At 35.7% G+C, this 72,089-nt stretch overlaps 1 protein-coding gene across 4 annotated transcripts; it reads left to right on the top strand.

Moving 5' to 3' along the window:
- The first annotated feature begins 17,102 nt into the window (after nucleotides 1–17,102).
- On the top strand, nucleotides 17,103–64,875 carry LOC100933390. 4 transcript variants are annotated; one of them, XM_031959536.1, is made up of 22 exons: nucleotides 17,106–17,225; nucleotides 23,188–23,256; nucleotides 23,781–23,880; nucleotides 24,365–24,432; nucleotides 27,222–27,288; nucleotides 29,237–29,304; nucleotides 30,149–30,248; nucleotides 31,099–31,157; nucleotides 43,738–43,806; nucleotides 44,385–44,487; nucleotides 46,786–46,853; nucleotides 47,865–47,976; nucleotides 49,711–49,772; nucleotides 50,325–50,391; nucleotides 52,306–52,373; nucleotides 55,853–55,952; nucleotides 56,814–56,872; nucleotides 57,781–57,880; nucleotides 59,852–59,910; nucleotides 62,236–62,311; nucleotides 64,213–64,284; nucleotides 64,758–64,875. In XM_031959536.1, exons 2-22 carry the CDS (start codon nucleotides 23,190–23,192, stop codon nucleotides 64,837–64,839), a joined length of 1,626 nt encoding a protein of 541 aa, XP_031815396.1. In that variant the 5' UTR covers nucleotides 17,106–17,225; nucleotides 23,188–23,189; the 3' UTR covers nucleotides 64,840–64,875. The 4 variants fall into 4 exon arrangements, with proteins under 4 accessions (XP_031815399.1, XP_031815396.1, XP_031815398.1 ...); XM_031959537.1 differs by lacking the exon at nucleotides 17,106–17,225 and adding an exon at nucleotides 19,261–19,339; XM_031959538.1 differs by lacking the exon at nucleotides 64,213–64,284.
- The last annotated feature ends 7,214 nt before the right edge of the window (nucleotides 64,876–72,089 follow it).

The raw sequence follows: 72,089 nt of genomic DNA, 5'->3' as shown, positions 1-72,089 counted from the left end.
TTAAACTAAAGGAAGGGGACTAAAGGAAGGTTATATGGAATATCCACTCCCTATGAAAATCTTTCATGTCTTAGAAAATTAATCCTATAAGTGTCAGAGAATCTGCTGAGAAATTTGGGGTGGGGTGGGTGAACTATAGAACTTTCTTAGGGAATATATGGCTCTTCCACAATTTGGGCATTTTGATTTGGGATTTGACTTCTGTGCAAGACCTCTGACTCCAATTCATATGGTCTCTAAGTCTCCTCTTCTCAAGTTTGAGCTGTATGAAGGGAATCAAGGAGACCTAGGATCCTTCCTAGGCTATTTGGAGGGAGCATTATGGGAGGGTGCTCACATAATAGAGGACTTGGAGCAGGATCCAGAAGCCATGCCCAAACTGATCTCTACTGACACCTCAGCTTTTTTTTGTTGTTGTTGTTCTATTTTCTTCCAGTTGAAAAGATAGTATTATTATCTACCAAAAAAGGTACAATGCACTGCCACTCCCTCACTCCCATGACATCAACTCTGGGTTCATTTGAAGGCAAAAAACTTCCCAGGTACAAGTTGACTGTGTGATTCATCTCCAAGAAGATCTGCTGTTAACAGAATTCTGAAAAGCTGCTGAGAAGCTTGTAAGCTGGGGCTTGAATTAGTGTTTTGGGAGGGCATCTACAGAATGTTCTTTAAGAATATATCACCCTCTTGTCACTATCCAATTTGGAGATCTGGAACTCAGTCCCCATAAGGAAGGATAGCCCTTTCATGGGTATCCAGTCCTATCGCAGTCTCCTCTACTGCGCAGTTGAGAGCAAGGGGGTGGGGGTTACCTCACTTTCCTCAGTTGGAAGGTCTTCGGCTTGAGGGCTAGCCTCAGATTTCCTTCCTCTCTCCATACTAACCTCAGGGAGCTGTCCTGGGAAGAATTTAACAACTCCTTCCATAATCCAGTCTTAAGATTCTTTTTCTCCAAAGGACCAATCACTGAGACAGTTGCTTCCTAATTTGAACTGTAGCATGTTCTCTCTGCTTGGGATCCTCTGCCTCATTTTAGGAGCTACTCTTTTTCTGGTCCTCATCCTCCTAGGGATTCAGATTCACAGAGGGAGAATTCTGCAACAAGGTGGGCAACCTGTGGATCCCTAAATTACACGGGACAGGGTATGTATGAGTGAAGGGAGGAAACAACAGGGATAAGGTTTTTGGACAAGACCAAATAAGGTAACTTCAGGATTGGATATGATCTGGTTTTCAAACCCCAAATGGCTCCAATTGTCATTAATCCAGGAGAAGTTAAGCTGTGAGCACAGAGTCTATACAAGGTATGGGATTCTAACCAAGGTCATACTGTATAGTGCTAAGCAGTGACCTGAGTGTGAACAGAAAGTAGATTAAGGAAAATATCTGAGACAAATATATATCAGGTGATGGGCTTTGGTGCAGAGTTTCTGATCCATGGCCATTTGTCTCAGTTTTGTTCAGATATGAGGATTCTCTTTATGAAACCAAGAGATTGATTACCACCTGACAGGGAACAAGGAAGATCTTCTGAGCAATCCAGGTAGGTATATCTATTTGCCATCCTTCAGGCTTAGATACTCTGGATGAGACCTCTGGTTAGTATCAGAATCTATGGCCTTGGCATCTTCAGACATCTTTGCCTATAGCTACCTGTTGTGGCTCCTCACTCCAATATTTTTGTTTCCATTTCCCATTTTCTACATGGGCAGGTAGGTCTACAGTACAATTCTGAACACTGAGCTTCATCTCCAGAGGGAAAATGCCCAGAGCTCTGAGGGTTTTTTTTTGTTCTGATGGGTTTTTAAAAATATTTTTATTTTTCCCCAGTTACATTCAAAACAATACGTTTTACATTCATTTAAAAAACATTGAGTTCCAGATTCTTTCCCTCATTCCCATTCTCAGTCTCCATTAAGAAAGAACATGTAAAGTTATGCAAAACATTTCCATGAAAGTCATGTTGTAAAAGAAAACATAGGTCCCTCTCCCAAAGGGAAAAAGAGATAGAAATAGAGATAGACATACATACAGATAGAGACAGACAGACAGACAGACACACACACACACACATATATACAGAGAGAAAGAGAAAGAGAGAGAGAGAGAGAGAGAGAGAGAGAGAGAGAGAGAGAGAAAGGAAGAAGGAGAAGGAGAGGGAGAATATTTTTCAATCTGTATTAGTCACAATCAGTTCTTTTTCTGAGTATGGATAAGATTTTTAGTCATAAGTCCTTCAGAGTAGTTGTGAATCATTGTATTGCTAAGAAAAGCAAAGCCATTCACAGCTGATCATCCCACATCATTACTTTCACTTGGTACATAATACATTTCACTTTGCATGAGTTCATGGAGGACTTTCTAGTCTTTATGAAACCATCCTGCTCATTATTTTGCATAGAACAATAAAATTCCCTCATAATCACATACCACAATTTATTCAGCCATTCCCCACTTGATGGACATCCCCTCAGTTTCCAATTTTTTGCCATAAGAAGAGATCTGTTATTAATATTTTTGTATATATAGGTCCTTTTCCTTAAAATAAAAATCTCTTTTGGATTCATGCTTAATAGTAGTATAGTTAGGTTAAAGAATAAGCATAATTTTATAGCTCTTTGGGAAAAATTCATATCTTTTGATCATTTATCAATTGGGGCATGGCTCTTATTTTTTTCTTTCTTTTTTTTTTTAATAAATTTGACTAAGTTCCCTTGGTGTTTGAGAAATGATGCCTTATCAGAAAAGATTCTGATGTTCTTTTGTCGGTCTGAGTTCCACTGATTATAGTGCCTGTAAGTTCAGGATAGGGCCCTCATCATTTCGGGTCCAAATATACAATGATTTTATTTCTGTAAGTGGATAGCCAACTCAATAGAACTGATTAACACCATTATACCATTTTCTTTTAAATTCAGAGCTTTCTTGTTGAAAACAGAATTGGAGCAAAAAAGGTTTAAATACCATAAAAGATAATAACATGAAGCTGTGAATGAAACACTTTCATATTTTTAGATTTGCCCATTCACATTCATTGTACTGATTCTCATAAGCAGAGCCACCTTTCTCTCTGGCCAGCGCAGGCTGCTCACTCACTAATAAACTTTTAATTTTTCACATTTTCCCCCCTACCCTCAGTGAAGAACAGCTCCCATTTATTGGAAAAATAATGCCCATGACATGCTGGATTTTTAGGACATAGCTTGTTTTACGTTAATAATGTCTTGTCAATCAGGTTCTTCACTATTCAAATATGAAGACTTCAAAGAAGGTAACATAAAGTTTTTCTCACATTTGGGAGGTCTCTTAGTCTCTCCAGAAATATAATAATATGCCAGTGTTATTAACTAGTTTTCTTTCTTCCTCCTCCAGACATAGAGATCTTATGTTCTCTCTCAGCTGGATAGAAGACTTTGAATTCAGGATCCTAGGTCTTTTCAATCCCTTCTGCTATCTTCCATAAAAGCTTCTTGATTCAAAGATCAATCCATCCAATTTGCATCATAACTCAGGTCTTTGCTTCAACATTATACTCTGTCCTAGCTGGTGAGAGAAATGATTATTAATAACCAACTCTAGGGGAGATCCAGGTTTTCTTCCTGTCTTATTTCCTTGTTTGAAGCTCAGTCTTTGAAAAACTTTATTGACCTCTGCTAAAAATTTATCCCACCTACACCATCTCATTTGGTTGAATTCCTACTAATTGTGTTCTGCTTAGTTTTGATAAGAATACATTTTTTTTTATTAAATTGCCCAAGGTTCAGGGTGATTTGCAAGTAAATGATGTAATCAAAGTCATATCCTTCATCCCCTCATAAAAATAGATCTACTACACATTATAAAATTCATTTTCTTTCACTACTTGTTAATCAATCAGAGTTAAATGCCACTCTCAGGAACACCCCTCCTTCCAAGGGCATATAAGTGTTGAGTGTTTTCGGCACTTGAAAGTATCATTACCCCTTTTGTTGATAATATGCTAGCATTATTAATAAAATAAATAGTTGCTTTTTTCTTAAATTTTTTTAATATAGTGATCATAATCTAGATTGAAAATATTTCTACAAAGGTAACTTATCCCATAGCCCCTATCCCTTCCCTCCTATTTCCATATTGTACTTTATTCAAAAGCTTTGTGAGATATGATCCACTCATAAATGTTATTCTTTCAATAAGCACATCTAAAGCACCCATTATATGCTCATAGGTGCATATGCTGCCCTGTCAATGATACAGAAGAATGCACATTATAATGTGTGGTAAGTTTCTCACCTATAACCATCCATGTAGGTCTGATGAGGTACTTTCTTCTTATGTGAAGTATCATGGTATATGCATTATGTATGTCTAGTAGTTCTTAAGAGTAATTGTTATTGTGCTGATGAGGAGAGGCCTTGTGAATCTTTTTATCTGGCCCCCATCCTCACAAGGGGCAAAACCACCATTTTCCCTGTTTCTTCCTCTTCCCTACTTCCTCCCTATTAATTTTGACTTTATCTCTATGCAGAGATGCCTCTGCCCCTGGGGGAACCTTCTTTTTCAAACACATCAGGGAGGAATGTGGGAAGGGTAAAGACCTGAGTTGGTAGCTCACTGTTATTTTTCAGTCATTTCTGTCATGTCCAGTGCTTCATAATCCCATTTGGATTTTTTGGGGGGTAAAGATACCAGAATGATTTGCCATTTCCTTCTCCAGTCTATATTACAGGTGAGTAAACTAAGGCTAATAAGATAAAGTGACTTGTCCAGGCTCATACAACTAATAAGTGTCAGAGGTCTTATGTGAACTCGAGTTTCTTGACTCCAAGGCCTGACACTGTGTCATTTAGCTGTCCCAAGTGGCATCTAACATGTTGATGGAATAGGACTCTGTGGGCCCTTGATCTTTATGGGGAGTGGGCCTGGGTTAGAAAACCCTGAATCTCCTGACAACCCCTCCTTTCCCTTTTCACCATTATTGACCTGGAAATTAATCCCTCAATTCATCCAGAGATCCCTCCCTAGCTCCAGGACTTAGAAAGCTAAATAAAATTGAACCCTGTATCCCAATCTTTGCTACCTTCTAATCAGGGGCCCACTGAGACTGCTCAGTGTCAATAAACTCATTTTTTCCAAAACATCACTTGGAGATTGGGACTGCAAATTCTTTTGCAAATCCTGTGATGCTGGCCTGGGGACCCTCAAACACTGTTAGGGTGTCTCACCTCTCAACAATGCCATCACTAATTCCTCCTATCTCTCAAATGGGTAATTTAGTTTATCTGGGATTGAATCTAATTCCACATTTTTCTCTCTCCCTCAAGTTTTAAAACATGAATCAATAAATACCTTGTCTAGAGCTCTAACCACCATGCATAAAAGCTATTCTGGTGAATATAAAATCTTTGCTTTTCTTGGAATTTTATTTCAACTTCTTTCCCTCTACTGCTTTCCAGCACAATGGCTGATACTTTTTTCATAGAAAAACAACAGAAAGCAAAACAAAATCTTAAGAACTAGGGCACAAATATGGAGATAAAAGTGCTGCACCAGAGTGGAGGAGTGGTGTGTGATAATGAAGATGCTTCGGTAGCCTGTAAGCAGCTAGGGTGTGGAACTGCTGTGGAATGTGGGAATTGGATGAGGGTTTAGTTTCCACAGAGTTGTGAATGAGAAAAATGAAACTGAACCCTAAGAAATGGAGGTTGGGCTAAGGAGGAAACAAAACTAATGAAGAGAAAATGTAATCAGAGATGAGAAACTTAGAATAAGAAACATGTTGTAAAATGCAATTATAAGTGGAGATTCACTGACAAGTGGAAAGGAAGATGTAATTAAGGATGTACATGCACATGGGAGAAAGATGTCATGATATAATTGGGATTGAGACTCACATGGGAGAAGTAGATACTCCAGATAGGCTGTAACCTTTGTAATACTCAGCCAGTAAGGAGTCTGGGGAAGGACTGGACTATGTCCAAATAAAGTGAACACCAAAGGGAAGATGTAATTAGAGGTAGGGATTCATACTCACATACAGGGAATAGGAGCTCTGGACGGGCTATAACTTCTGTAGTACCCAGCCAATGAGGGAAAATAGGGAGGGACTTGCATTTCCAGATATGGAGTAAAAGATTGCATTTGCAAGTCTCCCTATTCTATAGGCCACCTGTTGCTGCAGTTGGACTTTTAACTTCACCCCTCCTGAATCCAATGGAGTTATTTCTCACAGGAAGCCCATGGGAATGTCTACTTTGGAGAATGGTCAGAACCCAATTGGCTCAGTGAGATTGTTTGTAATGCCCAAATTTTGAGTCAGAGAAAGCTAAAGACTTTCTAAGATATCAAGAAATAATAAAATAAAATAAAAAGAATGAAAAAATCGAAGAGAATGTGAAACATCTCTTGAGAAAAAAACATTACAAAAGAAAACTATGTATTAATTTTTCTATATTCTATTGTATTTTCATTTTTGTTAAATATTTCCCATGTAAATAGAATAAATAATTATTTCCCAATGTTGTTTTTAAAAAAGAAAAACTAATCTGGAGAGCAGATCAAAAAGAAATCATATAAGAATGGTCAGAGTAGCCGAAAATTATGATTAAGAAAGGATCTTGATACAATATTACATGAAATTATGAAGAAAAACTACTCCGAAGTTAGAACAAGAAGGCATGACCTAAAAAAAATCCCAGAAGAAAAACATACAGGAATATCATAGCCAAGTTTCAAAGTTCCCAGGTTAAGTATAAAATATTTGCAAACAACAAGAAAAAAACAAGTTAAATACCATGGAATTATAGTATGGATTGCACAAGACCTAACAACTACTCTGCTGAGGGACCCTATGGTCCTTCTTGGAATATTATATTTCATAGAGTAAAAGTGATGTGATTGCACCAAATGATGAATTTGGGGTTTAGGTATCAGATGATGAGATTGAGGTTCAGTGATGTTGATGTAGGTTTCAAGTCTGGTTCAATCATCTGAAGAATTCACAAAAAATTCATTTTTGATAAAAGATAGCTTTATTTAGAAGAAGCGGTTACACACAAAATGAAGAGATACAATAAACACCAGGAATGGTAAATATGAAATGGAGTTGAGAGAGTATATAGTAATTAACAATGGAAAAGATAACTTCTCTAATGGAACTCAAAATTAACTAGGAGAAATGGAACACCCCATAAGATTGGAGTATGCCCTTAATTGGCAGGCTAAATCCAGAGAGGAGTTTAGTACCCTAAAAGAGTTAGCTAAAAAGAGAATGGCAATGAAAAATGAAATGTGGCCCATCTCAAAATCCACAAAACGGACATCTTCAGAAATTTCTCCCCAACTCTGTCAGTCAGGCCTCCAACATCTTAACTTCCTACAACCACTATCTGCACAGGTAGGTTGGTCTAGCAGCTCCTTTCTTAAAGTCTCTTTTGGCTTTGTTTATAGATTAGAAAAGCACAAAGCTCAAATTATCTGGGTTTAAATGGTGAACACAAAGAGAAAGAGAGAAGTTCCTTTTTCATTCTGTGAATGATCCTAGTGACTGTTGTACTGTTCTAGAAGCATACCAAGGTCAGGACATATTCTCCTTATATTAATGTTCAGTGACTCCATACTTTTTCTTCATTTTGCTGAGAAATTGACTGAGGAGAATCAATTCATGTAATCCATACTAAGAATAAAATGACCTAGCAAATAGAAAAGAAGTTTTTAAATCCATAATAGCAGATTTTTTCTGGTAGGACATTAGGTAATGGTATAGAAAATCAATTCCTTTGGGCTAAGAATTCAACTCAGGAGACCAAGTTCAGAGATTTCTTAGGAAGCAAAACTCTGAAGCAAAAAACTTGAATTTTCCTAAAAGCTAATTCTATTAATCCATAAATGAATTGTCCTCTCCTCCAAGAATATTTTCATCTACATGAACAATACTCAGCAGTCCCTAGAGGAGCAGCCTCTCCCCAACCACTGCTGGGCACAAATCTACTATGTTTCATACACCCCTATTTCTAGACTCTATGTAGAATGGTACCTTTTTGGTATCAATCAATAGGTATTCATTAAGGGTATTTATGTACCTATGCTAGATGCCAGGGATACAAGTACAAAGAATGAAAAAAATCCCTACTGACAAGGAACTTATGTTTTAATTGGGGAGATAAGTTTGCATACCTGTGTGTATATGTATATGCATGTATACATATGTGATCTGTTTATACACATATACACACATGAATACGAAAATAAAGTGTGTATATAATATACAACTTCAGGAAGATCATCGGGGAGAGGAGAATGACTTGAAAATAGCAAAGATTTGAGATAGGAAGACCAACCAGAAAGCTAGGGCTGTAGTCTAGATGTGAAATGATGAGTGAGGTAGCTGATGTAGCTCCAAATGTTATTTAGGGGCTGAGAACAGGTTTGGGTTGGGGTAGGCTGGGGACAGTTAAAGAATCATTCATAAAACTAAAGAATGGCTCTTCAAATTCCCAGAGGGCTTATAGACCTCCAAAGCTAGAGGAGATAACTTCCTTACTGTGTAACCTGTGATTCTCAGGCCACATATTCCTAGAATTTTGGGAGTGACTGTCTAATTCAGGGGGGGGAAAAAAAACCTTAGAGGGAAGAAGAAGAATTATACTATATAAATGGTAACATTTATACAGAGAGCAGAATTTAACATAAAGAATGAATTCTTGATGTCATTTCATAGAATTTTAATTTCAAAAGTTAGAACAGAACTAGATATTTATTCTTATTTTCCACTCCATACAATAATTTTTTCCAACCATATTCCTTTTCAGAGGACAAACAGACTCTACTCGAATACTTTCAGTATCAAGGAACTTGCTACCTAACAACATCTCACATCTTAGTTGTGAAAGGTTTTCAATTTTTAAACAAAAGCTTCAAATTATTAATAAAATATATAAATATATTATAATTTTATATATAATATTATTTGTTATATTTTCATATATAAGATATATATAGCACACAGACATGCACATATGTATATAAAATCTGTGTTAATTATATATATATATATATACATATACATATATATATATTTAATCTGAGATTTCTTCTCACAGTCATAAAAAGTATAAAGATGATAAAAGTAAAGAAATAGTGTTGGAAGATAAGCACCCAACAAACCCACAAATAAGCTGTTGGTGATATTGAATTGCTCCAACTGGGCTTAAAACAAGCCCAATTATTGTACAAGAAAGTGATTAAACTTTTCTTACACTTTGACTCGTTTACAAATCGCATATGTCCTAAGGAGTTCATCTTAGGACCTTATAAAAAACCCTACCTTTAGAGCCTGGGTTCTAATGCTTACTTAGTCTTCCAGTCTATAATATGAGGGAAGTGGAATAAAAAGTCTTGGAGTTCTTTTCAAGCTCTAAATCTGTGATTCCATGATAGGAAAAAAAAAAAGGTCCTATGTATGCTAAACTATTGACTGATGCATTTTATAATAATAATGACTTTAAAAAGCCCCAAAATTCCAGTGAATACTCATCCATTGTACAGTGGTTGAACAAAAATATGTATCTGAATGAAATGGATGTTTTCATGAAAATGACAAATATGAGTAGCTTAGAGAAACAATAGAATATTCATATAACTAATGTAAAACAATGTAGGCAGAACCAACAGAACAATTTTTTTTAAATTGGCTATACATGGTTATAACAGATTTTATTTTATTTTTTGGTTCCCAGTGGGAGGGGTTGGGGTAGAAGACTGAGAAGACAGATTTGAGATGATTTAAAAACATAATTAAAATAACATAAATGATTGATTTTCTTGGATATATCCTCTTCCCCTATTATTGGTGCAGTAACTTGTAGAGTAAGCTAAGGTGATACAATGGATAGAGTACCAGTCCTGGAGTCAGGAAGATCTGAGTTCAAATCTAAGCCCCAGTCATTTATAAGCAGTGTGATCCTGTGGGAGTCACTTAACTGCTATTTGCCTCAGTTCCTAATTTGTAAAATGGGGACACATTGGAGAAGGAAATGGCAAATTGTGCCAATATATTTGTGAAGAAAATGCCATTTGTTCTGTAGACAAATAAAAGGGGTCCCATAGAGTTGAACATGACTGAACAACTCAAAATAATCCTATGTGGTTGGGGAGATCTTTCTTGTCATTTATAATGTTATGTTGAATAATAAAATTTCTTTTGGTTGAACAACTGTGTCTTATGATGATTCTAGTTTAAAAAAAAATTGTAGAGTCTCAAGAACTATGGTCTGGAATGGATGCTACCCAACAAAGTGCCTCAAACCTGACATATTTTTCAGTGTGACTACATGTGAGTATGAGTAACTCAATACTCCACAAAGAAATTCACATCCTTCACATAATAATGTTGATACCTGAAGGAAAGAAGAAATGTTAGCTACTCTAATTCTCTAAAGCATAATCAATACTCTACTTGAGTTTTCTCTTCCTCTAAATGATCAAAGGTAGTCATAGTGATAAGGTTTAGGTTTTGGGGTTCCAGCAACCAAAATATGAGGAGGTTTTGGGAACCTCCCTTCTGGTGGCACAATTGAATAGGGTTGGAATTCTCTAGTTTAGGATGAACCAACCCCACCTAGATAACAGAATGAAGCTGTTTATTTTGTTTCCCTCGGGCAGGGTCCCACAGTTGCAGGGTCCAACGAGAATCTCTCCTTCACGGAGTTTTAGAGAGTTTCATGGTTCCTTCTTCAACAGTGATGTGACATAGCTCCTAAGCAGGATGTAGCAGTAACCTAAGGCTACCCAGCCTTGGGAGTGCCACAAAAAATGCTGGCTGTCAGATAACAATCTGTTGGTCATAATAACAATGTTTCTGAGAATTCCAATAGTTGGATGAATTAAATGATGGAGTGCACTCCACCTCTAAGCCCTAGAATTCAATACTCTTCAACTCCACCTCTAAAACTACTCCTCAATTTTGCCTCTAAGACATAAAATAAGTATATCAATGACCTTAAGAATCTGATTTGTTTTTTCCTATAAAATTACCATCTTGCTCCTAGTTTTTTGCTAAATTCCCTTGGAACATAGCCTGCTGTCAGCAGCATATTAAATCTTTGCCCCTTAAGTTGGAGACAAGCTGAGTCTATGAATTCTTTTGCCATTTCTGTGGCACCGACCTGGGGACTTTAATATTGTTGAGTGTCTTCTTCTTCAGCATTTGGTGGCCCTGTATGGGAAGCCCCAAATTTTATGTCCTCCTTAAGGTAAGCCCCTTTTCCTATAGCTAGTATACCCCAAGTACCTAGGAAGGCTTGCAAGAAATTCCAAGTGCAGACATTCCCACTCAAGGAAAGTTTGTTGAGCATGGAGCTCCTGACAACCCAACAAATCTTCCTAACTGCTAGTCAGCTCCTTAGTCAGGAGGGAACTATGCTGCCACCTTTTCATCCTCCCAGAGATGCCAAAGGAGACAAGACTCTATAGGACCAGGAAGTCTAAGGCTCTTGGCAAAGATGGGACAATCCACCTCTATCCCTAAGCATTCTCTGTCTTCTCATGTGGTCCTTATCAGAAGGTCTAAGAATCCCTTCCAGGACCACCCCTTTAACAAGCAAGATACACACCTTATGTCCAGCAATGTTTTTTCAACTCAGTCCCCTCCTGGATCCTTACCTCTTGACCCATATTCTGAAAACTCCTACCTCCACTCCTCAGTCCCTCCCATATAAGGAGAAAGACCCCTTTTTCTCTCACTCGGGATCCTGATCCAGCCATTCCTCCTACACTCTGCTCATTGAGAGAAGTAGCAGACTCTCCTGGTGGAACACTCAAGGAGCAGGTAACTTTTTCATTGTCAAATCTTTCCCAGATTAAGGAAAAATGTGGCCATTATTCTGAGGACCTCACTAAATTTATTGAGGGCGTTTAAGATCTTCCAATTTAATCTTACCTGGGGAAATGTTAATATAATTATCACTTCTTGCTGCACCATAGAGAAGAAAAAGAGAATCTGGGATTTAGTCCAGAAGTTTAGGGATAATTTAGATGAGTCCTCTTCCTCCTCTGGTAAATACTCACCAAGGGCTATTATTGTCCCAGTTGCAGACTTTGAATGGGATTACCAGGAGGAAACCAGAGACAAAGAGAAGGAAAATTTTCAAATCTGCCTCATTGAAGGCATGAAGAAGGGAATTAAGGAACAGATTAATTATGAAAAATTTCAGAAAGTTACCCAAGGATCTGAGGAAAATTCTGCCCACTTTCAGGGGTGCCTTTTAGAGGCTGTAAAGAAATGAAAGGAGAGGCACAAACATACCAACTGACCAACCCAGTATGGTGTGTATGGTCCTGAGCTGGAAACAGTGATTGAATTAAATGGCAAAAGACTGGGTTCATTGGATGGACTGAGAAGGATGTAACCATTGACCAATGGTCAGCAACGCTGTCCACTTCCTGTGGGTCATGTCAAGCCTAGGGTCTAACTCTTTCTGTCCCACAGCCCTCTGAGAATAGGAATCATGTGACTTCCTGAAACTTGGGCCTACGGTCTGACCCACTCCATCTCAGAGACTTTTTGAAAAATCTTCCACCTGATCCCATTCGCTCTTGACTGGGGCCCTGAACAAGCCATAGCTTTTAAGACCCTGAAAGCTAAACTGACCTTTACCCCAGCATTAGCCCTGCCTAATTTAGAAAATTCTTTTATTCTGTATATTGATGAACATTGGGGCCAGGCCCTAAGGGTCTAGACTCAGTCCCTGGGACTGGATCTGGGCCAGGTTGTTGTTTACTTCTCAAAGAAACTTAATTCAGTGTCATGTGGGTGGTCATCCTGCCGTAGGGCAGTGGCTGCCATAACCCTCCTAATTGAGGAAGCCTCCAAACTCATTCTGTGGCAACCATTGGAGGTTCTAGGGAGGATGTAGCAATAATCTTACCCAATCTTGGGAGTGCCATAAACAATATGCTGTCAAATAACAATCTGTTAGTCTGTAATAAAATTTCTAAGACAGTTTAAGTCATAGAATTCAAGCTCCGGTTAGGGCAATGAGTTCAGCTTTCTGAGCAGAAGTCTCAGAAGGCAGTGGCTTAGCTTCCAGGTGCCATTGAGCATCACCACAGAATAACCAGCCTCTTCTTCCCTATTTTCAAGAAAGCTCGACCCATCTATAAATTATTCACCATCTGGGTTTTCAAGAGGAATATCCTTCAAGTCAGGTGGACTAGAGTAGACAGAATCTAAAGTTTCCTCACAATTATAAATTATGTCTCCTGACTGAGTGTTGTCTGGGAGCTGGATTTAGGTGTGTGATACACCCAGAGAGTCAGATTGGGGGTGCCTAGCACGAGAGCTTAATATCTAGCAAACCTCCCACTAGTAAGCCACTGATGCCCATTGGCTTCAAAAATGCTTTGAACCTGGTAGGGGGTAAAAACCTCCAATGACTGTCCTAGGGTGAGTTTTGAGGCTTCTTTAATTAAAAGGGCTGTAGCAGCCAACTGCTCTAAGGCAACAGGGGGTCATCCTAGGGAAACTGAGACCAATTTCTTTAAGAAGTAGGCAACAGGTCCAAGGGCCTGAGTTAAGATCCCCAGGGTCTGGCCCCACCTTTCATCTACATCCAGAGTGAAAGGCTTTTCTAAATTAGATAGAGCCAGGGCAGGGGCAGAAATCAGTTTGGCTTTCAGGGTCTTAAAAGCCTTGGCCTGGTTAGGAATCCATTCAAAGGGAAGGTTGTCAGGGTCTTGAATGGGGTTTGGATTATGGCCCAAATATTTGACAGACTGGCAGGCAATGTGAGCTTTGGATAAGGAGAACCTATAGCCCTTAGAGGTGAGAAAATTGAAGACTTTTTACAGCTTCATCTAGGGAAGCCTCTTAGGTGAGGCTGCAGATCAAAATATCATCCATATACTAGATGAAATTGCTTTTAAGTAGCTCCAAATCACTTAAATCTTTAGCTGGTGCTAAAAGTTTGTGCTTAAGAAATTTCTCAATCAGGGGTTGCAATCCCTCCCTAGCCTCTGCCTTTATTATTGGGTATTGGTATTTAGGAATATATTGGGATCCTGCAGCCTGACTAAGGCTGGGATGGTGTGAATAGCTCATCCAGCGATTCCTTGGTCCCAGAGGTCCCAGATTTCAGAGGGAATATGGGAGGGCTTTGAAAGAAGTACAAAAAGGTCACCTAGAGGTTTGAGAAGAGAAAATTGGGTCCCTAATTTCACCATTAAATTATGCCCCAACAAGGGAGCAGTAGAGGAGGGAATAATAAGGAAGGAGTGTTTAAACAACAGGTCACCAAACTGGCAAGGCAGAGGGAAGTTCTCAAAATAATCCTTAAATTTCCCTTCAATCCCCATTATCCTATGGGGGGAGGGGAAGTAAGACCAGAGTGCCAGAGCAAGCAAGCAAGAAAAGCCTGTGTTTCTAAAGAAAAAAAAATTCAGTAGTCTTACCTGCCACATCCAAAGACACCCAGGGTTCAGCTGTCATTGTGGAGTGAGGGGGGGCTTGATTTGATTAAGCCCCAAAATCTTGCTGGAGAGCAGGGCATGGGTGGGGGAAGGCTTGTTCCCTGTGGGCAATCTCTCTTCTAGTGCCCTTCCTGGTTTCACAAGGACGAGGAAGGGGTGCTCCTCTAAGAACAGTTTTGGACCCAATGGCCCTGTCCATTACATGTGAAGCATGAATGAACCCCTGTGATTTCCAGATGTGGCCAGCTAAAATTTGGACCCGTTCTTTTTTTCTTGCTTTAACTCTATGGTTTTCGTCCTCTGCAGCAGTTCTGTCTCTATTATTAAAGACTCCAAAAGTTGTTTCTAACAGCTGAGTCAGGGAAGTTTGGGAGCCCAAAGCTGACTTCTGCAGCTTTCTCTATATATCTGCAGCAGATTGTTTAATATTAACATCTCCCCAGGAAACATCCTTAATCTGTAGAGATTTGACATTGAAAAAGGCATCTATCTGTACCTGTGTCTCTCCCTGAGAGTCTGCTGCTTCTCTCAGGGGGCAGAGGTTAGGAGTGGCTGAATCGGGGTCCTGAGGAGGAAAAAAAGGGGTCCCACTCCTTGTATCAGAGGGAATGAGGAATGTGGTTGGGAAAGTCTCAGGATCTGGTTCAGTAGGTGAAAGGGACAGAATTGAAGAAATATTGTTGGACAAAAGGTCCTATCTTTGATAAGGAGGTGGTTCTGAAAGGGATTCACAGGTCTACTGATAAGGACTGCATGGGGGTGCAGAGGAGCGATTCTGTGTCCCTAGAAGAGTAGAAAGGAGGAGCTTATTTAAAAGGTTAGTATCTAATTTTGATTCCCTTCCAGTAAATTTTAGCAGCATCCTGCAGTGCTGATTTAATTTAGGATCTTGATACAAGGCCATGAAGGCTTAAAACTATAGAACTTCAGTCCATTTGCCTTGCTTTCTGCAAAACAAATCAAGCTGTTGGATAGGGCTATAGTTAATTGAGTCATTAATGGGCCGTTTCCTGGTTCCCCAATATATTTTGAGGCTAGACAGCATTGCAAAAGAAAATAAGTTTCTTAGATTTAGGATCTTTCAAATTTGTCTTTTTTTTTTTTTTTTTTTTTTTTTTTTTTTGAGACAGCTTAAGGGAGAATCTTTAAGTAGAGACAGAGGTGGATTATTCCATTTTTGCCAAAAGTCTTAGATTTTCTGAATTTTATAGTGCTCCAACCTCTTAGGCATCCCTAGAGAGGGACACAGGTGACAGAAGTCCCCTGGTTAAGGGTGCTTTTGCTAAAAGACACAGGAACTTTGAGTCTAGACCTCCCTAGTCAAGAAATTCTGCTGAGCATACAGCTCCTAACAGCCCCAAATCTTCCTGGGTGTTTGCATTGTCCCAGCTATAGAATAGACACAACAGAGGCAAGAGAAAGCTTACTTAGACAAGGAGGATATAAAATTTTGGGGATTCCCATTCAGGCCACCAAATGTTGAAGAGTGAAGATGCCCTTTCAGCGATGGGTGTCCCCAGGCCAATTTCATAGGTTTTGCAAAAGAATTCACAGTCCCAATCTCCAAGGGAGGTCTTTCACAGAAATGGGTTTATTACACTGAGAAGTCTGTCTGTGGGCTAGTTCTGGATTAGGAATTAGTAAAGATTGGGATAGAGAGCTTTGATTTTTATTTAGCTTCTATGGCCTGGGGCTCGGGAGGGATCTCCAGATGAATAAAGGAGCTAATTTTCAGATCAATAAGGGTGGTAATTATGCCCCAGGCCAAGATCTCTAAATGAATTGCAGGTGGGGATTATTGTGGGAGTTTCCTCTGGGGATCAATTAAGAGCATGGGGATGCTCTCAGAGATTGGGAGGGGTTGAGCTTCAGGATTTTTCCAACCCAGGTCCACTCCCCAAAAGATCAGAGGTACTATTAAATTAATCCTTTACTAGGGACACAGGTTTTTCTCTTATTCCTATATAGTTTACTTCAGATGATGTTTTTCAAGTTGACACATATCCTTGAGATAACCTACCCCCTTCCTCTCCCTCACCTCTTTGAGAATGAAGGTAGAAAGCTACAGCTCAAACATTATAAACAGACATAACATATGAGGCCAGATTTGGCCTCCGACACTTAACACTTCCTAGCTGTGTGACCCTGGCCAAGTCACTTAACCCCAATTGCCTCAGAAAAAAATTTTTTTTAAAAAAGAAAAAGGCCGGTTTCATAAGAAAATGATTAATATTTTCCCTATAGGTTCAACTTTACTCATAGCAACAATTCGACATGTTCCTAAGAAACACTGTTCTAATCTAAAACTTCGGTTCCACAGAAGTAATCTGAGAGAAGTTACTATTCCAAGTTTGTTTGAAAGATTTTGATCACAATGTAATGCAATGTACAGAAAGTAATCTATTCAGTTTTTGTCCCCAGTGCACAACAGTCTTCAGTAGAAGTGACAGAAAACAAATGAGAAAAAAACTTTTCACAAAAATTTTATATGTCCACAAAATGTCTATGGTAAGAAAATTTTAAGATCTTTGAAGCTGGATAATTCCGATAACATAATATAACAATTAATTGTTCATTGAACAAAACTCCTAATTCTGTGTGACATCATAAAGCACCTGTTGTGACTAGTCTCCATGATAGCAGAAGTGGGCAGAGTAGTTACTGACCATTACTCCTGAGAAGAGTGGGAGGTATGGACTTTGCTATTCATAGTATTTTGTATCTTCATTTGAGAAGGTATGATTTTGTTGCACATTCCAGAACTAACTTTGGAAGTTGAGGTAGGTAGTGATCTCACTAATTTCCGATTGATACACCATAGGCATCTTAAACTCAGCATTTCTATTATCATTCTCTTTTTGAAACCTTCCCTATTCTTCACTTCCCTTTCATTACTGAGGTACCACCATCATCCTCCTAATCACACAAGTTCACCATGGAAATGACATGCTCAGCATCTCTTTCTAAGCCCTCTTTCCTTCCACATCCATCACTGGCTTAGGTTTCTTGATATTTACTATCTCAAAAAGTATTCTATCCAACTTGTGATTTTCTCTATCTTCATTTTTAAAACTGATGAAATAGGCTTTAAACACCTATACTCAGGACTTTTACAATAATCTGACTAATTGGCCTGCCTTTGATTCAAAGTCATCATCTTTAAATGGGTCAGATCATGGCAGGTTCAGGCTTCTACTCAGGCCAGCCATTTAGCTCCTTCAGCCCTGTAGGAAAGAAAGTTGAGTCATCAGTTTGGCATCCAAAGCCCTTCATAATCTGATTTCCCATTTGTTTGCTCACCACCTCACATTCCCTCCCAAACATATATTGCCCAGGCTGAGATTTATTAGTATCATAGGTTGATGTATTTAGAGAAAGAAAGGTCCTAAGAGAGCATGCAGTCCAATTCATGTTCTATTTTTATCAAATTATGGCCCAGCAGAATTGTGTCTTGTCTATGGCCACACAGTTAATACATATTAGAGACCAAAAAGTTCATACTCATCAGTGCTCTATCTCCCTTAGTTGAAGGATTAGGATCCCTTCTAATTGATTCAAAAAAACCAACTTTTACAGAGTGCTGTTTTCTTTTATTTTAAGAGCTGTTCTTAAAATAGAACAGCCTCCTCCTGAATATGCAGTTCACTATGGTTTGTGGGATTTCACTTTATTTTATATAGCTAGTCATTTTGAAAATGTAGCATTATATGCATATTCACAGATAAAGAAAAGGAAAATTTCACGAGTATAATGATGAGTCAATGAATAGTCCTAAATGCCTGCCATGTGTTAGCCACTGTACCAAGTGGAGGGCAAATAGAGAACCCCCTGATATGAAAGTGACTTTGATCACAACCAGAGAAGCAGAAACTGTCTTAAAAGCAAATATTCCATATCTGAGGCTTATGGAATCTTACTGAATAATTATTCTTTTGATGTCAGTATTTTATTTTTTTGTAGATAATGCTAGATTTCATGTTCATTTCCCTGTGAGAGACATACACATGAGTACCACAGATTAGGATAATTTATATTATCCCTTCAATATTTGTTGTTTTATATTGTCCATTTTGTAGATTTACATCTTGATTTTCTATAATAATGGATGCTAGATGATTATATATTTTTGTAGTAACTTCTTATGAAAAAAAATTTCATGAAATATTTCCTCAGAAGAGAAATAGATTCTCGTTGCTAATTAGAGACCCTGATACTTTTCATCCCTGTTGCTCTTAAAAAACAATATTTTTTGCTGTTGGACATGGTGATCTCTCTTCTGCCCTATCTTGGATACAGAAATTTGTCTTTCAGACATGCTGAATTTTGTAGGTAATATTTTTCCTTGACTCATATCAACAATTCCACGTGTTCCTAAGAAACACTGTTGTAATCTAAAAGTCAGGTGGACAGAAGTAATCTGTGAGGAGTTATATTCCAAGTTTATTTGAAAGACTTTGATCACACATATGATGCAGTATACAGAAAGTAACCTATTTAGTTTTTGTTCCCAGTGCACAACAGTTTTCTGTAAAAGTGACAGAAAACAAGTGAGAAAAACACAAAAACCCCCTGGTAAGAAAATTTTAAATCCTTTGATACTGGATAACTCTTGATATGGATCATATAACAAAACACAACTTAACATAAACATAATAAAACAATTATTCATGAGCAGCAGCATTCCCTAGAGACAGTCTTTGGGTGGGTGATATCATAATGGACCTATTTGTATTAGTCTCCATGGTAGCAGAAGTGGGAAGAGTAATTACTGATCATTACTCCTGAGAAGATTTTGGGATAGGAGTTGTGAACTTTGCTGTTTGTACTATTTGGTATGTTCAGTTGAGAAGGTGTGATATTGTTGCACTTTTCCAGAATTGCTTTAGAAATTGAGGTAAATGCTGATCTTACTAATTTTCCATTGATGCACTATAGTTATCTTAAACACAGTATCTCTAAAGTTGATATCTTTACATTCCCCTCTTGAAATTTTCCCTATTCCTGACTTTCCTTTCCTTTTACCAGTCTCCTACCAATCACACAAACTCACCATAAGAATGTTATGTCCATCATCTCCTTTCTCACCCCTTATCCAATCAAATAGGAAAAGTTGTTAACTTTTGCCATCTAAAAATCTATTCAGCTTTTGTCTTATCTTGTCCTATGTTGTCACATAGTATTTATCTGTCTTATTTGGGAAGGTAATATTTAGCTTAGTTCTCCTAGAGTTTAATTTTAAATTTTTGTGAGGTGCCAATTTTAACACATTGATCATTGATAGAGTAGATATCTTATACTCAAAATTTTGGAACTGATCTCATCCTTCCCTTTTCAGATCTTCCCCTATCCCTAACTTTCCTTATACTTTTTTTTGTGCACTGCCTGCCTCCCATTATCAAAACTAATAAGTATCAGCCCAGATCCAACCAATTGTCAAAGACTATCAGATTTTTGCCATCTGTGCAACTCTATCCACCCTGTGATTTTCTTCTCCTTTACTGTCACAACCTAGGTACAGGCCTCCTTTCAATTTATCCTGGGCTATTCAATTAACCTGCTGAGTATTCTTACTCCACTCAATTATACCCTCTCCTGAACTGGATTCAGTCATTTTTGGAAAAGTCAAGTGTCACATCATACCTAGCTCTCAATCAATTGTATTGGCTTCCTAACATTTTTAAGAATGACTACAAATTTGTGTTTTACATTTAAAGTTCTTCATAATCTGATTTTCTACCACCATGCATCTCAACAAACACACAGACTGATAAGAGACACAAAACACTTTCCGGTTCAGGGCTACATTGTTACACTGAGATAACATATTGAAAGAAATAAAGGCTCTTAGGGAGGACATGTTAAACCTCTTGTTTCAAATTTTAGCAGAGTCCCAGGAAATTTAAGTTATCTGCCCAAGATCTTATAGGTATTAAGCATAACTGCTGAATCCATCCTTAGCTTCAGGTATTAGGACAGCATTTGATTCTTAATAGGACTTAGCCTGCAGCTTTATTTCTCCATTTCAGAAAAAAAATTTTGTCTCATTCAGGCTTTCACTCTTGTGTAAAAAGATAACAATCTTCACCTGGAAGACTGCCATTTTGTAGTTTTTGTCCATTAATATGGATCAAAAAAAGTTTTCTTTTACTATATACCTTTGGTATAATTGAGAAATATAGATAGAAGTTGCACTTGTGCTCTGAGACATAGAAAAGAACACATTTATAATTCTAACAGGCATATTCAGTTAATGAACATGTCTCATGCACCTTGCTTGTTACAGATAAGTAGAAATATATAACATAAATGTAAATAAAAATACAAAAAGGAGTAAGAGAGGCACTGACCCCAATGCACTCAACATCTAATGATGTTTGCAAATCATAAGCAGAAACTCATACCAGTATTAAACATGCTATAACTCTGGCATCCGCAGTCCAAATGTAACCTGTCCAGTGTTAGTGATGTTAGTATTCTGTTCTAATATTATAGTAAGATGTCTCAACTGTGTGCTCCTTATTTTTTCTATATTTATATTGATTTTTCCTAATTTTTTCTTTTTACTAAATTATTTCTAGAAGTACTTCTTCAAAATATAAACAATACATTTCAACTAACATCTTAGTTTACATAGTAGTGAAAATGGGAATCTGTTTATAGAATCTAAGATGATAATGTTGCTCATCTAAAAGAAATATGTTTGTCTTTTAATGTTTATATGTTTGTATTAGTATTATATATGTGCATGTATATATAATTTAAATATGTGTATACTTCTGTGTATATAGATTGCATATATATCCATTAAATGTAGCACCATATTGTTCCCATTATGTTTATGTTTAGAAATTCAAAGCTCTTATCATTATATGAAAGTGTTGGACCTGTCAGCAGAACAAGGTTTTTCTTTCATTCTTGCGCTTTTTAAAAATATAACTTAAATTGTATATTTTGGACTATCTACATTGTCAACTTTTTTTGGAATTCTACAAATCCCTTTTAGTTCTGTCATCTACATGCCATTTCAAGCAAATGGTAAAGAAAACAACAAAGAACCTGGATAGGTTCTGAAAGTGAAAATTAGTTTTTCAATCATATGGTTTCCTCCTCCTAAAGTCAAAGATGATTCCTTTTCAGGGAACTTCCCAAAGGGATAAAGAATAATTAAGAAAAAATTTCTTTTCTACATACCATTGCATATTTATCATTTTAAAACTAGGAGTTATATTTCTTTTTTATGTTAATCATGGTAAAATATATTTTAAATCCAATATATACATACATATTTATACAATTATCTTGCTGCACAAGAAAAATCAAATCAAAAAGGGAAAAAATGAGAAAGAAAATAAAATGTGAGCAAACAACAACAAAAAGTGTGAAAACGCATATTGTAATCCATATTCAGTTCCCACAGTCCTCTCTGTGGGTGTAGATGGTTCTCTTCATCACGAATTCATTGGAATTGTTCTGGATCATCTCATTGTTGAAAAGAGTCACTTCCATCAGAATTGATCTTCCTATAATTTTCTTGTTGTTGTGGATGATTATCTCCTGGTTCTGCTCATTTCACTCAGCATCACTTCATATAAGTCTCTCCAAGCCTCTCTGAAATCATCCTGCTGATCTTTTCTTATAGAACAATATTATTTCATAATGTTTCCCATTTCTTAACACTACAAAAAGTGCTGCCAAAATCATTTTCGCATATGTGTGTCCCTTTCCCTACTTAGAAGTTATATTTCAATGATTTTACTTCCTATTTAAGGGAAGCTGGTGACAGCAACATTTAGAAAATATGAAAGAGGTCTGCTTTTTTTCATACTCAGAGCCTGATGAGCTTATCAACATTTTTTCATATTTGTATATTTCATGACATATACAGTCATTGAATAAATATTGAGAATTCATCCAATCATTTTTAGTGAAATAGATTCTTGCCAGTTTTTAACCTAATCAAGAGAAGTTTTCTTCCAGTATCATATCTGGAGTAATTTCCTTTGGGGGAAAAAAAACTTAATCATAAAGATTTGGATACTCTCAAATAGATTTTTTTCTACTATATTTTGTTATAGATTTAAACCATTTAGTGGTAAATGTTTATGAGTTGGAGGCTATTTATTCCCAATCCAAAAGAGTCTATCTCAGATGGTGAATCCAAAATTGCTTCTACACAAACTTTATCCATGGCAATGGCCAATGGCTAATACACTGAGTACCAGAGTTCTATATTCATCTTTTTTTTTTTTTGCATCAGGTATAATAACCAAAGAGATTCTGAATGTGTATGTTGAGTTATAATGTGAGTTTGCATTGATAAAAAAATATTCTAGATGAGGAAGCAACTTCTATGAAAAGAATTTGAGTGTCATCTTATGAATATACGTGCACAGATGCTGTCTCTCAGGGATGGTGTGCTTCAGCCCCTAGTGCACATGATCAAAGCAAAAATCCAACATGTACTTCTCAACTCAGGAGTACTCTTTCTACTCCCTGGGAGAATTCAATTGAATCATTTAATTTTTATAGGCTTCAGTTTTCTCATGAGTACAGAGAGATTATCAGACTACATATCCACTTTCTTTCTGACCCTCTTTATTGCTCCAACATATTAATCTAATTCTGAATTTGGATTCTAAAAATTCAGAATTTAACCACTCATTGACAGTGGAGGGATCTTAATAGCAGAAAAAAATGCCTTTTTATTGGATTTGGATTTAAATGTTTTTCTTTCTATTCCAGGAATGTCAGTGATGGAAATATCCCCTTTAATTATGGAAAATGTCATGATCAATAAGGTTGATGACCCTGGTGAGTTGAATTAAATTATTTCTGTTCTTGAAGACTTACCAACACATTGTATTAAAGGAGACTTAGTTAGATGAGCCAGAAAACCTTAAGCATTTATTATGATAGTCTACATGGAAAATAGAAAGTGATAGAGAAGGGAGACTTCTTCATTATTCATTTTTGCTTATTCAGCATGTCAAATTTTGTATATATACTCATTGAAAATGATTATGTGTTACCTAGTGAAGGGAATAGCAGTTTTATTTTTCATACCCTTTACATTTTGGACATTCTGTTTGATTGTCTTCTTTTTTATGATCCTTGATAAGCAATGCTTTTCTGTTGATATGGTCATGTTTTAATTAAAAACAAAGCACCACATCAATGTAAAGGAACTCCAAGTGTACAACTTTCCTCCATTTTCATCCAATCAACAACTTTAAAAAAAAAACAACTTCAAAAAACATTCTTCAAGAATTCCCTGACATTTCTAGGAGTTCTAAATGTTTTGATATGATTCACATTTAAACTTAAAATCATTACAGATGAAACTGTTACCATCTATGCAAAAGATGAAAAGAAGCAGACAAAAGGAGGAAGAGAGAAAACTATCATGCAGGAAGATATTCATGATAAACAAACATGGTGAGCTTTTATGTTAGTTGATATCTTTACTAAATTTAACTTTGAATATGATTTTTAAATAAGTATACAGATTTCTCAGAAAAATTCCACCTCAAAGAAAATATTAGTTGTAAATAAATAAATCACCCTGGGGGTAAAAACCCTTAAAATATAGACATAGCAAAGAGCAGTTAAAACAATATGGTCACTGCTGCAAAGGCAGAAATGGCACTTAACTTTAATCATGATCCATTTTTAAGTTGTTTGACAATATTTGTTTATTTGCTGATCAGTTTTCATTCCTTAGATACTGTCAGTGAAACCAGAGATTCTATCTTTGTTTTTGGGATAGTCTTATTTCCAAAATTTCTCCCTCAATCAACTGGATTCCTTGCAAAGGACCTTCATGGGATGATAGAAAAGATACTGTTAGAAAATAACATTTTGGTACATACAAAATGTAAACAATTAGGTTTATATTGAAATATTTTCCTTTCTATTTCAGGGATAATAACAATGGAAATATTCCCATAAACATGGAAAAGGATGGGATCTACCATGTGCACAAGCCCAGTGAGTTGATTAAAATTATCTTCATATTTGTAATTTCATAATGCAACGATTATTGAAACAATGCAGTAATTCAAGCACATTTCAGTGAAATTCTTATAAAAGTCAATAATCTTGAGAAAGTTTGGAAGTTGGCAGAATGTGAAGAAATCTTCCCGTAAATGAATAATATTTAATTCCAGTGAGTTTCCAATTTATGAATATTTAACAAGAACCTTCCATTTATTGGAACCACTTTAGTTGCATTGCAATACAGTCAATTCCAGCTGCTGACATGACATGAAATTTGTTGCTACACAATGCTTGATCCAAACCAGTGGATTTTTCCAGCATTAGTGTTTCTGATTCTACGGTATAATTTCTGTAACAATACTTTCAGTGGTGTACAGCAACTCATTGCAATATAATCATAGTCTTTAATGTACAAAAGTCTTAGAGAAATTTTAAGATGGTTGGTTTAGTCCTTTATGATTTTTTATGACACCATTTTGGTTTTGGTTTTGCTTTTGCTTTTTTCAAAGATATTAAAGTGATTTGTCATTACTAACTCCAGTTCAGTTTACAGATGAGGAAACCAAGGAAGACAAGGTTAAGTGACTTTCCCAGGGTCACAAAGACAGATAGTTTGTGAGGCCAGATGTGGATACCAATCTTCTCGATTCTAAGTTTGGCACTATCCAGATTCTCTAAATGGAAGATCTTTGAGAATAAATGCTGTGATTCTTCTTCTTCTTCAATTCTTAGCATGTCTGATTAAGTAGTTGATTTCTTTTATATGAGGTACAGGGAAGACAATGAAAGTTTACACTTTTAACCCCTTAATATTTTTAAAATTATTTTAATTTGTCATAATTTATAGGCAATCTTTTTCATTAATGTTCTCTTTGGATTAAAAAAAAAGTCACATTGCATGAGTACAAGAGACTTTTGAAGTATGGAAACTCCACTAATTCATACAATCAAAAGCTCTTAAAAAAAAAAAAAACACACCCAAAACTATTGTCTCATGGAACTGCCTGATATTTCCAAGCATTCCAAATAACTTAGCATTTCATATTGGAAGTCTTTATCATTATAGTTGAACCTGAGGCATTTGGAACATTTAACTTTGAGTAGTCATTTTAACAACACAAAAATGTCTCAAGATAAAAACAACTGAAAAAATATCAACTGAAATAATTTTGAAGAAAAACTCAAAAGGTCAAAATTCATTTAACATTTAAAATTGAAGGGACACTATTATTAGTTTGCAATAACACAAAACTTCTATGGCAATCCATTTTGACATGTTCTGAACAAATGGGCATTTATTTATATGTTGATAAATTACAAGGACTTAAGTATTACAGTCACTCAATGAAATTTCATGGTTCTGGGTAGAGTTATTTTCAAAATCCTTTGAATTCATAGAAAATAACTATGTTGCTAATTGGACAAATTGAATCTTGCCATGGAAGGCTTAGGAGAAAGCTGTGATTTGAATTAAGCTGCTGAACTTGCACCTGAGTCAAAAGACACTGAACAACTCTGATATATCTCTTAACTACTGGGTATTCCTAGATAATTCCTAGGCAACCACTGTTTGGTGAAGAATATCACAAGAAATGAGAATATATTGATAGTTTCACATAATCCAGATTATAGGGACTCACAAGAAGCCAGTCTCAACAAAAATGAGATCAAATTGCACTACCATCTATATTCTAGAAACATGTTTGAATTCCTTTAAGACGATAAGAGCAAATTTGATCAAATAGTCACAAAACTAAGAAAAATATATTTTTACAAATAAACTCTGTATTGGAAGAACTTCAGTTTTCTATTTTTAGTGGATGAGATGAGGTAATTATTTTAGGTGAGTTCATTCAAATTCAAGGAAACATTTTTAGATGACTCTTCCACCAATGTTAATATTGGCACCAAAAGCATAGGGAATCACCAAATATGTAATGATAGTTATGTAGGTAAGTTTGTTAAAATTATATTCATATTAGCATATTTCATGGCATATGTGTCATTAAAAATCATGTTGTGATTTAACCATGGCACAGTGAAAGTCTTAAATCTAGAGAAAGTTTTGAAGGTGAGAAAATGTGTGGAAGTTTGCCAATAAATCAGGGGCAAATTATAGTGCGTCCTCAATTTATGAACATCCTCCCAGCCACTAAAATCTCCATCCAGTAAGCCATCCAAAGGCCATCCTTATCTCACAGCAGTACATCTCTTTCTCTGAAAGAATCCATCTCTGAAGTGGGATTTGTGTGTATGCAATCATTTATCCAAATCTCAGTGGTCAAGTGGATGAGCATTCAAATTTCTATTTTCAATCATTCCATAAACTTTATGTTCTGCTACAATACCAATGTTTTAAGTAGACATAAACAGACTTGCCAGAAAAATTAGTAACTGTAACAGTCTCCAAAGGAAATGGAAGCAGCTTGAGAACAATGGCTTATGTTCTTATTCATCTTCAATTCTTTCTCATGCCTTCTCAAGTAGATGTTTTTAATCCACATTGCCTCTGGGTTTCCCAGCTAATGACAATAAAGTTTTACATTTCAAACTATTTTTACTTCAGAAATTCATAAGCTTTTTTAGATTGGTAATATTTTTTTCTTTTGGTATAAATAGTGCACTAGACTAAAGTAACGAACCCCCAGTAGTTGAACATTAGCCCACTAATTCATCCAATCAAAAACTCTTTAGAAAGTTGTTTCTTTGGGGAATTCCCTGAGTTGTCTTAAGTGCTCCAAGTGATTTGGTAATTCACATTTGAGTTTTTATCATTATAGATGAAAATGATGAAGAATCAAAATTTGGAGTGAACAAGAAGGAAGGAGCAGGTGATAATTATAGATGGTGAGTTTCTAATTTGGTCCATATCATCACTATATTTAACTTTGAATACTGTCATTTTAATAAAAATTCAAATTTCCTCATGCAAAAACAATGTATTTGAAAGTATTCCTTGTAAATAAATAATAAATCACTCAAAACATAAGGCAATATGTAACTAGCATTTAAAAAGGAATGAACAAAATTGCAAAGTTAGCAGGGAGATAAAATTTCCATGTTCATCCAATTTCCAATGCTTTTTACAATAGAAATTTCTATGTTGTTCAATTACAAAGTTTTAGCCATTGCCAGTCCCTCCATGGGATCTTATTGTTCTGGATAGTGTTATTTCTATAGTTTTTTCAATTTAGAGAGAAAGTTTAATAGCCATATTACAGAGTGCACTGATTTCAGCAATTGGGAATTGGCATAGAACATTTAAAAGATTGGGGTTGAATTATATGCTTGAACCAGCATCCAACTCAAGAATAAATTGATCTAAGATGACATATCTTTTACCTATGGGGTATTCTGAGCACTACAGAGCACTTGCATTACAAAGGGATTCCTTATACAATTCCAAAATATTGAGAAAGATGAATACATTTCTTCATATAAAGACTGAAGTAGAAAATTTCAAACACAAATGTGATCAAACTCTTATTATATTTCATATTTAAGAAACATAGATGAATCTATTTAGAGAAAATTTAAGTTTTCTAAGACAAGAAATACAATTTTCTATGCAAGCTCTTTATTGATGGGAATACTGGGTTTTATGTTTCTATATACCTGACTTAATTGATGTTAGATGAAATATTTTGAGTTGAGGAAACATTTTAGAATTGCCCCTCTTCTGGTCCTCTTAGTTCTTTCCTTCACTCTGGCTTAGCATGAGGCACAAGGCACACCTTTAAGCGTGCAGGACTATGGCTCAAAATAATGTGAATAAACCATTTTTAACTTGAGGTGGTTTCCTCCAATAAAATTAATATTATTTGGGGGGAGAAATCAATGTCATTTGGCAAGGCCACATACGTAGGTTGTGATGGGTCTATTGGAGTAAATCATTCTGACTCAACAGATCTCTGGCTTGACCAGAACAGAAACAGTGGGCATGACTAGTCAATCACAAGATAGTTCTATGTCAGAAAAAATGAGAAAAATATGTATTGTCGTGGGAAGTCAAGTGGAATTGAGAATGAAGACTTCCTTGAAGAAGAAACACCTTTTTACCAATCAAGTTCATTGTCTTCTCTCCAATATATACGGACAGATGCTGAGGACTCAAGGTGAATAAAGTGTCTCATTTAGTAATAAATTTGCAAGCAGACATTATAAAGGAATCCACATAATTCCTTAATCAAGGGGCATTGTTTCTACTCTCTAGAAGAATATGCATGAATCATTTAAATTTGGAGGGCTTCAGTTTTTTTAAAAAGTCTGACTTGCTAGTAGCCATATATTTTGTCCTACCTTCATTCTCTAGTCTATTATTATCATTCTCTGTCTCAAAATCCAATTCTTTTAACCTTCTAAAACCATACTCATAACCCTAAAACCATACTCATAACCTTGTGAGATCTGACAGTTAAAGTAACCTTTTTCATTGTTTCCTATGATTTGTTTTATGGTAAGTCATACTTCCATGTCTTTTTCTCCCTTGTTTAATTCTTTGAATTGGATTTCTAAACATCCTGATTGGGGTGGTGTCCCATATTCACAAACTGATTTAACTTTTCACCAATAAGATGCAAGTAGGAATGGAAATTAATATAGGATCAGAGTTTTCAAACAATTTTTGGAGAGATATCGACTGATTTTCCCAAAATTTCAATGGGTTCCTTTGAAAAGTCCCTTCTTGAGGTGAAAAAGCAATTATAAAAATAATTCTTTTTATTCATAACAATATAGCCTATTTATAATTTTTAAATTTTCAATTATGTTGAGATGTATTACGTTTATATTCTAGTGATTACAATGATGGTAATATGCAGATAACTATGAAAAACAGTGAGATCACCCACAATAATGACTCAGGTGAGTTTAAAATTTTCTTTTCATCATTTCAGACTTTATAATATATAGTCATTCAACCAATTTTTAGGACTCAATTAAAATTCAATAAAACACTTAAAATAATCACAAAAACTAGATGAAGTTTCTGACAGATTATCAGAAATTGTTAAAACTCCCCATATGTACATGAATCATTTCTAATCACAATGAGTTTTCAACTCATGAACATTTATCAAAAAATAACCTTTTATTGAAAAATCTGAAGACTACTCTACTCCCATATCAGCAGTATCCATTCTCATGGCTAAAGTAAGGCTTGTTGTTGAACAATCTTTCATCCAGACAGTGACTAAAACTACTAGTTGCTGTAGCTCCTTTTTTCTGGCTTCTATTTTCACATGGAATAACTGACATCTCCAGGACCCACCTCTAATGAGTGTACTTTGGGCCATGTCTCAATTCAGTGTCACAGACTTCTCCTACCTCTGTCATTATTGTCTTCTGCTAGAAAAGTTTCATCGTCTCATACTCCAGAATTTCAATCAAGGTCTTACTTTTAAATTTTCTGGAGGGGAATGTTGGGAGACTTTGGCTGGTTTCTCATTCTACTTTGCCTTTTTGGCTCTTCCTCCTCTGAAGTTTATATCATAATAATTGCTAAATAAAAATAATTTCTGCTATTATTATTTCTCTTTTGGTAAAAAGATATCCTTGCATGAATGTACAGAACTCCTGGCACAGGATCTACTTGTATTAAGTCATCACTCAATAGCTCTTTAAAAACCTACTGTTTTAGGAAATAGCCTCACATTTCTTAGAGCTTTAAATTATTTAGATGCTTTTATCTTGTTTTTTATTTTTGTAGATGAACCTGAAGTTGATATTACAAATATACAAATTGATAAGAATCTACAAAAAAGTGACAATATGATAAAGCTGGAAAATATACGTGACCATCAAGCATGGTGAGTTTATACTTTAGTGAGTTTCTTTGGTCATTAAAAGTACCTAAGAATACATGCAAATTAAGGAGTAGATGTTGTTGCAAAGGGGATTATAATATGTAACATCTCTGTCCTTCTAATTTTTGAAGGTCTGAAATAATGGGCATTTCTTCATATAGTAAACAATTACAAGGTCTTTACAATTGTCACATTCCCTGGGGTACAATTGTTTGAAGTAGAATTGTAAACACCCCTCTTCTCCCTGAATTACTGATGGGTCCTTATTCTCTGATTATGACCTAGTTACATAATTTATTGGCACTTCAATTTTTAATTAATTACAATAGGCAGCTACACAGATCAGATATTCTTTTTCTGAAAAATGTTTAACAATTCTAATGCACTTATAATTTATTCTTTAAAAAAGCTCATTCCACCACATAACATAATCATATTTGCTATTAAAAACAAAGACTTCCATTGTATTTCACATTTGTTCATTTTTACACCAAAGCTCTTTTGTGGGCTATCTTTCCATTGCCAGTTCCTTTGAATTTCTACAAAGCCCCACCCAGTTAGTTTTTGTGAAAACCAGAAACTTATATTTTACCCTCTCATATAACAAAAATATAAATATAAAATGATAAAAAAGACAGGCTACATTTGGTGATTAATTGGTTCTGAAAGGTAAAATATTATTGAAAAGAGTTAGAATAAGTTTTCCTCAATTTTATCAATTCATCGTCCAAGATCCTTGCAAGTTTGGTGATAGAAATGCTTGTTTTTTTTTTTTTTTTATCAAAACTGCTCATTCACACATTTTGATATTTTATGAGGATTTATATTCAAAAACTCTCATTATTTGTTCAAGGGAAGTCAACATGTGCAAGACTCCAGAAAACAAAGAAGATTCTTCTAGTGATAGTGGTGGTAAGTTTTTTTAATCTTACTTTTATATTTTCTGATCTTATCATATATATGATCATTAGAAGAACATAGAGATTCAGCCCTATTAGTCAAATAGATTATTCCTAGAAACAATCTGAGAAAAGTTTATTCCATGTTGACTTGAAAGACTTTTTGTCACACATGTGATACAGTATACAGAAAGTAACCCATTCAATTTTTGTCACCAATGCACAAGAAAATTCAATAAAAGTGACAGAAAACAAATGAGAAAAATTCAAAAAACTTATTATATACATGAAATTCCTATGATAAGAAAATTTTAAAATTTTTGAAAATGGATAACACTGATGGATCACATACCATAACAATAAAACATAACATAACATAGCATAATATAAAACACAACCAATCATTCATTAAGCACTACTCCCAATAGCCAATTCTACATGTGGGTAACATAAAGGTCTTTTTCTGATTAGTCTCTATGGTACCAAGAGTGGGCAGAGTAGTTAGTGACCATTATTCCTGCGGAAAGTGTTGGAATAGGAGGAGGTATGGATTTTACTGTTCATAGTATTTTGTATCTTCAGTTGAGAAGGTATGATTTTGTTGCACTTTTTAGAACTGGCTTTGGAAACTGAGGTGTAGGTGCTGATCTCACTAATTTTCCATTGATAAACCTTATGCATTTTAAACTTAGTATTTCTAAAGCTCCACTCATTACCATTTACCCTCTTATATTTTCCATATATATATATATATATATATATATATAGTCTACTTATATTTTCAAAAATGAGCTTTAAACACCTTCATTCTTCACTATTACAATAATCTGATGGTGAACTGGCCTGCCACAAGTGTGTCTCAACTCATTATCTTTAAATGGGAACTGATCATAACAGGTCCAGCCTTCTACTCAGGTGAGCCATTCCCTTCCAAACATACATTTCCCAGGATGAGAGATTCATTGCTATCATGAGCTGCTGTGTTTATAGAACATATCCTCAGATGACATGCAATTCAACTCATGTTCTTTTTTAGGAAAAATTGGCCCAGAAGAGTTCAGTGTCTTGCTTATGACTTCACAGTTAATACATATCAGAGATCACAAAGTTCATGCTCATCAGTGCTCTATCTTCCCTTAGTTGAAGGATTAGGATTCCTTCTATTTGACTCAAAAAAACAATTTTCATGAGTTTTACTTTCTTTTATTTTTGAGAACTATTCTTTTTTAATGTTTTGATAGCCTCCTCTTGGATATGCAGCTCATCAGGGTTTGGGGGAATTTGTTTTATACATCAGGTCACGTTGAAGATATAGACATTGCATGCATGATCACAGAAATAAAAAAGGAAAATTTCTCAAGTAGAATGATTAATCAATGAATAGTGCCTAAATGCTTGCCATGTAATACCCACTGTCCCAAGCTATGGTCAGAAAAATAAGGATACTGCTCTGAAAATGTTTATACTCAAATGATAAACATGAAAATCAGAACCACAGAAGCAGACTCTGTCTCAAAAGTAAATAATATTCCATGTGTGAGGGTTGCTTCGTCTTATTGCAACCTTTTGATGCTGTTCTAGTGGCAGTGCAGAGAGTTGTGGGAATCCCCTTTTTGGTCAGAGGTGCAGGTCCAATGTGAAAAGAATTCACAAATCCAAAAAGTTTGAATGGCAAAGGGAAGTTTTATTGGCACCAAGAAGTCAGCTTTGCTAGGAAGGCATACTTCTGAGTTGTAATGTCCAGGCTAGTTTTCTCGAGGATCTCTGGACAGGCCTTGGTCTTAGCAGGAGAAAGCCTACATTCTGATAACCAATGGAAGCTCTTGTTGCATTTTGGACATGGGGTTTGGAGTCTTGTTCTCCTACCCTGTTTTTTTTTACTCTCTCTTTATGACAATATTGAACTTTCAAATGCCCTACTTTACCACATTGAAAACATTGACAAGTCTCTCTGGAAGTCCCTTGCCAAGAGGGACCCTGTCTTCCCATGTTCAGATCTTGAAAAATCTGCATCCTAGCCTGGATATAAAAGGTATTTGTGCCCACTGTGGCACAGCATCTTATGATCTCCTCTAAAGGAGCATCCTTCTGTAGTACTAGTGTAATACCATCTTAACATAAGATGATGTAGAGTCTCAAATTAGGTGTATCCTGTCCTTCCTCTGTAGCTTTAACTAATGCCTTTTGTAAATGTGTTATAGGGAGTGGACAAAGCTGCTGCATGGGTGGTGCTGATGTTGTCACTGATCCTCCCACTCCTCCTAAATCCCTCCACACAGGAAGGCTAAATTGAGGAAGGAGGGTCAGAAGATGGGGAATGCCCTAAGGGTGCCTGCCTAGGCATAAAGGAAGTGAAACTGAGCTGTGAACATGAGAAGCACCGAACTCTTTAAGTTCATCAACACTGTACTTAATTCCTTTCTTGTCTAACTCTCCATCCCTTTTAGCTGCTTTGTCAGTACCATACCCCCTCCCACTCTTTCTCCCGTTACTTCCTTGTCTGGCTGTCCACATTAAAATTTTTCCTTGTTTTAGAATTTGTGGGCTCATTTAAAGCCAATTGTATTATGTTGTACATAAAGAATTTTTCCTTAGGACTTGAATCAGGACCCTTAGCTTTGTAATGTTCCTTTAGTTTCTCTCCCACTAGTTTCCACATATCTGGCTCTTATTTTTCTTCCTTAGAGAGCCAAGCAGATGTGCACTCTAATATATTTAAGAGTCCAGTGATCTGCTTCCAAATTACCAACAAACCTTACTTCTTTATTAACCTAATTATGCATTCTACACACTCCTCTTGGGGTGGGGGAGGCTCTTTTCTTAGTACTTGCCCCATTTCACCTGAAAAACGAAAGTGACTAGTTTAGCCCTTACCAAAATTTCCTGCTTGTCTGCTTTTATGCTCACCCTATTTGTGGGTCACAGGGACTCCTCCAGTGAGCTTACAATCCTCAGTGGAATAGCTTTGTGCACTGCTTTGCAAGGCCCTGAGTTTCTAGGGCCCCACATTTGGCCACCAAAATGGAATGTCCAGACTAGCTCTCTGGAGGGTCTCAGAACTGACCTGAGTCTTTAGGTAGAGAAGTGATGAAGGCAGAAGAGCCACCATGAGGGTGGTCAAAGATGGAGTCCCAAATCTTCTCTGTGTCTGTGTCTGTGGCTGAGAGAGTGTCTTCTGTGTCTGAGACTCCCTTAAATACCTCAATACGATTATATCACTACAGCACACTGAGCGTGCAACTGATGCAGGACTTCAAAATTTGCAGGAATCATTGGATTCCCTGACAAGTAATGGACAGTAGTTTGGTTTTAGGCTGTCTTGGTGGCTGAAGGAGGCATATGTATGATTACTATTTATATATCCTCCTTCTAGGACTTATGGACATGTATATTCATATTGTTTGTTATATCTTTATGTTGATTCATGTTGTTTGTTACATCACTACTAGCCTGAGTTATATTGCTACATGCTTGTGTAATACCTCCCATGCTGATAAATTTATGTATACCTGTTTCAAGTAAGACCCTTCAGCCCAGAGGAAACCCACTAACAATATCTGGTTTGATTCCCCATTTCCCTTTGGTGTTTTCATCTCCCTTCCTGAAAAGTCAGGGAGGGCATGACCGCTTGTGTTCTAAAACAAAAGAAAGAGGGAGATGTAGAGGGCCAGAACTATGGATAGGTATACTTGAATCAAGAACAGCAGAGTGCTTATAGTTAAGCACCTACTCAGTGTGAGATAATAGTTCCCTAAACATATACTTAAAATGATATGGTGATGTAATGGTTGTCCATGCTCAGTGTGCATTAGTGATGTAATCATACTGAGATACTGAAGGAGTCTCAGACATACAGAAAACTTCAAGCTTCCAGACTCCAGATTCTAGACTCCATCTTTGACCATCTTTTTGGTGGCTCTCCTGCCTTCATCACTTCTCCACCTAAAGATCAAGACCCATCCTGATTCCCTCCAGAGAGCTATCCTGGACATTACAATGAGTGACAAAGAGAATAGACTGCTGTTACAGTGGGCAAGAGTCCTGGTAGGCAGCTGTGCCAAGAGGAGAGAGAGGTTCCTTGGCAGAAGAATAATTCCTACTTCGGACTTCTGCAAAAAAAATAAATAAATAAATAAATAAATGGAGTTTAGAATTGTCCTTTATAGAAGTCTGAAGATAAAGCTCCCAGTTGAAAAGAAAGCCAATGCCCCCAGGCCTAGATACTTCTCTTGGAGTTTCAGCCACTCATTATGAAGCCTAGATCTCCAATTGAATGAAAATCACTTTTGAAGGCTTCCTAAATGGGGTGCTGGCTACCCAAAAGACCAATTAGGGGGTGATTTGCCTTAGAAAGGCCCAGTTTGGAAAATATGCTTTCTCCTGGACTCTCTGGAGTCTAGGAGACCCGGAATCAAAGGGGACACAATTTCAGAGTGATTATTTTACAGATTAAAGTGGACACAGTTTCACCCCCATCACTTTCACTTGTACTTTCTTGAGAATCAGGTGATTGTTTCTTCACATTGGATTCTTTAAGATGTTTTACCATTGTTCCTTTGATGTTGGTATTTTAGAATTTTTGTAGGTAATGCTGGATTTCATGTTCATTTCCCATGTTGGGATACTCCACACATGAGTATCATAGATAAGAATAATTCATTTTATCTCTTCAATATTTGCTATTTTACATTGTCCATTTCATATTTTTCTATCTTGATTTTCTGATATATGAAGAGATTCTAGATAAATTTATTTAACTTTTTTCCTTTTTTCTAACTTTGAATAAAACAACCATTTCATGAAATATTTCCTCAGAAGAGAAAGATTCTAGTTGTTTAGACTCTGATACTTTTCATCCCTTTTGCTCTTAAAAACTTATTAATCCTTGTTGTCTTTTGACATGACAGTTCCTCTTCTGCTCTATCTTGGGCACAGAAATAATGTCTTTCAGACAGTGAATTTCATAATAAAATGCTTAATATTTTCCCTATGGGTTTATCTTTACTTGTAGCAACAATTCTTTCGTTCCTAAGAAACAGCATTCTGTTCTAAAACTTTAGGTCCACAGAAACAATTTGAGAGAATTATTTCACGTTCTTTTAAAAGACTTTGATCACACATGTGGTGCAATATACAGAAAGTAACCCATTCAGTTTTCATTCCTAATGCAAAACTGCCTTCAGCAGAAGTATAGAAAGTAAATGAGAAAAATAGAAAAACTTAATTATGTTCATAAAAATGCATGCTTCTGGTAAGAAAATTTTAATATTTTTGAAACTGAATAACTCTGATGAGTAACATAACATAACCAATTGTCATTGGGCAGCGCTTCCAACAGCCAATTCTGTGTGTGGGTGATGTCATAAAGCACTTTTTCTGATTGGTCTCTATGGTAGCAGGAATGTATAAAGTAGTTAACTGTTCATACTCTTGAGAGTGTTGGGATAGGTGGTGTGAGAAAGTGTGATTTTATTGCACTTTCCAGTGCTGACTTTGGAAATTGAGGTAGGTGCTGATCTCACTCATATACCATTGACACACTATAAACATTTCAAACTCAATATCTCTAAAGCTGAACTCATTACCATTCCCCTCTTGAAGTTTCCTCTATTCTTGATTTCCCTTTTCTTGTAGAGGGCATCATCATACTCTCAGTCACTCAAGTTCAGTATATGAATGTTATGCCCATCATCTCCTTTCTCACCCCGCCTATATGCAATCAAATCTGAAGGTGATAGCTTTTAATATCCAAAATCTGTCCACAGCTTTTGTTTAATATGTTGTCACATATTATCTGACTTGTGTTCGGAAGGTAATATTTAGTTCTCTTTCTAGAAATTAATTTTGAATTTTTCTTAGATGCTAATTTTACTCATTAGCATCGATAGAGCAGATTAATCTTATACTCAATAGTTCTCATATTTCTCTTTTCAGATCCCCTATTTCTAACTTAGGTTTCACTTTTTTTGTATATTGCCTACCTCACAGTCTCCTATTATCACAACCAATAACTATAACCAATAACCAATAACCAATCACAACCAATAACCAATGGACATATCATTCTTCCCACATCCAAGCAAATGCCAAAAATTATCAAATGTTTGCCATTTGCACTTTATCTCTCCTGTGATTTTTTTCTCCTTTACCATGATTACCTAGGTACAGACCTCCGTCAGGTTCATCATGAGCTATTCCATTGGCTTCCTGGGTAGTCTTCTGTCACAAGTCTACTCCACTCAGATGCATCTTTCCCTCAGCTGGATTCAAAATCATTTTGGAAAGGGCAGGTGTCAGATAATCTAGCCCTCAATCAACTCTATTGACTTCCTAATATGTTGAAAACTGACTACAAATCCATGTTTGGAATTTAAAGTTCTTCATGATCTGGTTTTCTATAACCATATTGCTCAACAATTGCACACACACACACACACACACACACACACCACTTTCCAGTCAGAGCTACATTGTTACACTAAGATAAAATAGTTAAAGATATAAAGGTCCTTGGAGGACATGTAGATGTAGTACAACTCCTTGTTTTAAATTTTAGCAGACAGAGCCCCAGGAAATTGAAATTACTTGCCCCAGGACTTAAAGGTAAGAAGCATAATAGGTGAATCTGTCCTTGGTTTCAGGTATTAGGATAAGAAAAAAAAAAAACTAGTATGTTTTCATCTCCATTCAGATTCCACATTTCTTTCTATTGTTTTAGATCATTGTATTGCTGAGAAGACTAATTCTTCCAATGCTGATAAATTGCAAAATGTTGCTGTTACAGTGTACAATGTTCTCTTCTTCTGTGCTGGACTGTGATCCCCTTTCACCCAAGAGAAACAGATCGACCTTTCCTGACGTCCTTCCAAGCTTTGTTGCACAGAAAAATTCTTTTACTCTTGTCTCTTTCTGTGTTCTGCTATTATTCCTGAATCTACTCAGAGGCTTGATTTCATCTTGATTCTAAGGGAAACCCGGAAGAGCTCAGACAATTAATTTCCTGGCTTTTCTACTTCAACATGGCTCTGCCTCTTCCCCATTATCTTTTAACAGACATTTGTTGCCCAACTATACTCAAGTATTCTTGGTCAGCTGCAATATGGATTGAGCAGGCTTTTGTGTATTGCTCAGAGTAACTTGATTTATAGTACTGAACAAATAGAATGTTAGGTATTTGAAGGAAAAAGTCATGCCCTTTTTTTCTCTTTGATTCTTTACTACATATGGAAGCATGTTATAGATCTTTTCTGAAATGATTTTAATCCAGTAGAGGATAATGAAGTACAACCTGAAGTACAAACTTATGATAAAAAAAAGTTTTCAGTTTTAACCTTGTTACCTTTTGGATTTACTTATAATTGATAAATTGAACATATGATTTCAAGACATATGGGACAAAGGCAGGTAAAAACTTTAAGTCTGCATCAAAATAAAGAGTTGGCTATGTGAAACCTTCCTCTACTGATGCATTTGATCAACAACTCATTTACAACCTATTGTCTTTGAAAATTACCCTAATGTTTTATTAACACTTGAAATACTTTGTTAGCATTTATTTGGGCTCTTTGTATTTACTGGATTTGAAGCACCATCAATTACCATCCCCATCATAGATGAATTTAAAGAATGAAATAAAGTAATTCTTATGAGAAGTTTTTAAAGATGGATGGGCCAGCTCATCATGAACTTCCAATCTAGTCTTTAACTTTATTAGAAGTGGCTTTGTTGTGAAAGACACAGAAAGGATCTAGACGGGAACATGTAGACGTCAACTTCAGAAAGTCTAGCAGGGGTCCTCAAACTACGGCCCGCAGGCCAGATGCAGCAGCTGAGGACATTTATCCCTTTCACCCAGGGCTATGAAGTATATTTAAAGGCTCACAAAACAAAGTTTTTGTTTTTACTATAGTCCGGCTCTCCAACAGTCTGAGGGACAGTGAACTGGCCCCCCCTGTTTAAAAAGTTTGAGGACCCCTGGAAAGACAAAATCAAGAATATCTCTGATTATGACACTTTAAATTCTCTTTCTATGAAAGAATATCTCTGATTATGACACTTTAAATTCTCTTTCTATGTAATTTCAAAAGTATGGGCTTAAACTACTAGAGTTTAAAAGTGAGAGATACTGATGTGGGAAAGATTCCTTTCTAGATTCCCACCCCCTCATAGTTAATAATGTAAATTACCCTTTAACTCACAAGTCCTGGTCCCTTTGAATTCCAATAGAAGATCCGGACTTGTCCCAGCCCCACTCTGATCTGAGCCAACTTTGGGGCTACACCCAAAAGCCCCTTGAGCTAAGTCTCCTATTATAAAAGGGCCACGCTGGGAACCCCTCTTTGCAGAGATTCCAAACATGCTAGCCATGTGAGAACCCTCTGTCCACTGGACCCTCTGTCCAGTGCCCTCCTTATCTCTACCTTCACCTATCTCCTACTTCTAAACTCAATAATAAACCTCTTTTATCAATCTAGCTCTCGGACCAATAAATGCTTTTATTGGGGACTCGCCCCACTATTAGACCTCCTTTACCACTGTGCCAAATCCAGGGGGGTTGCAGAGGAGCTTTGTTTGACTCCCTGTACCCTGTACCCCAAACCTGCCACTAGACCTCAACTAAACCCTAATTTCATTTAGGTACCCCAAATGTAGACCTCAACAGTACTGCTAGAGTGGTGGAAAGTGTTTATATGATCTACTATGTTTCCTCTTTCTTATTATTATTAAATTCCTCATCTGTTTATATAGTGACCATTTAGAAAAACATTGCTGTTATATCAAGTCATAGAAAGCAATTCTTTAGTTCAGAATTGTTTCCACAGTTCTTTGTGTTGATTCAGCTTGCCTGAGTAGAAAAATCTAAGCAGGAGGCAGAACCAAGAAGGGAGAATACAGAGAACAAACCCAGATGTTGTCTTCCAACATTTCCCCAAAACAACTCTAACATAGAATGCCATTTATCACATTTTGGAGTAGCAGAACCAATACAATGTTAGAAGTGGTTAGAATAAAACCACTTCAGAGATCAGTAGGAAAAGTATGTGAGTGGAAGTTTTGCCTGCCCTTGAGTGCAGCAGTAAAACTAACAGTGTGTCTTGGGAAGTGATGGTAACAACAGAAGTAGGTGCTTGAGAAGCTCTCAGTCCAGTGATGATAGTCAAGGAGGGGCTAGACAAGTGGTTGACAGGGGACTCTTTACTGGGACTGGGTGCACTGAGACAGACTGGCACCTCTATTGTCCACATACAGTTCTGGATCTCAGTTCCAGAGCAGAAAGGACACTGGCCACAAGGGAAAATAAGGGTCCTGTTCCCAGTTCTTTGGCAAAGAGGAGGGGTAGCACTTGTGACTGCAGAGACCAAGGGATCCTTTCTGAGTAGAGACCAGAGAGCAGACCAGGAGAGCTGCAAGCACATCTCTTCTAGATCATGTCACTTTGGAAACATCCTCCAGAGCTATGTGGAACACAGCACAAAAACTACACAAAGGGCAGTTAGAAGGAAGTCTGCATAGATGAACATTAAAATGAATCAATGATATTCAATGATTTCTTAAAATAAATGAAGGGATAAAAAAATGCATTGCAAGAAGGGGCAATGGAAAGGTAAATGGGAAATATTTCACACATAACAGATGGCATGCAAAGGAAGATTTTTACCCTGGGAGGAGGGGAGGGGTCCAGTCAAGGGCAATGTTTGTACTTGGCTAGGTGTAGAAAATCTTTCTTGATCAACAGAGAAAGTAGTAAAGAAAGGCATAAGTGATTGGGGGGGGGGGCGGCAAGGGCATGCAAAAAGGAAGAGCAGAAGATAGGCAGTGATTGGAAATAAAACAGACTTTTGAAGAGGGAAAAGATGAAAGAAGAAGACTAATAAAATGGAAGTATGCAGTTAATAACCATTACTGTGAATATGAATGGCATGAGTCCATCTATAAAATAGAATGAATTAAACACTAGAATCCAGCAATAAGTTGTTTATAAGACATTGACTTGAAAAAGACACAGACTTAAAGGTCTGGAGCAGAATTGATTATACTTAAGCTGAAGTTAAAAAACAAAAGGGCAGTAGTATAAATCATGATCTTAGACAAAGAATTTCCAAATCACTATTAGAGAAATTAAAATTAAAACAATTCTGAGGTACCATATCTCATGTCTCAGAAATGACAAATGATGGTGGGGATTTGGAAAAACAGGCACATTCATATAGTGTTGCTGAAGTTGTAAAGTAATTGAACCAAACTAGAGAAAAATTTGCAAGTATGACAAAAGGCTTATCAGCTGTGTATGGTTCTTCCTTTGACTCAACAATATCACAACTAAGCCTGTACCTAAAAGTGATCAAAGAAAACAGAAAAAGAACTACAAATACAAAAATAGAGCAACTCGTATAGTGGGGCTAAAGAATGAGAAAATAAGAGAATGTTCATCAATTGGGAAGTGACTACACATTTATGGCATATGATTGTGAATATATGGGAGACTATGTTAATATAAGAAATGATAAAAGGGCAGATGATTTCAGAAAGACATGGAAAGACTATATGGACTATCAGCAAAGTGAAGTGAGAAGATAACAGGATCATTGTGACAGTAATAGCCATATTACAATTATCATCTATGAAAAATTTAGCTGCTACTCAATGATAAAAATGATCCAAAAGAATTCTAAAGGATTTATGATGAATAGATTCTATTCATCTCAAGAGACAGTGAACTCTGAGTGAAAAGTATTTTAATAGCTTCTTTTTTCAAAAAAAAAAAGGCCAAAATGGAAATATTCATTGCATTTCTTCACATGTATAATAGAAAACAGATTGATTGTACTCTCAGTGGCTACCTGGAAGAGACTGAATTTTGGAACTCAAAATTTCAAGAGAAAAGTTAAAAGTTTCTCAAAAGAGAAAGTTAAAAAACAATCTAAATTTTTTTTAATACATGAACATGCACAGATCCAATAAAGGAGGAAAGCAAAGGATTATGCATCAAGAAACTTTCCCCTCAAACTCCTCTAAACAGAAACAGGAAATCCCCAGATAAAATACTTATGGGGCTCAACATAGAGACCTAATCAGGACAAGATACACATTCAGTTCCTAAAAAAGAGCATGTAACAGGGAGAAGTTGTAATCCAGGTTAAATGTCCAATCAAGGAGAACCACAATTGGGACCACTGTAAACTGGAATTTTTGTAAGCCATCCCCAACTCTAGTACACATCACTACTCTGACCAGAATGAAAAATGTTTTTCAATGTTTCATGGCTTCTTCCAAGGAGGAAGCACATTAAGAAATGTCACAGCAGTGTAGCTCATATCTAAAGGCACACAGCAGCATCTCAATTCCATTTCCATCCTTGTTTGAAGACTGGAAGTACAAGAGTAGAAAACTGAGACTGAAAGAAGTCTGCAGTTATGTAACTCTGAATTAGCAGAGCATACTGGAAGGCTGAAAGTGGATGGGATCAGGAGCACTCTGTGGTATCCAGAGCAAGAAGAGACAGAACTTAGACCAGAAGACCAATAATTAGTTATCCTTGAATCAGACTTCAATCCTTGAATCCTTGAATCCTTGAATCACGGGCCCATCAAAAGCATGTAGTTCCTCAACCTGATCATTCCTGGGATTTTCAATGAACACAATACTGTTAACCTCAAAGTAGAAGCAGTACCTGCCCTTCCCTTCCCTACAGAAGTGAACACAGTCTAACCCTCATATTAAAATCAAAGTCAACAAAAAGGATGGAAGAATGAGTAAACAAAAGAATCTCACCATAAAAAACTTATTTTCTTGGCCCCAAATAATGTCTTGAGTGTATCTCACAATCTTTTGAGTTCCTTCCTTGCCTCAAACAGGGACAAGGCATTCTTGTAAATGGTAGAAAAGTTTCTTGATCAGTATCATCCTTCAAAATAGCATATTTCCTATTGTAGTCTGGGGGTGTTGCTCACCACAATTTTGGGGGAGGGGGGTCAAAATGCCCTTGTGCCATGCAGGAATGATCATATGGTAAAGATGTTTTATGGGAGTGGAATATAGGTTCCAATCTATTAAATGTTCAAAAAAGAAAAGGTTGTAGATTGAAGAATTGTGATTTCATTGATTAGAGGACCTCTCAGATTGAGGAAATCCCCTTGATGAAGGAACTTGGGGAATCTCCCACCCAATTTATAAGAAGGGTCTGATGCTCAGGATATGTTCAGGAAGCAAGTATACATCATACACGGGGAACTCGTATTTTAACATATCTTTGTTAGAAGAAGTTTTGGCCTGAAGACAGAGACGTGTTTTGGAGAGGGCCATTTATGCAAGTAGTAAGTAGATTTTCTTGCAAACATGGCCAATGGCATGTGATACAGAACATAACAATAGTTTGAGATTTTTCTCCTCATACTGAACATTTTATGAAAGAAATTATCATACTACCATGTAAGCCATTTTCTTTCTGATCACCTTTCTTGCTCTAGCATATTAATCCCATCTAAAAATCTCAAAACTTAATCACTCATTGACAGTGGTGAGATCTGATAGCAGAAAAAAAATGTCCTTTTTATGTTGAATGTGGATTTAAACTTTTTTTTTTTCTGTTCTAGGGATGACAATGGTGGAAATATCTCCCCAAATGATAGAACTTATTTTTATCAATCAGGTTGATGACCCTGGTGAGTTGAATAAAATTATTTCTGTTTTTCAAGATTTCACAGCATCATGATTTAAAGGAGACTTAGATGAGCCAGAAAAAAAGCCAAACTCTCTATTATGACCCTCTACATGGAAAATAAAGGTGCTGGAGAACTGAGACTCCATTTTTACTCATATTTACTTTTTCAACATGCCTAATTATATATATGTATATATGTGTGTGTGTGTGAGTGTGTGTGTGTGTGTGTGTGTGTGTGTGTGTGGTATACACACACACACAGTGATAATGGTAATGGATTACTTAGTGAAGACAAAAGTTTTATATTTCAAACCATTTATGTTTTGGAAATATGATTGACATGCTACTTACGATCACTGATAAGAAATGCTTTCTGTTGATATTGATTCTGTTCTGGTTGGGGAAAATAAATACTACCACATCAATGTAATGAACATTGAGTATGCAACATTTCTCCATTCATTCATCCAATCAACAATGCTAAAAAAAACAACAAAGTATTGTCTTAGAAAATTTCTTGACATTTCAAAGAACTCTACATGTCTTAGTGGTTCACATTTAAATTCTTTATCATTATAGAAAAAACTATTACCATCTATGTGAAAGATGTAAAGAAGCAAACAAATAAGGGAGGAAGAGAGAATACTATTGTACAGGAAAGTATTCATGATCAACATGTATGGTGAGCTTTTATGTTTATATCTTGAATAGATTTAGCTTTGAAATATGGTTCTTTAAATAAGTGTACAGATTTCTCAAGAAAATTTCATTTCCAAGAAAATATTATTTGTAAATACATCATACTAGGGGAAAACCTCTTAAAAATATGGAAATAGCAAAGAACATTTAAAACAGGATGGTTGAGGAGAGAGGGGAAAAATTGGAACAGAGGTGAGTTTAAGGGATAAATAATGTTGTAAAAAAAATTACACTGGCATGGGTTCTGTCAATAAAAAGTTATTATAATAAATAAAAAATAAAATAAAACAGGATGGTTGGTCAATGCTAGAAAACTAGAAATGGCCCTTAACTTTCATGAACATCTATTTTTTAAAAATAGTTTAACAATATGGGCCTCTATATGCTAATGGTTATTTATAAGGCCTTAGATACTGTCAATGAAATCAGAGATTATTTCTCTTTCTTTTCTGGGTAATGTTATTTCCAAAATACTTTGAGTTTATAAACAATGCATAATAGCCATATCAAAGTACACTGATTAGGCCCATTGGGTCTTTCCAAAAAAGACTTGGATTGAATTATATTCTTGGAATTATGCTGCTTATACAAAATGAATATGAAAAGCTTTTTTAAACAGGATACTGGATTGTTATAACATGCAATTGGAAGGGGGAGAGAATATTAGTTTAAAAAAAAGGATTATGCTCTGGAAATAGTAATCACTTCCAGAATAAATGAAATAGATGATGCATCTCTATCTAAAGGTATTGCTATGTCAAACCACCAAGCATGTGCTTTGAGAAAAGTGTATTTTATAAAATTGTAATATATTGACAAAAGTTCATATAATCCAGAGTGTAAGAATTCATAATTTGTTCATTTGTTTAAGGCATACCCAACTCTTTATGACACCATTTTTGTTGTGTTGTTTGAGACAAAGCTAGTGAAGTAGTTTGCCATTGCCTTTTCCTGATCATTGTACAGAACTAAATGTCTTGCCCAGGATGATGTCTGATGTCTGATGCTGGAGTTGACCTCAGGTCTTCCTGATTCCAGGCCCAGAAATTTCTCCACAGGGCCATCTAGCCAGCCCCACATAAGCATATTTCAACAAACTGTGATCAAATATGCTAAATATGTGTCATGCTTAAGAAATATTTCTGTACTCTTTCAAACAAAATATATTTCTTTCTAATTTATTTCAGTTAAAATCCAATAATTTATATTTGAGTTGTTCAGTTTTCCATTTTCATATGGAAAAGAGAATTTATTTTAGACAAATTCACTTGGCCTCAAGACAGCATTTCTGCATTGTCTCTCCTTGACAAACTCATGAAAATGATTTAAGCACAAGATCATCTTTTAAAGACAATTATTCTTCCCGGTCCCATCACTCAACATATTTATAACATGTATTTGAAATTTGAGATTCTTTCTCATGACAAGGGAGAAATCAATGTCATTTGACCATACATGAATGATCATGTTGCAGGGATGTGCTATCAAGTAGAATTATGGTGCTAAACCAGCAGATTCCACAAAGAGTTAGATTTGGTCAGCATGGAAGCAAGCAGATTAAACAGAGTCCAGATTGTGCCCTGTCATAATAAAAGACAACAAAACAGGTTATGGTTTGAGTTGGCAAGTGAGCTTGCATTGAGAGGAAGATATCTTGGGATCTTCCACCCAAAATGTAATTACCAAGGTCAATCAGCATTCACATGTGGTAAAGGCAGGACTACTCTACCAGGCACTTCTTGATTCCTACAACAGTTTTAATCTCTGAGTGACTTTGAGTTAATCATTTAATTTTTAAGGACTTCAGTTTTCTCATGAGTACAGTTGGACTGTTGGTATGGATGGCCATTTTCTTTCTGAACTTGCCTCTAGCTTTTTCCTGTTCCATGTCAAAAAAATATAGTTTCATATTTCTTGACAGTGTGAGACCTGATTGATAGTATAAATAACCCTTTCTCTTACTTCTCATGCTCTGTTTTGGAGTAAGCTCTTTACCTCATTGATTTCTTTGAAGTTCTAAAATTTCCAGTTAATATTTTCAATAATCACACATATGAAAGTAAGGAATGAGTGTAGGGGGAAACTGAAAATATTATTTAGGTTGAGAAATTTAAAATATTTATTTTAATGATAAAGACTGACTCTTCCACAATCACAACCGGATTCCTTTGCAAAGGATCTTCATGGAGTGATAGAAAAAATGCTGTTGGAAATAACATTATGACATATCTAAAGTTTTTTAAATTAGGCTTATATTGAAATACTTTCCTTTGTATTTCAGGAAAAACAACAATGAAAATATTCTCCCAAACATGGAAAAGGATGGTACCTATCATGTGCACAAGCCCAGTGAGTTGATTAAAATTATCTTCATAATTGTAATTTCATAATGTAATAGTCTTTGGAACAAAGTTGTGATTCAAACACAAGTCAGTGAAATTCTTATAAATGTCAGTAATACCTTGAGAAAATTTTGAAGTTGAAAGAATGTGAAGAAGTCTTCTCACTAATGAATGATAATTACAGTGTTTTCAATTTATGATTATTTTACAAGAATAATCCATTTACTGGAACCATCCAAAGATTACCCTAGTTCCATTGCAATAATCAATTCCAACTGCTGACGTGAAACTTGTTGCTACACAATGCTTCACTCAAACTGTGGCCAAAATTCCCAGTATCAGTGTTCCTGATTCTACAATTCAATTTCTAAATGAAATAATTTAAGTGATGTCCACCAATTTATTGTATAGTCATAGTCTCCAATACACTAAAGTCTTAGAGCCTTTTACAGTGGTTGGTTTAGTTCTATTTGCCCCTTTATGACTGATGAAGAAACCAAGGCAGACAAGGTTAAGTGACTTGCATCACAGAGAACAGGTAGTGTCTGAGGCCAGATGTAGATTTAGGTCATCCCGACTCTAAGCTTGGGAGCTCTATCCCACTGCTACCCAGCTGCTCTAAATGGAAGATTCTTGAGAACAAAAGATGTGATCCTTATTCATTTTCAGTTCTTTAGCCTGTCTGATTAAGTAGATGGTTTCTTCCATATCAACTATAGGGATGCCAGTGAAAGTTTACACTTTTAACCCATTAATACTCTTGAAATGACCTCTAATTGGCCTTCTATTTGTCATGATTTAAAGGCAATCTTTTGCATTAATGTTTTCTTTTGGTTAAAAAAGTCAACATTGCATGAGCATAAGGGACTTGAGATGTGGAAATTACTCCATTAATTTATACAATGGACAGCTCTTAAAATAAAAAAAACCTCAGAACTATTGCCTCAAGGAACTGCCTGACATTTCCAAGTATCCCAAATAACTTGGTATTTCATGTTGCAATTCTTTATCATTGTAGATGAGCCTGAGGCATGTAGTACCATGGAGTTGAATGATAAAGTAAACCAATCAAACTCTGAGCAAATTGAGAGAATGATTTCAGAGAAAGGTGGGGGTGATCAGCAGGCCTGGTGAGTTGTACCCGTCAGCTTATATTTTTGGAACATTTAACTTTGAATGCAGTCATTTTAACAAGTATAAAAATATCTTGAGGAAAAAACAACTGAAAGAAAATAGCACCTGAAATGATTCTAAAGAAAAACTCAAAAGGTCAAAATGTGTTTAGCATTAGATGGAAATAAAACTTCCATGGCCATCATTCTGACATGGTCTGAACCAATGGGCATTTACATTTTGATAAATAGCAAGGCCTTAACTATTATCAGTTACTCTGTGGAAGTTCATTGTTGTGGATAGAGTCATTTTCAAAATCCTTGGGGTTTGAAAAGAATAACCATGTTGTTGATTGGCCAAATTGGCTCTTGCCATGGAAGGCTTAGGAGTTTCATATAAATTCATATAATCCATGCTATAGCTATTCACAAGAAGCCAATCTCAACAAAAATGAAATCAAACAGTACTATATCTATATGTTCATTTTCAAGAAATATGTTTGAATTCCTTCAACAAAAATAAGAGCAAATTTGTTCAAGTATTCACAAAACTGAAAAAAAAAGTATTTTCCCATGTAAAGTCTGTATTGAAAGATCTTCAGTTTTCTATTTCTAAATGGATGAGGAGAGATAATTATTTTAGATGAGTTCACTCAGGCTCTAGGAAACATTTCTAGATTTCCACTATTCATCTTAGTTCTTTCCTTGTCTCAATGAGGCTTGGGGTTGAAGTACAAGGCAATACTTCAAGTAATATAAAAATACTCAGCCCAACTAAGGTGGTTCCTCACAGTATAATGACAATTGATTTTTATGAGTCAGATCAATATTTGCAATAATGTTGCTCTAGTATGGTCTGTAGAAATAGAATAGAACAATGCCCCAAAATAAAACAAAACAAAACTTGGGCAGTATAGAAATATCGAGACAGCTACATTTCCAAAAGAAAAAAAAAAAGACAATCAGAATTTGAAATATTAAAACCTCACAGATGAGGAAATCTTTTCTACCAATGCAGATTGTGTCTTCCCTCAAATTCATTTTTTAAAAAAAGTACCAAATATTCACTGAGGTCAAGTGATTTGTTCAGTGTTTAAGAAAGAAAGGAGACATGTCAGACAGAGCAGTACACTATATATATATATATATATATATATATATATATATATATATCTCCAAAATCATAGGACTGTCTTTGAAAAATCAAACCAGGTAAGCTCTTATCACTTACGGGCTTAGAGTTAACTTCTGAGTATAATGGCACTGGCTGTCCGACTGGGTGTTCACACTGTTTCTGACTTTAATTTCTCTTTAGCATAATTTGCTTAGTCTAGGTCTCAAAAGCCAAAGCTTTCAGTGACTATGACTTTGTGAGACTTCAAAGCAGAAATAAGTCCCCTCGATGGTTCCCAAACCTTATTTTATGGCAACAGTACTCCCAAAGTTCTCTCTACCATGTTTTTTTACTTGGATTTCTAAAATTTCCAATTCCATTGAAAATATCTACACAGAGTTAATGTTTCAAAGGTAAGTAATGACTAGACAATGAAGGGAACCTTAAACATGCTTTAGAAACAGAAATTTAAAACAAATCTTGGAGTCATACAGATTGAGTCTTAACAGATTTCCTTTCAGTAGGACTTTGCTGATGTGCTAAAGAATAAAGGAAGTCCTATTTACAAATAACCTTTTGTCATATTCATCATTATAAAAATTGGATTTGCCTTAAAATGTTTTATTTTTCTGTTTCAGCAATGCCAATATTAGCATTGAAAGCTTTGGAAAACACCAAATATGTAAGGATAATTATCCAGGTGAGTTTATTAAAATCATATTCACATTAGCAAATTTTATGGTGCATGTAGTCATTAAAGGTTTGTTAAGATTTAACTATGGCATAGTGAAATTCTTACCTCTGTAGAAAATTTTGAAGGTGAAAAAATTTGAGAAAGTCTGTTCATAAATCAGGAACAATATAGCAGACATTAACAGAAAAAAATATTAACTATAACACTCTCCAAAAGAAAATTATCATGCCTTCTCAAGTAGATACTTTTAATCCATGTTGCCTCTGGGTTTCCAAGTAATGAGGAATGGAGTTTTAGATTTCACACCATTTTTACTTCCGAAATTCATAAGTAAACCTTTTTAGGTTTGTGGTGTTTTTCTTTTAGTATAAAGGGAGCATTGAACCCAGAGTAAGTAACTGAACCAGAATAAGTAAGTCCCAATAGTAGAACATTAGCCCACTAATTCATCCAATCAACAATCTTTTTAGAAAGCTATTTCCTTAAGGAGTTCCCCGAGTTTGTTTTGAGTATTCTGAGTGATTTGGCAATTCTGATTGGAATTCTTTATCATTGTAGCTGAAAATGATGAAGAGTCGAGATTGGGAATGAACAAGAAGAAAGGAGCAGGTGATAATTATGTATGGTGAGCTTCTAATTTGGTCCAGACCTTCACTAAATTTAACTTTAAATACTGTCATTTTAGTAAGAATTCAAATGTCTCAGGCAAAAACAATGTATTTGAAAGTAAATATCCCTTGTAAATAAATAACAAATCAGCCAAAAATAAGGCAATATATGCCTCGCATTTAAAAAGGAATGAACAAAGTTGTAAAGTTGTCATTCCACAGTAATCCAATTTCCAGTGCTTTTTTCAATGGGAATTTATATGTTGTTCATTTACAAGGTTTTAGCCACTGTCAGTCCCTTCATGGGATCTCACTATTTTGGGTAGTATTATTTCTATAGTCCTTTCAGTTCAGAGAGAAGGTTTAATAGCCATGCAATTGGGCATTGCCATAGAAGACTTAAAAATGTTGGGGTTGAATTGTGTGCTTGAACCAGCACCCAGCTCAACAACATGACCGAATATGACATATCTTTACCTATGGTATATTCCAGACACTACAGCACACTGCATTAAAAAAAGGATTCCTTATACAACTCCAAGGTATTGAGAAAGATAAATACAATTCATATTGTATATGTCAATATGTATGCATATAGATATATGTATATATACCTAAAGACTCAAGGAGGAAATCTCAATACAACATGATCAAATTCTCTTTATTCTAAATCCATTTTTAGGAAACACAGGTGAATTTGTTTGGAGAAAATTAACTTCTCTTTAAGACAAAACACAATTTCCCTTGCAAGCTCTTTGTGAAGAACCTTCAGTTTTTTATTTTTACATGGCTCACTGAATTGATAATAGATGAAATATTTGGACTCAAGGAAACATTTTAGAACTGCCCCTGCCCTAGTCCTCTTGAGTTTCTTCCTTCACTCAGGTTTAAGATAAAGCATGAGGTATACCTTTTAGTGCCAGGATCATGACTCAAAATATGTGTATAAACTATTTTTAACTTGAGGTGGCTTCCTCCAATAAAATGACCATTTTCTGGGGTGAGTGAGGGCTAATGTCATTTGACCAGGCCACAATGAGCAGGCTGTGCTAATGAACTACTGCAGTAAATTAATCTGACCCAACAGATTCCCCAAAAGGGAATGGCTTCCAGCACAGAAACAGTAAAAATTAATAGTCAGAAGATAATTATATGTCAGAAAAATGGTAAATTGGGATAGGAAGTCAATTGGCATTGAGAACAAAGACCTTCCAAAAGAAATATCTTCTAATAATCAAATTCAGTGTCTTCTCCCCAATGTATTGGTATAGATGGTGAGTATTCAGGGCAATGAAATAAATTCAGTGGAAAATCTATAAGCAGACATTGCAGTGCAATCCATGAAATTCATTAATCAGAGACATTGTTTCTACTTCTTAGAAGAATCTGCATGAATCACTTAAATTTGGGAGGCTTCAATTTTTTCAAAAGACTGATAGAGGGTATCAGACTTTCTGGCTATATATTTTGTCTTGCAAAATTAATACATTCTGTGTCTCAAAATCCAGCTCTTTTTGCTTTCTAAAACCACACTCATGACCTTGTGAGATCTGACAATAAAAATAACTCTTTTCATTGTTTCCCATGATTTGTTTTATTTTAAATGATATTTCTATGTCTTTTAATCCCTTGTTTAATTATTTGGATTTCTAAACCTCTTAATCAGGGGGCTCTATATCCACACAATGATTTAACTTTTCACCAATAAGATGCAACTATGAATAGAAATTAAATATATGATATTGGATCAGAATTTTCAAATAATTTTTTAAATATCAATTGATTCTCCCAAAATCCAATAGATTTCTTTGCAAAGACTCTCCCTGAGGTAAAAGAGCAATTATAAAAATAATTTTTACTCATAAATTATGGCTTTTTAAAAATATTTTAAATTGCAATTATATTGAGAATGTATTACCTTTATATCCTAGTGATTGCAATGATGGTGGTATTCAGATGACTATGGAAAACAATGAGATCACACACAAGAATGACTCAAGTGAGTTAAAATTTTTTTTATAATTTTAGCCTTCATAATTTATAGTCATTCAACCACTTTTGGGACTCAATTAAAATTTAATGAAACACTTACAAGTAGTCACAAATCTAAAGGAAGTTCTGAAGTTGACGGACTGTTCAGAAATTGTCAAGAACTCCCCATATGTAAATGAATCATTCCTAAACAGTTAGTTTCCAACTTATGAACAGTTATCAAGAAATATCCATTTCCTGAAATATTTAAAGTCTACTCTACTACTGTATCAGCAGTGTCCATTCTCATAGCCAAACTGAGTCTTCACTTCAGTGGCTAAAACTACCAGATGTTCGTCACTCCTTTTTTCAAGCTTCTGTTTTGATATGGAATAATTGCCAGTACTCTTTTATAAGTATTTGTGCTCCAAGATTCATTGTTGACTGGGAAGACTTGATAAATTAGTCATGAAATTCAATGAATTATAAGAGTATATTAAGAAAATAAGTGTCACTTCCGATCATGTCTGTTTTCCAATTCATATTGGATTCTTTACTATGACTGATTATATAGTTTTAAACCAAATTGCCTATGGGTTTATCAAATAAGGACATCAAAAATTTTAAACTTCAGCCTTGTTTTTCTTTCCCTCTCTTTTTACCTGCATCTTCCTCCAAAATCATTTTCCCTTCTAACCACTGCCTCTCTTCATCTGCCTTCCCATTTATTATCCACGTCCTCTATCTGCTTCCCAAATGAGAAAGATAGGTTTCTACATCCAACTGCCTCTGCATTCATATGTGTGTATATCTATGTATATTTGTGAATATATCTCTGACATTGTTTGCGTCATTCTTTCTCTTACTTTCCTCTTCTCTCAAAGTATTTCTCTTTCTCATTTAATTTATTTTTTAGAAAGCATCGGAACAAAAGCCTGATCATAAGTATATAAGAATTTTAAAGTAAATAAATTATATTTTGTAAGAAAAGCAATTTAATTAGAATTCTTTTTTCAATTATAAAAAGGCGAAATCATAAGTATATCCTATATAGCTATAGAGACTCCTTGTAAGCCTGAATTATATAGCAAAATTTTCTCTAGCTACATAACATCTTCCCATAAAGACAATGAAATGGTTGAACTTTCTTGAATCCCTCATGATTTTTCTTTCTTGTTTATTTTTTATGCTTCTTTTGAGTATTCTGTCTAAATGTCAGATTGCATATTATTTAGTCTCTGACTTTTTCATGAAAAATGCTTTTGAGACTCCTTTATTTCATTAAATATCCATTTTCCTTAGATGGATTACACGCATTTTTGCTGGTTACCTTATTCTTGGGTGTACTCCAAGTTTCTGTGCCTTTAGATTCAAAGCCTACTGCTACTTTGACAAGGAAAATGCTAAATCTTGTGTGGTCTTTGCTATGGGTTCATTATTTTTTATTTTTTTCTATGGGTTCATTATTTCTTTTTCCTTTCTAGCTACTTATACTCTTTTCTCTTGAGTTGTCAGCTCTGGAATTTGGTGATAATATTTTGGACTTTCCATTATGGGATTTTTAAAGGAATTGATCTTTCCATTTTGATTTTACCCTCTGGACCTAAGATATCAAGACAGATTTTCTTTATAATGTTTTGAAATAAGATTCAGTTAGTGACATATTTAACATGTATAGGACTGCTTGCCATCTGGGGGAGGGGGTGGAGGGAAGGAGGGAAGGGAAAAGTTGGAACAGAAGTGAGTGCAAGGGATAATGTTGTAAAAAATTACCCAGGCATGGGTTCTGTCAATAAAAAAGTTATAATTATGAAAAAATATGATTCAGTTATTTCTGTTTATCATGGCTTTCAAGTAGTCTAATAATTAATTTCTTATTGATTAAGGAGGCAATTTGGATTAAGTAACTTTTCTAGAATTACACAACTAGTTAGTGTTTGAAGCCTGATTTGAATTCGTCTTCCTGACTCCAGGGTTCATTCACTACCCCCTCCACCAATTATATCTGTCCTGCAAAAATACTTAACTGATCTTCTCTCATTCTGTTTTACAGGGTAGTTGTTGTATCATTGTAAATTATTTTGCATTATCTATTTTTCACTATTTTGATTTTTTGTGACTGCTTGATTTCTCATGGAATCATTGGCTTCCATTTAACTAATTCTACTTTTAAAAGAATTATAACCTTCAGTGAGATTTTGTGCCTCTCTTCCCATTTGGCCATTTTTGCTTTTTAAGGAGTTCTTTTCTCTAACAAGTTTGTGTGCTTCTTTCACCATTTGGCCAATTTTTTTTTCAGGATTTTTTTTTTTTTGCTCCATATAACAAACTTAATTTTTTCATTTTATTTTTTCCATCACTCTTATTGCTTTTCTCAGTTTTCCCTCTTTCAGGCTGATCTTTATTGAGCTCTGCCAAGAATATGAGTGGGGCTCTTTTCCAGGTTGCATTTGTTTTCCTTGAGGCTTTGCTTGTACCTCTTTTTCATGTTTTCTTTCTGATTTTATCACCATAGTGACTTATCAGCAGCTTCTTCTTTTTGAAGATTTGCCCATATTTCAGCATGCTTCTTGACTTTTAATTTAATGTTAAAGGTGGGTTATGTTCCTAGGATGCGGTGGAGACCTTTGTCAAGCTTCAGGCATTGTCACATTGTTTTTGAAGCTAGCTTTTTACAGGGCTATACATTTTTCAGTACTTCGAATGTGCTTTTGATGCAAAGAGAAATGTCACTCCTCTCCTGGCTCGTGCTCTGCTCTTTACATGGGAAATGTCCCAATTCCCCTGCTGCTCCAAGTGCCAGAGCTCCACTCAAATTAGGAATTGTCACTAGGGCACTCTTCCTCTGCAAGTGCAAGTGCTGGTGCTCTTCTCTACTCTAGTATTGGGACCAAGAACTGTGTATGACCAATGTAACAGGATCTTGTACCTAGTGCTAATTCAGGATCCACTTTAATCTCTTTCTGATTGACTGTAAACCATTACAATTTCTGGACTGAGAGTTCCTGAAACTGTAGTAGCAGCTTCTGCTGTGGCCATTGCCTCCAAGGTTCACCTCCAATGGGTGCACTTTGGACCAGGCCTTAATTCTGTGACACAGACTTCTCCTACCTCAGTCTTAGTTGTCGTCTTCTAGAAAAGTGTTTCATCCCAAACTTTTATAGTTTCTGCTACTCCAGAATTTGAATCAAGGTGTTATTTTTTTTTAATTTTGGAGGGGAATGTTGGGAGACTTTGGCTGATTTCCTGTTTCTATTTTGCCTTCTTGGCTCTTTCTCCCTTTGAGTTTATATTCATGATAATTGTTAACAATAATTTTATTCTATTACTGTTTTTACTTTGGAAAAAGCATAGTTTTGCATCAGAGTATGGAACTCCCAGCATGGAACCTTCCTGTACTAATTCAATAATTCTTTAGAAACCTATTCTTTTAGGAAAGAGACTCATATTCATAAGTGCTCTAAATTCTTTAGAAGTTCTTCTTTGAACTCTTTTTTATCATTGTAGATGAACCTGATGTTATCATCACAAATGTACAAATTGATATTAAACTAACAACAAATGACAATATGATAATGTGGGATAATGTAGGTCATCATCAAGCACGGTAAGCTTATACTTTATTCTATGTGTTCATTATTAGAAATTAAGAATGTGTGCAAATTAAGGAATAGCTGTTGCTGCAAAGGGACCATAATATATAACATCTCTGCCCTTCTACTTTTTAAGGGTTTGAAATGATGGACATTTTCTTCATACAGTAAACTATTATAAGGTCTTTACTATTGTCATTTACTATTTACTCCCTGGGGTGTAATAGTTTGAAGTAGAATTGTAGAAAGTCTCCTCTTCTCCCTGAATTACTGATGGGCCTTTATGCTCTTTTTGATTATGAGGTAGTTAGAATAGTTATAGGTGCTTCAGTTTTAGTTTTAATTATAATGTAGTCACGAAGATCAGATGTTCTTTCTCTGACAATGTTTACAATTCTAAAACACTGTTACGATTTAATTTCTTTTTAAAAAGATCATTCCATCACATATTTATATATACTATTAAAAACAAAGAATTTTATTGTACTTCACATTTGTTCTTTTGAGCAGCAAATGCTCTTTTGTGTGCTATCTTTCTATTGTCAATTTCTTTGAATTTCCAAAAGGCCCAATTAGTTTTGATAAAACCCAGAGACTTATATTTTGTGTCTAATCTCTCATATATCCAAAATATAAATACTAAAATATATAAAAAGACAATGCCAGGCTAAATTTGGTTACTGATTAGTTCTGAAAGGTAAAAAATTCTTGGAAAGAGTTAGAATGAGTTTGCTTCAATTTTATTGCTTCATCTTCCAAGATCCTTAATCATGTAGAAAGTTTTGTGACAGAGTTGGTTTTTATCAAAATTGCATATGCACACATTTGATATTTCATGAGGATTTATATTTTAAAATTCTTACTTCTTATTCAAGGGAGGTCAACATGTGCAAGATTGCAGAAAACAAAGATGATTCTTCTAGTGATAGTGGGGGTAAGGTTTTTTTAGCTGTATTTTTATATTTGCTGATCTTATCAAATGTTGTGGTCATGGCAAGAATGTAGAGATTCAGCCCTGTTAGTGAACTAGATTCTTATCCTTAGGAGGTTACATAGCAAATTTTTCAGTCTGATATGCTTTAAAGATCTCTTTTAAACTAATAATTCCTATCTATACTGAGTCTCTAACTTGGTGATATTTAAGAGGACTAATCCATTTATCAGAACATTCAATGACTACTTTTGTTCATCACTGCCAGTAGACTTTTTCCCTCCCATTTCTACAAGGGTTGTACCACATAATTTTTTTTTCTATATATCCACATTCAATCACCAAGCTCCTAATGGCCAAAACTATCATCAGCAAAACTCCCATTTTCACCCTTCATAGGTAGTACTTGGGTACCCAATGATACAATGAACACTTCTGTTCAGCTACAATAGATATTGGGGAGATTTCTGTGGCTATTCAAAAAATATTTTATACCATTAATCAATCAGAATGTTAACTACTTGATCACAAAACCCTGTATCCTTCTTCAGTTTTGCTTGTGTAGTACCACTGGTGGTAGTGTGGATATTTTCTTCTTGTTTACCGAATAAATGTTAATTTAATGGTGGAAATAACTGATTTATAAAGAAACAATAATGGTGTTAGATTTTAGCCCATTTTTTCTTTTAGAGATTTTCATGTAACTGATTTGTCACAGAAGTGGATAAAACTTTCTAATAGGTGGAGAAGGATTATACAAATCTATTTCTGCATCAGTCTAAGGAATTTAATTTCAAAACTACTCAGCTGATTCATTATAGAAACCTAAGGATGTTAGAGATTTGTCTAATACTTTTGCATTATCATTTCAATACTTTGTGTGTAGCCATTTGAAGTCTCTGTGTTTATAGATGAAGGAGGGATATGGTTCACAGCACCAGTGACTGATCCAGAAGATGAGAACCTCCTACCAACTTTTTTTGATGAGGAAATACCAAGATATTTTGGATGGTTAGTTCTATTTTTGCCTATCACTATATTAAAATTAGCTTTGTGGTAAGCATCAAGAAACTTTCAATAGATCTCTTTTAGAAAATTCACAGAGAGTTCTGATGAAAAATAATCTCCAGCAAAACTGAAAAGGTCAAACACATAAGGGCATAAAAAGCATTTAAAATTATTGCTACAAAGATGGCAGTAGAGTAAATTATCTCCACATACTTTTATTTAAAAAATTTGGCTACACTCTGCATTTATTGATGCATAGACACTTTCAGTCACCCCTCAGAAGCTCTTCAGATTGTTCAGTGTGGAATTGTTTCCAAAGTCTGTTTATATTTATTGAGAATGAGCAAAATCCACAGCAATTACTACTAATTAATACTATAACCAAGTAAAAAGAGTTTATGAGACAGTTGGGGATTAATTCTACTTTTGATATAGGATGCAATTCAAGAATTAATTGACCAGAGAATACACAACTCTACCTACCAAGTTTTACTATAAAACATCACTAGCCATGTGTTTAGGGAAAGAAACAGTTATAAAATACAAAATTTTGAAATATTCTTATTTTTATAAGAAGCCATCAATTAACATACACCACAAAAATACTAACAATTTATATACTACATGTCCAAAATTAAGAAACACTTCTGAATTCCTTCAAAGTAAATACTTCTCTGAGTTTGAATTCAGTTGTAAAACTGAAATAATGGGAGGGAAAATTTATGTGAAAACTGCTATGTTAGACTGAAAGTTTCATTTTCCTATTCATTTGAGATTTAATTGATAATGTTTCCATTAACTTGGGCTAAAGAAACCATTTCTTTCTTGTTCCTCTTGTAGTTCAACCCTTAGTTCTTCACTTAACTTCACTTAGGTTAAGGACTCCATGGATCTACCATGGATTCCTTGGATGGAATGGATTGATTCCTTGCTTAACTCACTGAAGACTTTTTTGAGCAGAAGGCACTCTTTAAGTGATAGAGAATTGCTCTACACTGTTGTATTACTCAACATATGCTTAGGATTTATTTGAAATTTGAGGTAACAGTTTCTCATGAGAATTGTTTTAGTAGATACAATTAATGGTGTTGAGTCCTGTGTTGCAGGGGTGGCCAATGGCCATAAAATGTAGGTTCCAATCAAGCAGTTTCCTCAAAAAGGAAGAGCTTGGCTGGCATAGAAAGGCAATAAGGATAGAAATTAGATAGTGATGGAAAGTGGGATTGCACTGATTCTTCCCCTCAAGAGAAGGAAATTCCCTTTACCAGTGGAGTTTAGGCTTTTCTCCCGAATTAATTAGGAGCAGATGCCAAGCACTCAAAAAAGCTATTTTGATATATTGTATGTTCAATGGTTATGGAAGAGAGAGGAAACCCCACCCTAACGTTCATGATTGAACCTTTCTTGAGAATCCTGCCTAACTTGGTCTGAATCACTTAACTTCTGAGGGAATCAGTTTCTCTATGAGTGCAATAAGAGTGTCAGAGTGGATGGCCACTTTCTTTTTGGACCTCCCTTCTAGCTGAACATATTGTTTTTATTATGTCTCAGTAAGAATCTACAACTGTTGTCACTCTATGAAAATGGGACTTGATGGCGGAGAAAAAGCTTTTGGATTTGGTTATTATATTTTTCAAAAGAGAAAATAAGTACTATTTTCATGGTCTTTCTCTATAGTCTTAAACTTCTTTAGGATTCAAAAAATCCTAGTGTTCTCAATATCCAGAAGCTAAATATTTCAAAGAATAAGAGACAACTAAAAAAGGAGGTTGAACAAAATAATACATAGACTCAGAAAATTAAAATTATTATTGAGCCAAATGAACAGTCTCCTCAATCAACTGGATTCATCTTCTGGTGTCCTTACCAATGGAAAGAGTGATTGGGAAATCCTTTTGGCAGACTGCATATTTACATATTTAATATTTGAAAAGTAGGAATTTTATTTAAACTTTTTTTTTATTTTTGTTCAAGGGAGCAATCCATGTGGTGTTTTTTAGAAGGAAAGGAAAAATTCTATTCTTACTTTGGTGGTGAGTTTCTCCACTTTATTTTTTCCTATATTTGCATATTTCATCCCATATATAGTTATTAAAGCAATGTTGGTATTGACTCCTAAGGTTGTGAAATAGATTTTTATCAATAGAAGCCTAATCTAGCAAACATTTTTAGAAAGATCTTCTTCAAGGAATTCCTGGCAGGTAGTCCAATACATGTTAAATATGTTGAAACACATGTTAAATTCAATATACATATTTATACAGTTTTCTTGTTGCACAAGAAAAATCAGGTCAAGAAGGAAGAAAAAACTGAGAAAGAAAACAAAATGTAAGCAAAGAACAACAGAGAGAGTGAGAATGTTATGTTGTGGTCCACACTCAATTTCCCTGGTTCTCTCTCTGAGTGTAGATGGCTCTCTTCATCACTGAACAAGTGGAACTGGTTTAAATCATCTCATTGTTGAAGAGAGCTATGTCCATCAGAATTGATCGTCCTATAGTCTTATTGTTGCTGTATATCATGATTTTCTGGTTCTGTTCAATTCACTTTGCATCAGTTCATGTAAGTCTCTCCAGGCCTTTCTGAAATTATCCTGCTGGTTATTTCTTACAGAACAATAGTATTCCATAATATTCATATACCATAACTTATTCAGTCTTTCCCTCACTGATTGGCATCCATTCAGTTTCCAGTTTCTGGTCACTACAAAGAGGATTGCCACAAACATTTTTGCACATGTGGGTCCCTTTCCCTTCTTTAATATCTCTTTGGGCTATAGGCCCAGTAGAAACGCTGCTAGATCAAAGGGTATGCACAGTTTGATAACTTTTTGAGCATAGTTCCAAATCGTTCCCCAGAATGGTTGGATCCATTCAGTTCCACCAACAATGTATCAGTGTCCCAGTTTTACCATATCCCCTCCAACATTTGTCTTTTATCTTTTCCTGTCATCTTGGCCAATCTGTAGTGTATTGTGTAGCGTATAGTGGTGTGTAGTGGTATCTCAGAGTTGTCTTAATTTGCATTTCTCTGATCAATAGTGACTCGGAGCACCTTTTCATGTGGTTACAAATAGTTTCAATTTCTTCATCTAAAAATTGACCATTTATCAATTGGAGAATGGCTTCAAAATGACATTCTTTCAGCCTTCTAAAAGAATAATGCTGGCCCCACGATTGGAACCAGCTTCTAACCTGTGGGTAGCCAGAGCTGCACAAAGCAGGCTAGAGATAATCAGGAACTGATTAAACTGAATTAAATTAAATTGAAGTTTAATTTGTTTCAGAGCAAGGAAAACAACACCTGCAAGCAGAAGCTCCCCTCCTAAGAGGAAGGCTTGAAGCTGTTGATACTGAGACTACTCTGTACAAGATCTTTCTGAGATCTTCAGAGAATTTTCATCGTTAGCATTTCTTGGGACAATACAGATTTTCTGTTTTCTGTCTTTGTTTTGGGGCAAAGAACCAGAATTCTGTGAGAGGAACTAGAGTATGCAATACCTGTCAGTGACAAGGAACAGGGATTGTGAACCTATGATAGACATCCCTGGAAAATAAGGAAATCTAAATCATTTAGTGAATACCTGGTTGCTGATCTGTCCAAGCAATCAATGCATTTTGTTCAAGGTGATGTAACCCTGACTGCAGGATTCTGTTCTCATTTTACAGATGTGGAAAATAGTCTAAGAGAGCCCAAGTGGTCATATAACTAGTTAAATTGAACTTAACTTTTTCTATTTCCAATGCCAGTGCTCTATGCACCAGGCCTTTTAGCTGCCTTTGAAGCCTGGATCTCTAAAATCATTGGATTTGGAGGATTTTAGGTAAATGTCATTTGAGCTACATAATAATTGGTACTATAAAATGGACCAGCCTTCTATGCCAGGTATCATTAGATAGGCAACAATCTTCTCAGAAGGTATTTGGTGAAACCTGGATTCTGTTTGAAGTGGTCACACTTCCCTACAGTCACATAGGATAACGTGGATCCCCTCAGTTCTTTCCAGGGGATTAATTAGCAGAATAGGGAAGAATCTGAACTCAAGAGATGCAGCTCCTTGGAGACATTTCTTAGGCTGCTCTTGCTGAGTATTCTTCAGATGACAACACCATTATGTTGGGATTCGGGTACTTGAATTTTTGCTGCCCAGTTAGTATTTGGATTGGTCATGTTCATCTTTAATAGTATTCAGCTGCCACTGTAGAGGGAGGGACAATATATAGATATAACAAGTTGTAGGTGTGTGGACTTCAGTCTCTGTGCCTAGAAGAAAGCCTACTCCAGCGAGCAGCTCCTCTTGCCAATACCATTTTTGCATAGTTTTAGATTCTTACTCCCTGAATTTTTCTTGCTCCTAGAGAGAATAAGTGACACATCAGAGAATACAATAGAAGGAAAAAGCAGTAAAAAGAGGAGGCTGCTTTCATTCTTTAGGTAAGGTTTTGTGTCCCAAGAATAAAACTGCACTGGTGAAAACCAATTTCTCTTGACTTTATTTTGACTTTTTGGTAGCTGGACAATTTCTGGGGGCAAAGAAGTGCATGAAAAGTTAGGCCTGAAGTCAGGGAGACCAGAGTTCAAATATGGCCTCAGACTCTAACTGGCTTGGTGACTCTGGACCAGTCACTTCACCCTGTGTGTGCCTCTGTTTCCTCATCTGTCCAAAGGAACTAGCAAGGGAAATGGCAAATCATTTCAGTGTGTTTGCCAAGAAAATCTTAAAATGGGTCACAAAGACTCAAATACAGATGAAATAAGACCACAAAAACCACCACTAGAACCCTATTTTGCTATTTGCTGGACAAGTCCTTCCTAAGACTTATTGGTTCATGTTATTCTTCAGTGACCAATGATGAAGTAGAATATTGGGTGGGAATTCTGAACACTGCTCTGGATCCAAATCCTAGCTCTGCCACTTCTCACTATGCATCGAATGATACTCAGGTCTTTTAACATATCCAGGGCTCACTTTCCTCATCAGGTGTAAAGAGCGAGTTGGGCTACATGATTTCCAAGGTCTTTTTCCATTGTAAACGTATAATCAATCCCACAAGCTTTCCAAGTTATAGGGGAAGGTCCAGGAAGCCCTTGAAGTTATGTGCAGAAAAAAATGACCACTAGGCAGACAATAAGCCTATAGAAAAAAGTGGGTAAATATTTAAGAACTTCCTTTTGAGCAGAAGATAAATCTATCAATGGAAAACAAATGTTTGCTATTTACAGTCACACATAGACATGCCCATATACACCTATATCCATACCCAATATAGAAATACATAGTGGTATAATGCACACCTACCTACACAGGTATACATCCTTACATAAACACACATATTGCACACATTCACTTCATTTTATTCACATACTCATTCATACACATTTACAGTCACCCACGTTCCCATATAATCATACATATGTGAACATGTATGCCCACTTTCATCAAAACAAAATACACACAGATATTTCCACATACACAAGGATTCTTTGTTTTTTGTTTTTTTTATGAATTTATTTATTTTTATTTATTATAATAACTTTTTATTGACAGAACCCATGCCAGGGTAATATTTTTACAACATTATCCTTTGCACTCACTTCTGTTCCGATTTTTCCCTCCCATCCTCCACCCCCACCCCTAGATGGCAAGCAGTCCTATATATGTTGAGTATGTCCTAGTATATCCTAGATACAATGTATGTGTACAGATCCAAACAGTTCTCTTGTTGCACAGGGAGCATTGGATTCGGAAGGTAAAAATAACCTGGGAAGAAAAACAAATGCAAACAGTTTACATTCATTTCCCAGTGTTTTTTTCTTTGGGTGTAGCTGCTTCTGTCCATTACTGATCAACTGAAACTGAATTAGTCTCTTTGTCAAAGAAATTCACTTCCATCAGATTACATCTTCATACAGTATCGATGTTGACGTATATAATCCTGGCCCTGCTCATTTCACTTAGCATCAGTTCATGTAAGTTTCTCCAAGCCTCTCTGTGTTCATCCTGCTGGTACAGAACAATAATATTCCATAACTTTCATATACCACAATTTATTCAGCCATTCTCCAATTGATGGGCATCCACTCAGTTTCCAATTTCTAGCCACTACAAACAGGGCTGCCGCAAACATTTACACACAAGGATTCTTGCAATGCATATATTCACAAATATGTAAACATACATACATAAAAATTGAGACATACATATATATGTGTTCCCCCCCACTCAAACTGAAAGTGTTCATAGAGACTCGCTCAAACTTAGTTTGATTATATCATTCATAGAACAGAAAATGTGCATTAAAGAAAATAAATCTTTTCCTCACCATGAATTTCAGATGTTTCTCACGGACATCTAGAAAACAGAAAAAGGTACATCATGAAAAGTCAATTTCAGGGGATTCAAAAAGGTATTTTCACATCTTCATTTATGCTTTGTTAACACCGTTTGGGGGATTCGTTGGTAGTCCTGGCTTCCTGGCCACTTCATCATTTCATTGTTTTGTCTGATATAAAAAGTCATTGCTCCTTCTGGAATCCATACACATCTTCATCTCATTAGTGAGCGGACACGTTCCCAGAGACGCTCTGGGCGCTCCGAGTCGGTGTTTTTTAGACAAATTCTGTAGCCAAATGGGAGCACTAGTAGTCTCAGAGAACACACCCAGGTGACCTGTACATTATTCTTAATGAGTTATCCTGTTTCAGCCCCTCCACAGACACGTTGCCTGAGAAACTCAAACTTGTCTTGTTCTCACAACGACTTCACCTTCTAAAATCTTCTTTGCCCTTCAGTGGAGTTCGCTAATTTGTAAATTGCTCTGTAAATTTTAAGTAAGGTTGTATCCTCGGAGGACATAACTATATTCTTATTTTTCCTCAGAACCAGCGATGAAGACGTCTCTGAAGACAAAGTGTCCCCAGATTGCTGTATTTTTTCATGTGTTTTTTCTTCTGGGAAATAGGAGAGAAACCCCAGGAAATAAAGTTAGGAGAGGAAATGTTTGTCCTGGTTTTGTCCTGCGTTTTGACGCCTGTGTGTGTTCTCACTAATTGTTCAGGGAGTCATACGCAGGCAGGAAAGTGTAGGAAGCTCCTACTGAGAACCAAGCTCAGCACTAAATGTTGGGGTAAGAGAGAGGAAAGAGTGACGCAGTCCCTCACCCCCCCCCCCCCCGGGGGGGGGGGGGGGGGGGGGGGGGGGGACCCAGGTGGAAACGCCCCGGAAAAGGCGGGGCTACAGGCGCCCTATGGGATTGGGGTAGCCCCGGTGTAGGTGTGGCCGCTGGAGGGAAGGGCGCGGTTGCGAGCTTCTCCTGCCAAGGGCCTTCCTTCCCCTTTGGGCGGGAGTTTGGGTCGGGGGGGCGGGCAGCTCGGCCCGCTGGCCGGGGCGCCGAGGGCGCACTCACCTGTCAGCGCGGCCGCCGCTTGGGCCTCGGCTGCTAGGTGACCCCGAGGACTTCGAGGCCTAAGGGTGGGCCGCGTTCGGAGGGCCTGGCGATCACGTGGCCTCGGACTTCCTGCCCCGCCCCACCCCGGCCCTTGCTCACCCGCCTTTGTTGGGGTCAGGAAACCCGGACAAAGGCTCTTTCTTTAGCAAAAAGGTAGGTATTTTTTTGGTCTGTGAGGCAGGAGGTATCGCAGTCATATGATAAATGGGTCTTACATCTGCAGCTTCCCATACTTCTTTTATCTGCAGTGTGTTAGAGAAGAGAGCATCCCTGTCTCTTCTCTGGAGACCCCAGTGGTCTCCCAGGAGCAGGGGCCGTTTCATGGCCTTGGGGGAAAAAACTGGATAAATCTCCCACAACACGGAAGTCATTCTCCGTGTCATTGTGAGCTCTCAGGAGACCCACTAACAACGAGTTCAAATTCCTTCTCCCATAAATAACTCGGATCAACCAACTTTCCCAAAGCTTACGGAACGTGAGCCACCGGGTAGATAAGAATCTGGAGTAGAAATAAATTCGTGCCATTTGAAGTCAGGGGCAAGTCCTATTCACTCATCTAAAAGCACATTTTGATGTGTTCCAAAAACTTCCACTCCATTGGGTTCTGAAGGTTACCGCGGATTCTCAAAAGCACTGCCAATAGAATACGGCCTTTGGTGATTCTTAGCCTTTTGGAAAGTCTTAGAAGGTTCAGGGTTAATCTGAGTGTCTCGTGTGAGGACGATGTGCTTAAATGTGAAATGAAACATATCCAGTAGTTGAGCGGTTAAGACTAATGAATTCTTAGACAATAACAACCCACAAAACAAAATGAAATGTACCTTAAAGTTTTTTTCTAGTTTATGTAATAATGATGGATTGTTGGGAAAGGGTAGAAAGGATATTGAGCCTCATCTTTTCTTTTTTTCTTTTCTTTTTTTTTTTTTTTTGGCTGAGCCAATTGGGGTTAAGGGACTTGCCCAGGGTCACACAGCTAGGAAGTATTAAGTGTCTGAGACCAGATTTGAACTCAGGTCCTCCTGACTTCAGGGCTGGTGCTCCATTCACTGCGCCACCTAGCTGCCCCCAGCCTCATCTTTTAACGTTGCTATTTGTTTTATTCTAAATTCAAGAAATTAAAGCCTTTCCATAATAAAATGAAAATTGGGGATTGCATGCGAGAATGCACCTGTTATGTATAACTTGCTATCCTAACTATATCAAACTTGCCATGTACCTATGTGTATATATATATATGTGTGTGTAAATATATATACATATATATGTAAAATTAGTCCATACGTCTTTCAGTTTTTTCTCTGGTTGTAGATAGTCACAGATCCTTTATACTTCATTTGAATGGAGTTTGATATTCCAATTTCTTAAAACTATGATGTTTTCTTGGTTCTGCTTATTTCACTCTTCATTGTTTCACGCAAGACTATCCATATTTTTTTAAGACAAAGCTCATTTCTTGCAGCACCAAAGAATTCCACCACAGTCATCAACCATATGTTAAGTCATTCCTTAATTGACTGGTATTCTTGTGATTTTCAATTCTTTGTTACCACAAAGACAAAAAATATTTTGGAACTTATAGAAATATAGATTCTGTTTCTTTTTCTCTAATCATCTCTGGAAACGGACAGTATTGGCATTACTAGGTCAAAGAATATAGTCTGTTTAATAATACTTTGGGAATAATTCCAGATTGCTCTTCATAATGGTTGAATAAGTTCACAGTTCTACCATCCAACCAACAGTAAATTAGTGTTCCAAATTAGCCTCTACACCTCCAACTTTTTTCACTTTCTCCCTCGATCATTTTAGCCACCCTGAGAGGTAAAAAATATATCTCAAGGTTTTAATTTTTATGTTTCTATTTTAAGATCATCTTGGCTAAAAAATATATCTCAAGGTTTTAATTTTTATGTCCCAATTTTAAGATCATCTTTATATGATAATAGAAGGTACTTGAAATGTAAAATTCCTTTATGGGTATAGGGGACACATGGACTAGAATCACAGAAGATGAATAGGTGTGACTATATTATGATTCCACTGATTCAAGGGCCCCCTTCCATGTTCACAGAAGTGTTGAAGTGGTAACGTAACAGTGACACTGTTACACAGCTGTGCTTGAGTAGTGTGCTGATTAAAGAAGGTAAGATGTTGGGCTACTTATAGTAGCTGAGAGAGAGCAGAGACCCTTGTCTGCAGAAGAATCAGATGTCTTGTGTGGATATTCAATACAAGTGGGAAACCAAAAAACAAAGGCTCAAATTGTCAGCCATATCTGTTTTATAATCTATTTACCAAAAATTATTTTTCCTTGATTTTACTTTAATTATAGAGGGATATTTGAGGATTATCTTTTGGAACTGAGATAGTGGATAGGAGAAATTAGGACCTAGAAGATAGCCTCTTTTAAGTGTTATGTTTGGTATCAAAAAATCTGTTTTCAAATCCTGTCTCACTATTAGTAATTTAACCTCTGTGGGCTTCACCAATTATAAAATGTGAAAGGTCTCTTAATTCTTAATATATGACCTGGGTTGATCTAATTGAGGCTGATAGTAGAATTGTAGCCACCAGAAAGAAGCAGGTCTCCTAAAACAGTTGTCAAGTATTAGGTTAATATTCTCTCTAGAACTCTTCAGAGTTGGGGCCAGAACCCAATATAGATTATGGCACAGTAGATTCCAAATTATTGGGTGCATTTTTCCTTTTTGGGAAGGTAGATAACCAGAACCAGGACCAGAGATGGTCCAGAAGTATCAAGGTAAAAGTAAGGGTAGAGCTGTTCATTCACCTGTGGTGGTCACCTCTGACCCAACTTTATATACTTTCAGAAAACTGCATTTGCAGCAGCCACACCCTGGTAAAACCATCTTGATCTATTATCCCAGGTTGAGGGTAACCAACAATCAAATCCATTAGTGAATGGGATGTCTATCTCAAATATCTGAAGATTTCCCAAGGCAGAATGGACAGATGAGAATATTCTATTGGCTATAAAGATGGATGTAGGAGACACTGTGGAAGAACTATTTTGTTTTTTCATAAAACCAACTTTTAGTTTTATTTATTCAATAATTTTTTTACTTTCAATTTTTAATCTCCCTTATTTTCAAAATTTCAAATTTGATTGGGGGTTTTTAATTTGTTTCTCTAGCTTTTTTAGTTGCAAGCGCACGTTTGTTGCTACCTTGGAGGGAAAGCTGACAAGAGTAAAGCAGTTTTGATGTATTATACTACATTTAGGCATCTGAACCAAAATTCTTACACACATCAAGGTTGATTTGGTGAAAATGATGGGGAATTTCAACAGCTGCTAAATGAAAATCAAGAACTCCATAGATTTTATTGGCAGTATAGTTTATGTATTTCTAAGAAGATAGCATTTAACTCCATATCAAAAGTGAAGGCCAAACAAAGCTTAAAGAGATGAAGGATTCTTGGATCAATAAGATGGAATATGAAATTCAATTTTATACTGATAGTTAAAAACCAAAATGTTTTTAGGATTCTATTTATGGGCCAAATACTCTTGGGACTTCTCAATTACTTGGTCCTGATGAAGCCACCTTGATTAGTGATAAAGACAGGATCCTGGAAAAATGGGCTAAACACTTCCATAGTGTTCTCAAGAGACCATCATCAATCAATGTAGATGACCACATACCTCAGGTTGAAGCCAAACTCTCTCAATTCAATTTTCCATCTAAAGAAGAGGTTTTCAATACCATTAACCTGGCCAATACAGAACAAAGGAACTGTCCCACTGAGACTGAGATAATTCCGCTCAACTAAGAGATAATTTTAGTTCTCATCCAAAGGGAAACTGCCTAGTCTGTAGAGTAGAAAGCTAGAGACAGGAATATAATGGAGACTGCCAGCTCCTCTGGTGTCTTCCCAAAGTCTTTTCTTTCAGCAACTTAGAATTGTCTTCTTCCATCTTCCTTCTTGAAGTTGAAAATCCAAAAGTGCCCAAAATGACTCGAAACTTGAAGAGTCCCCAAGGAATACTGAAGAGGACTTTGTGTTTCCTCCACCATTTAGGAGGATTCCATTCCAATGAGTTTTGAGACAAAGGTTACCTTTTCCCCTTATCTATTCTTTTCCATGTATCTATTTCTATTTTATACTCAGTATCAGATGATTTTGATGAATCTATTTCTATTTTATACTCAGTATCAGATGATTTTGATGATTGTTGCTTTATAATATAATCTGAGCTCTGGAAAGGCTATCCCCTTTCTTCTGTAGTACCTCTTTTCATTACTTCCCTTAAAATTCTAACCCTTGTTTTTTCAACTTGGTGGGAGGTATTTTATCACGTTTTATTAAGATGTTCCTTAGATAAATTAACTGATATCACATTAAAAGTATAAATTAACTTTGTCCTGACATTTTTATTATATCATATAGAAATGAGCACTCAATATTCCTCTAATTATTTTGTTCTTTGTTTCTTTAAGAAATGCTTTATAATTGACTCTAAGTATTGATTTTTGAAAGGTTATTTTATGGCCGGCAACTTTCCTAAAATTATATTAATTAGTATTTTTCCTAATCCCATAGTATTTTCAAATAAACCATTATATCACCACCAAGTAGATATAGTTTTATTTCTGCCTTATCTACCTTCATACGTTTAATTTCTTTCTCTTGTGTTATTGGTATTGCTAATATAAGAAGAGCTAGTATTCTTTGCTTTATTCCCACAATTATTGGGAAACATTTTAGTGTAGCCTTGTTGCTGATGAGTCTTTGGTTTATAAGAAACTTTTTTTTTGACGTTAAAAAAAGATTCTTATCTATTCTTCATAGAATTTTTTTAAAGTAGCATAAACAAACATTGTTGTTTGTCAAAGATTATTCTATATCTATAAACCATGTTAAAATATGGTTTTTAATGATTTTGGATTTAATATTTAGATTTTTTTCCTTAATGTTGAACCACTTTTGCTATCCCAATAAAAATGCAATAATTGTTAATAAATGATTTCTTGGGTATATAACTGTATTCTGTTTGACTAACAATATTTAAGGGAACAATCTGGAGAATAGAGTGGACTCTGATTCCAACTTTCTGCTTTCTCTCCTGACAAGAAAAAAAACATCCCTTAGATAAGGGTGGGAGGACAAGAGGCTAGAAAACTCTATTCTGACCCACCCTTCAAGCCACAAAAAACTACAACTCTATGCTATAGGCAGGGAAGTGGAAGAAGCCCCTTGTCACATATGGGGCCTCATGAAATGAAAATCCTCTCTTATATGTGGGGTTTTACATACATGCAGAACCTTCATTATAGATTAACATGTGCACATATATATATATATACACACACACATGTCAAACTGAATTTAATCACCTAGTATTCTATAAATTAGAAAATATAAATTACTTAAAAATTAGTTCCCTATTAACAATTGCTGGGAATAAAGGAGGAGACTTGGTTGAAATTAAACTTAGAAAACCACTTTACATCTTGTTCTACAATATATTCTAAATAGATACATAACTTTAGGTCATATTCTAAAGAAGAGAAACAGATCATATATGTTTCACAGCTACGGGGAGGAAATGTATTCTTAATAAAATAAGGGAACAGAGGCCATCATAGCATTTTCACCCTGTTATTGTTTGCTTGCATTTTATTTCTCATTTTTTCCCTTTTTGATTTGATTTTTCTTGTGCAGCAATATAATTGTATTAAATATGTATGCATATATTGGATTTAACATATATTTTTACCATGTTTAACATATATTAAATTACTTGCAATCTAGGAGAAGTGGGGAGAAAATTGGAATGCCAGGTTTTGCAAGTGTTAATGTTGAAAAATTATCCATGCATATGTTTTTTTCCCATGCATATGTTTTACAAATAAAAAGCTTTAATAAAAAAATTTTTTTAAGAAATCATTAAGGAAAACTGCTCTGATATCCTTGAACTGGAGGATAAAATAGCTATTGAAAGAATCTACTGATCATTTAAAAGATTTCCCTGGATTTTGCATGTCATAATTGGCTTCATATGTCCTATTAGCTCTTCCAGATTCCTTCAGATTTTTTCAATTCTTTTCTTTTCATTTCTTACATCAAAAATAATATTCCACTATATATAATCTGATTCTTAATTGGTTTTCAGATCTTTCCTACAAAAAGTGAAAGTATATTTATAGATATGTATGTATACATAGACACACACATATATATATATATATACATATAATTGTGTATTCAAATATATGTATATATTATATATATATATATATATATATATATATATATATATATATATATATATATAGAAGAAAAGAAACATGTAGAGCACCTCCTAGGAGCTCTAAGACCTCTTGTTAATTCTTTTTACCAATATTACCTCACAATGACCCTGGGAGATAGGTGGTATCTCCACTTTACAGTTGAGGAAACAGTGGCAAAAAATAAACTAAATGTCTTGCCCAGCAACATAAAACTTATATGTGTTTGAGGTCAAATCTGTTGGGGGGCAAGGAGTGCTTTGGCACTTGAAAATATTTTATTTTTTTCCAATTATATGTAAAGACAGTTTTCAACATTAATTTTTGTAAGATTTTGAGCTCCAATTTTTTTCCCCTTCTCTCCTTCCCCATACTCTGATATAGGCTATACATGTACAATATATTTAACATATTTCTGTATTGGTTGAATGGTGGTTGGTGTTGGTTCTCCAAAAGAATCAAAATGACATTACTATGTTAGAGTCAAGTAAGTGTGTCCAACTGTGACTGACC

The sequence above is a fragment of the Sarcophilus harrisii genome, chromosome 3 (assembly GCF_902635505.1).
Source record: "Sarcophilus harrisii chromosome 3, mSarHar1.11, whole genome shotgun sequence".
In the NCBI taxonomy this organism is placed as follows: Eukaryota; Metazoa; Chordata; class Mammalia; order Dasyuromorphia; family Dasyuridae; genus Sarcophilus; species Sarcophilus harrisii.
Note: the sequence above shows the minus strand (reverse complement) of the source record. Positions and strands in the feature narration are given on the sequence as shown.

Bases quoted from the DNA above. Each gene is read 5' to 3' on its own strand.
- LOC100933390 (XM_031959536.1), top strand. From the start codon at position 23,190: ATGTCAGTGATGGAAATATCCCCTTTAATTATGGAAAATGTCATGATC. The intron at 23,881-24,364 runs GTGAGCTTTTAT...TTTCTATTTCAG, and splicing joins ATTCATGATAAACAAACATG to GGATAATAACAATGGAAATA. The intron at 55,953-56,813 runs GTAAGCTTATAC...TTCTTATTCAAG, and splicing joins GTAGGTCATCATCAAGCACG to GGAGGTCAACATGTGCAAGA.